Below are 60,948 nucleotides of genomic sequence, written 5' to 3'. Positions count from 1 at the left end.
AACAAGGTGTATTCTTTAGTGGTTCAGGAAGAAAGCAATAATCACTCTATAGCTTCTTCTGTAACTGAATCAATCTCCTTGGTTAATGCTTTTGATTCACACAACAAGTCTCAAGGGAGGGGTAGAGGTATCTCTACTGGTTCAAAACCTCCCAGACATTGCAGTTTTTGTGGAAGAAGTAATCACACAGTTGATTACTGCTATGCCAAGCATGGATATCCTCCCAATTTTCAGAAGCCAGCACCTTCTGTTAATGCTTCATGTAGCAATGAAAATATTGAAGCACCACCAGGAAATAGTAATGATGCAAATTCATCCAATGCTGGTATTTCTCAAGAGAAGTATGATCAGCTTCCTAGCCTGCTTCAACAAGTGAACTTGCTTCCTTCATCATCTGTTTCTCCTTCTAGTGCCAATAATGTCATTTCCACCTCTGTGTCAGGTATATCCTCTATGTTCTCTTGTTCCATAACTTCAAAGTCTAATATATGGCTCTTAGATTCAGGAGCCAATGAACACATGTTTCCTCCACACACTGGTTCACTTCATATCACAAAATCTTGCCTAAACCTGTGAATTTGCCTAATGGTACATCTGTGTTAGTTGAACATGCTGGTACCATTCATTTTTCACCTCAATTTTATCTTGATAATGTCTTGTTTTCTCCTTTGTTCAATTTAAACTTGATTTCCATCTCTAAAGTTTGTGAGTCCCTGAATTGCTATGCCAACTTTCATGACAAGAAATGTTTCTTACAGGATCTTCAATCCCAGAAGATGATTGGTTTGGGTAATCAATTTGAAGGTCTCTATAGATTAGACTTAGGTTTTTTTTGATTCCTTTTTAACCAATAAAGTCACTGTTAATAATGTTGATGTCAATCTTACCATTCCTTCTTCTACCTTATGGCACTTCAAATTAGGTCATGTTTCAAATAAGAGGCTCTCTTATATGTCTCAACTATATCCTAGTCTTACATTTGATTCTCATGCAACTTGTGATATATGTCAATTTGCCAAACAAAGAAAACTGCCTTTTCCCTCAAGTTTATTTGCTGCAACTAGTAAATTTCAGCTTCTGCACTTTGATATTTGGGGACCCTTGTCCACCACTTCTGTTAATAACGATAGATATTTTCTCACCATTCTAGATGATTACAGTAGGTTTGTTTGGATTGTCCTTTTAAAATCCAAGTCTGAAGTCTCTCAACATGTCAAAAATTTCATTTGTCTCATTGAAAACCAGTTTCAAATCACCCCTAAAACCATAAGAACTGACAATGGACCTGAATTTTTGCTCTCTTCCTTTTATGCTTCCAAAGGTATTTTACATCATAGGTCATGTGTTGAAACACCACAACAAAATGGTAGGGTTGAGAGAAAACATCAACACATCCTTAATGTAGGAAGAGCCTTACTTTACCAATCCAAACTTCCTTCATGTTACTGGTCATATGCTCTCCTACATGCCACTTTCATCATTAATAGAGTCCCTTCTCCTAACCTACACAATAAATCTTCATACCAATTACTTCACAACAAGTTACCTGATCTTGAATCCTTCAAAGTTTTTGGTTCTCTATGTTATTCTACCACTCTTCAAGCACACAGAACCAAACTGTCCCCAAGAGCCAGAAAATCCATATTTTTAGGTTACTCAGTTGGATTCAAAGGATCAACTCTTTTAGATCTCAACTCTAGAGAAATTTATGTTTCTAGAAATGTTGTTTATCATGAGCATATTTTACCATATCCTTCCAATCCCTCTTCCATTACCACTACTTGGGACTATTTTTCCTCAGATTCTTGCACCACAAGTAACCCACCTGTTCATACTTCACCTTCCATTCCTGCCACCTTTATTGACCCTGAACCTTCCCATGATGAACCATCATCTCCTACACCACCTCCTATTATCAGACACTCCTCTAGAATCTCAAATCCTCCATCTCATCTGCAAGACTATGTCTGCAGTAATGTCTCTTCTGATTTGTCTGTCAAGTATCCCATCTCTGAGTCAGTCTCTTATAACAGTTTGTCTCCATCTCAGTGTGCCTTTACTTTGTCTATTGACTCTGATTCTGAACCAACAACATATAATGAAGCAAGCAAGCACATTTGTTGGCAACAGGCTATGCAAGCTGAACTAAAAGCTCTTGAAAATACTGGTACTTGAAAACTGGTGGATTTACCACCTGATGTCAAACCTATAGGGTGCAGGTGGATATACAAAATTAAGCATCATGCAGATGACACCATTGAAAGGTACAAAGCAAGACTGGTTGCTAAAGGATATAACCAGATTGAAGGGCTTGATTACTTTGACACCTATTCACCAGTTGCAAAGATTACTACAGTGAGAACTGTTATTGCCCTATCATCCATCAATAATTGGCATATTCATCAATTAGATGTAAACAATGCTTTCCTTCATGGTGATTTACAGGAAGATGTTTACATGATTGTACCTCCAGGTGTCACAACTTCTAAACCAAACCAAGTTTGCAAGCTCATGAAGTCTCTTTATGGGCTTAAACAGGCAAGCAGAAAGTGGTATGAAAAACTTACCTCTCTTCTTGTTCAACATCAATACACTCAATCAAACTCTGATCACTCATTGTTTATCAAACAAACTGCCAGTTCCTTCACTGTGCTCTTTGTGTATGTTGATGATGTGATTATAGCTGGTACTTCTCTGCATGAGTTTCAATACATCAAGAACATTTTACATGCAGCATTCAAAATCAAAGATTTAGGCAAGCTAAAGTATTTTCTTGGTTTAGAAGTTGCTCATTCTTCTCAAGGCATCTCATTATGTCAGAGAAAATATTGTTTGGACCTTCTTTCTGATACTGGTTATTTGGGATCCAAACCTGTTTCAACTCCTTCTGAACCATCATGCAAAGTTCATCAAGATTCCAGTCCTCTTTATCATGATGTTCCCTCATTCAGAAGATTGATAGGAAGATTGATCTATCTCACCAATACCAGACCAGATATCACTTTTGCCACTCAGCAGCTCAGCCAGTTCCTTTCTTCACCTACTGAGAAGCACTTTCAAGCAGCAACTAGAGTGTTAAGATACTTGAAGAAATGCCCTGGTCAAGGTCTCTTCTTTCCTAGAGATTCTTCCTTGATGCTTTCAGGCTTCTCAGATGCTGATTGGGCAGGGTGCCTAGACTCTAGAAGATCAATCTCTGGCCAATGCTTTTATCTTGGAAAATCTCTCATTTCATGGAGAACCAAGAAACAATTGACTGTTTCCAGGTCCTCTTCTGAAGCAGAGTACAGAGCATTGGGAGCTGCTACCTGTGAGCTTCAATGGATCCTTTACTTGCTCAAAGATTTGCATGTGTCTCTTATCAAGCCTCCTGTCCTCTATTGTGACAATCAAAGCGCCATTCATATAGCTGCCAACCCTGTATTTCATGAGAGGACAAAACATTTAGAGATTGACTGTCATTTGGTTAGAGAGAAGATGCAAGCTGGTATCATGAAGCTTCTGCCAGTCTCTTCTAAGGAACAACTTGCAGATTTCTTCACAAAACCTCTACTTCCTCAACCATTTCATACATTACTGTCCAAGCTGGGAATGCTTGACATATACCATGTCCCAGCTTGTGGGGGACTGTTAGAGAATAAGGAAGATGATAGTAGTATAGCTAAAGACATAGCTTGCATTGCAAGTAATAACACTAAAGTTGATAATAGCTTGATAAGCAAGTTACTTTAGCATGTACATAGGAGATTTGTATTCCTATAAATACTACTTGTATCTGTTATTACACTTAAGAGAAATGAATTTCAGTTTTCATATTTTCCATAACATAAGGTTTAGACTTAATTTTTTTTTCAACTAGTGTTAAGCTTAAACTTTTTTTTATGAGAAGTCGAGCATAAATTTTGCAAGTCTATCTTAGTTCATCTATAATATTTGACATGGTCGTTTTTTAGCATTTACACAACATCTTGAATATTTTTTAAATGAAAAATATTGGTAGTTAGTTTGTTAGATTCATATTTATTTATTTGTCTGAATTTGAACTCAGCACCTCCAACTATCTTTTTCTCTTGACTCAAACCAGTTGAATTATATATTTTTCCCATCGCAGAAACTTGTTTTTGGCTGGTTATAGCCGTTGCAACTGTCTCCATATTAAATTGAACATGAGTGTAAAGTCTCATTTATTATCTTTATCACATATGTTATCTTTTAAACACAGAAAAGAAGAAGAAAAAAAACCTTGATATCGTAAGCGCATTTCTTCCTTTTATACCCTACTTAAAAAAAGAGATACATTATCTACTTAAAAAAATTCATCCATTTTAGAAAACTACTGCCACAGATTACAGAATAATCTCTCTTTATTTGACAAACTTTTTTCTAAAAACTTTTACTTATTCTCATGAAATTAAATATGCAAATTATATTTAATTTGCTCTCTCTCCAATCTTCTCTATAACCAATAAAAATTGTTTTTATATCTTTTCATGAAACTTATTCCATTGAAAAAACAAAAAAATTCTGCTCCAAATTATTATGTTTTGGTTTTCCTAATATGTGAATTTTTTTTTCTTATAAACTAGGACGGAAGGAGTATATAATTTTAAATTAGAACTTGGACTAGTGAATATCGACCGGAATAACCTTCATTTCATTTTTAAAAAGATTTACCATCCTTTCATAGAGGCTTAGCAGTGGTTGATGTTATAGTTGGCCAACTACTTTCACTGGTATTGGTGGCTGGAATTTGGTAAACGCACTTGCTACAATCAGAAAATAATCGGGTTATTTCCATCGATATTTCGGTCAAGTACCATAATTATTTTTTAGATAATACTACCTGACTATAAATAAAAAACTATTTTCAAGCTTCAATGATTAAGTGATATATTTGGTCTATAAATGATATATTTAATCTATATAAATTAAATACATCAGTTATTTAATGAATCTAAAAAACATTTTTTTTAATAATAGTGATCGGAGAAATGATATTTTCGACACATAATTTGCACGTCAGGAAAGACCAAGAAACGCGATTTTTTTATTCCATAGCTTGAACCAAACGGCGGTTAATAATATCCTTCTCTTTCAATTTTTCCTACCAATTCTGCCTTAATGTACGTTTTTTTTTTTTTTGACAAATGCCTTAATATACGTTGAAGTTGTAGACTTTAAAACGGCTAACATATATATAAATGTAAAACAAAATTTCTTTTTAGGCCCCAAAAATACCGAATTTACCCCTAAAATAGGGTCCAGTAGTTATCTATTGGAGGGTTAGGGGGATAACTACCGGATGTCTGTCTGTTCCCGTAGGTATGTATCGCAAAGATCCATTGTATAGGACATAATACATTTTTGGTACTTTTATTTTCTCTTTTGCATTCTAATGTGCAGATTAGGCAAGTGTACCGAATCGATCGTTTACCAAGTAATAAAGTGATAAGCAGAGTATCGTATTCACATAGATTGTCGTTTCGTCCAAACAATTTGTGTTACTTATTTTTAGTTTGACGATAAAATAAAAGAGTTAAGGGTTAGAGATTTGCAATTTTTATTTGTTTGCAACTAAGGATGTGAATAAGTTAGGTCGAGTTAGGGTTTGCAAGGCCTAAGCCTGGCTTGCCATATTTTTTTAAAGTCTGGTCTGCGGCGTATCATAGGTTGAGGCGTTAAGCCTGACCTTCTGAAAGTCTGATACGGCCTACTAGCCTGTTTAAAAGCCTATATCTTATGAACATCTTTTAATAAGCAATGTGATCTAAGTTTAAATGGACTAGCAAACTAATAATTCAATTATATTAAACTCTCTTTTGATAATCAACAGGTTTTAGGGAATTCGACAATATATTGTATCATATTTCTATTCTAGTTTATAATAATACAATTATATATGCAAAAAATTAATGTATACTAATAAAGTTTAAATTATTGAAAAAGTTTACAAATTTATATTTTAATTCAAAGTACAAAATGTAATATAATAATAAATAATATTATTCATATTACTTAAATAGACCGGCCTAATAGGCTTGAGAAGCTTTTTGAGAGGCCTGCGGCCTGGCCTTTTAAGCTAAATAGGCTTAAAAAAAGCCTAGACCTTCTCTATTTAAGAAAAAAGTCTGGCCTGGCCTGGTTTGTCGTAGGCTAGGCTGTAGGCCCCTGTAGGTCGGCCTGACCAATTCCCATCCCTATTTGCAACAGAACAAGTTACCTGTTTTTGGTTGTAGAAAAGTAAGCAGTGGTTAGGATTCTTCAAATCTCCCTATTTATATTGTTGGATATTAAATAACAGTAATGTCACGTTTATTTTTCTTGGGTAGAATACACAAGTGATGAGGCCGTTTGGACGTTGCTAACATAATCGGTCGTCAAGCTGCACCTGCTGATCACACGGTGATCCTTACTTGTGGGGTTTATACTATCTCAGTTGATTAGGTTTATCCCTCCAAGTCTCCAATTTGGCGGTTTCGCAAAAGCGCGGGGAACAGGATATTCCTCTATCTTCTTGGCAAAATGTCATTTGTGGTGGCTCTTATGACGGCGCTCTGGGGAGCATTCCCCTATTTCCAATGAATTTGGCACAAAGGAGAATCCTTTCCTCGTGGTTCTCCGAAGGCTTGTATCGTTCAGGACGGCGTGGGGGTGGACTGCTCCTCCCTCTGTCCAAATCATCTGGAGGTTTCCCGGAACCTCTTTGGCGGTTCACCCGGATGGAGGCGGTGTCATATATTGCCAATAGTATTGTACGACGCTAGCTTCATCGAGCTTCTTCAATCTGTGTGGCTACTACCGTCGTAATTTTTTCCCGATTCTTTTCCACATGTTTGAGTCTGTCGATCTTCTGTTGGAGCAAGTTCACCAGGTTAGTGAGGATCTCGTTCGTCTCCCGTGGCGATGGAACTTAAGCAGATGACGGAGGAGGAGCGTTTTCTTCGTGTGGAGGAGGCAGATAGAGAATCGTTGTGTTAAACGCGGTTGTAGCACGAGCGTCAGTCGTAGTGCAGTGGACAGTGTCGTCTTCCTCAGGATTCACCAATTCGAGAATCAGAATCGTTCGACTTTTGAGAATTTGAATCATTGAACACGGTGCTTGAGAAGTGGAGGAACGGCTCATGGTGGTTCTTTTGCGAGTTTCAACCATTACTTCAGAGAAAGGAGCAGTAATTGTTAACCGTTGCGGTGGAGGAACGTGTAGCTGAAAACGGTTATGGCGGAGATACGTGTAACAGAAAACAGTTACGGTGGAGGATCGTTGAACTGTGGCGGTTAAGGAACAATCCCCTCGTTCTAGCGCCAAATGATCTATCCGGTGAGAACGGTTGAGTGACAACGGCAGCAGAGAATGCTCCAGTGTGACAGTAACGGCTTCCGGCACGGCGGCGATGAGTCTTTATAGTGGAACGAAAGGTGCCTGCAGGCACGTTAGCACTTCGACGCTCAAGTCAGTAATGGAACTGAGAAAGTGTGTTTAAGAAGTGTTGTGAAAAGTGTAGTGTACCTTAAGGGTGAAGCAAGTTCACCCTTATATAGGCGTGCGTTGGTCATAACCGTATCCGAGTTATGCGGCGTGTGATTAGGGACGGAGTAGGACACATGTATGGTGATCCTCGCGCGGGGGCGCTCTCTTGTGTGGCACGATGCATGTAAGCTGGCGTGCTGCTTCAGACGCGAAGTCTTAAGGCGGTGCAAGTCCATCCACGTGTCATCGTGGGGTTGGTCTTCTAACCGATCCAAAACATGTTCATACAGCCCTTACGGTGAATAGAAACTCCCCTCTTACCTCTAGTTTTGCAAAATTGATGAATTCCTACGGTTGAATCTCTCCTTAAGATCTTCTCTCTTTGCCTCCTTTGCTTGTTTTCTCCACAACCTTAGTTTTTTTCTTTTGCTACCTTGTTTCTCTCTTTCTCGGCAACCCTTTCTCTCTAATTCTCTTCTCTATTTATAAGCTTTAATTGAGTTTGTTACTAATCTTTCATATTACTATATTCACCTCTAGATTTAGTTACTATTCTATTGTAACTATTCAACTCCACTATTTATACCTCCTTCTATTTATTTAATTAAAACACTACTCAACTTACTTACTTAAACCTCCATTTTACTAATATACATCTATTCTCTCATATTTGCTAAAAATATCCCTTACCCATTAATCTCTCGTAATCTTCTATTTTTCAACAATTAACTAATCCATTTATTCACTCAATACCCACAATCCTACAACATATAATGAAAATATTAAACATACCTAATAATATTAACATTACTACTATTATATAACAATAATACCAATAAATTAATATTTAAAAACCGGGGTGTTACAATATATATATGTTAGCTCATAGAAAAAGCGGACAGACGGACATGGGAGTGCCCGTCTGAACGCTGGTTATTATTAATTGCACTTATGGCTATTTTACAACTATAATGAGTGAGATTTGAACAATCTCTCTTAAGATTATAAACCCAAACTCTTATCACTGAGCTGATACTTTATTGAAAAAATTATTAAATATAATTATATTATATTTAATTTAATTAATTTTATTTATTTCCATGAGTAAATAAAGAGAATGAATCTTTTGACTCAATTTTTTTTTAACAAGGCTTTTGACTTCATTATTATTTTACCTATAAAAAATATAAAGAAAGAGAATGAAGGTTTTGACTTAATTAATTTTTTGAACAAGACTTTTGACTTGATTATTTTACCTAATAAAAAATATATTCCCAACTAGATAACTTGTGTGCAACATATATATATATATATATATATATATATATATATATATATATATATATATATATATAACAACCTAATCGCCTAAGAGTAACTCACACCATTACGATTTGTGAAGCTTGAAAAGATAACGATTACAACACAAGCATTATGAGACTTCAATCCATTGTTCTTATCCTCATTGTTTTGTTGGCATCTACCGCCACAAAGCAAGCTAAACCAATCAATGTCAATGATCCAAATGTGATTGATGTTGCCAAATTTGCTGTTGACGAGTACAACAAACGAAAAGGAGAACATATACCTGAGAGTAAGTTAAGGCTTGAGAAGGTCATCAGGGGTGAATCACTATTAGTGACTGATGGGGCTGGATACAACCTCACCCTTTCTGCCACTGATGGCTCTACTTCTAGCAATTATGAAGCTATTGTTTTAGAATTGCCAGTGCATCACTTGAGAAATCTCACTTCCTTTAAACGTATTAATGGTTAAATTATTAAATATTGGTTAGTGTATGATCTCATAGAATCATTAACCTTTATGTCTTATATTGTTACACCAATAAAAGTTTATGTTTAATATACCATATTGAATATTGGATGTGGATCTAAATATATGATATTATTGTTAAACTATGTTCAAACTTTCTTGTGATTATGATTTGCTAGAAAGTTCATGACTTTTTGTACTTTGCATGGTTGTGCATTTGAGAGGAGAAATTGTTAATATTTTTAAAATGGGAGAAAATACATTTGATCAAACGAAAAAAAACGATCCATTCTCAACTATTTGTGTTTATCAAAGATTGGTCAAGAAAATCATGAGCACACAATATGATAATCAGAAACCATTACTTTACGCATTGTAATTTTTATGAATTTTTTATAATAAAAACTTATTATTATCTAAAGCAATACAATCTAACAATTTCTCAATTCAGCTCTTGAGAAGGAAAAAAAATTAAGTACGTGTCAAATCACTAATTAAATGACTACATGTTTGTAATTTTTGTAATTGATCATATTGTCTTTCAAATTCAGTGGCACGACAGATACTCAATATATAACACCCTATATAATTTTCTAGAATATTAGACACTATATTATCATTTGATACTGAACAATTAATAAACATGAGTTGAATTACAAGGAAATTGAACTTTTTGTCTTACATCATGACAAGTTACACTACATAAAGTTTTACATTATTTATGATTCATACACTAAATATCTCTTGGAAACTATTTTTCAAGTGTCCAAGTCGAAACTACCAAAAAAGCCTTTACATGTCTGTTTGGAAGGAGAAAAAAAGAGAGTTAGATGAGATCTACTTATCTCAGTGAGTTCCTACTAAATCCGTAAAGTGTCCAATAATTAGTTTCCTATCACATCTCAACCAGTAAGTTTAGCATGATTCTACTCATTCAGTTCAAAAATAATAATTGACAAGTCAAAATATTAGACACAAATACTGAAATAAAAGTGTAACAATCAATTTAGTTCTTGGTCATTTTATTACTTATGAATGCTACCATGCATGAGGGTATCTAGTAGTATCCTCATGTTGGTAAAACGTTACATATAATAAACCAACACTCTACTAACATCTACATCTCACAATTTATTATTATTATTACGTATTCAGTGTTAACTAACAGTTGTAATGCACCTTACGTTCATTACAACTGTTAATTAACATCCACATATATAACTTAATGTTTAACTGACCGTTGTGAAGCACTTTATGTTACTTGTCATCACAACCATAAAAAACATCTACATATATAGTGTTCAAATAATAGACATATTGAATTTAACGCACTTATAGATTTGACGTTAACTACTATTTATTTTATTGATTCTTGTATCTGACATAAAAGTCTAGGCAATAATATACAAGATCATCATGCTCAGTATAAGTGAGAATTTCATCACATACATCAATGCACTTGTACATTTCTCAATTTACTTTATATAACACCTATATCCACATAATTTAAACTATATATCTCTGATAGACTTAATTTATTATCTTATATACTAATTGTAACATTTCGGCTACAACTGACCACTACTTGACCTTTTTAAACACTAATTCACCACTCCTGCCATTTTATCTCTACAAACTTTCTACAAGTATAAAAAAAACAACTATTACTTTTTGACCTTATGTGTTACTCGCGAACCTTATTTTTTTTCCCAAAATACCCTTGGGTTGAATTATATAATCTAAACAATGTTTCGGATGTTGTAATCTAAAATGTTCTTAAATGGCCCATGTCTATCTAAAGCCTGTAAATATAAAAGTTCAAATTATATTTGCTGAAACCACGCAAAAAAAATTGGCAAATATAATCTAAAATGTGCCAAACCACCCATAAGATCATGCTTAAAGGCAGATTGCAGTGTATAAAAAGACATAGTTCGGATTATATAAACGGAACGTTTAACATAATGTTCGGATTATATTTTTCGAATTGTGTCAACACACAGCGGCAGAATCTGTATTCACTGCTTAAAACCTTTGTTTTGACAAATTGATGAATCAAGATTGATTTAAACATGCATCAAAACAAATTATAAGAAAAGAAATTAACGAGACCATGTGAAACAACACACACATGTAACATAAAATTAAAACAATGTCTCAAATATTCAAAGGTTACAATCAAACCAAAATCATTCAAAAAAACATAAATTATTTACAGGTCACAACACCATGATAACATTATTCAGTAACCCTAGCACTTCTACCACGTCCTCTACCACCCATACTTATACAATTTTATCACTTGTATTAAATTATGTTGAATTAATAATTAAATACCGTATTCACAGGGACTATTCTAATTTCTTCGTAGCAATTTCATTAATATTAAGGATGTATTTAAATAGGGGGTGCATTGAGGCAATTGGTTTGGGTTGCAATTTAAAATAAATAGCTGGAAGTAAATGATTGTTGTAAGAATTTCAAGAGAGAGGATTAGGTATTTCGAATCATCTGTTCATCACTGATGAGTAATTTGAACCTACACTATATAAATACTTCTCTAGTTCATGATAATTAAAAAAATTGCTCAGGTCAATCCCTTAACTCAGATGCCTCTTTTCTAATCACAATACCTTAATCCCTTAGGTCAACCCATGATTATTGAAGGTTTGAATGTCTGTTAATTTAAGGGATCACAACTTAACAATGTTATATCCCAAGATTGTCTGTAAAATTCAAAAGTATAATTAGATCTATGCTATAAGCTGGTGTCAGCAATCATATAATCTCTAGGTCCTTTTGCTGATGTGAAATGTACGAATGTGAGATGGCAAAATACCATTTTATACATCCAATTGCCATCTCAAGACCAGTCGAAGTAGGAAGACCCAAATCATGTTGAGTCAGCACATAATCAAGATACTGCAAGTAGTGTTGGTTGATCATTTGATTGTTTGCCTAGGGATTTTCACTCATGTGGATGCGTGAGGATGATTTGGACGTAACCAAACTGACAAAGCCCTCGTTCTGACAGATAGCAGACCCTACAAATTATGCATCTGAGCTATTGACAGACCACAAGTGTTCGACTATGTCGGTTTTAGTATAAAAACTATTGTATCCACAGAGACCAATTTAACAAATACCGCTTCTTGTTGTTCCTATGTTTATCTAAGGCAAAATTCAAAATAGTTGGGTTTCACGCGTAAAATAATTATTGATTTCAATTAAATATATGACGAATAGAGACCAAAACGATGGTTAGCGTCGACCTTTGTCCCTCATGTAAATTTGCACTAATTTAATTTATACAAGAAAAATAAAACATTCGTGGAAAAATATTGAACAAGAGACTCCCTTTGCTTTCGCAATACGTTGTGAGAATTTTTAGTTGCATAACTCCTTATAGTGTATAGTTACAAGCTTAAAAATTATATTTTCTTGATTCAATAAATTCTTATTTAAAAGAAAAGAAATGCTTTCGCTTTAACCTTTTCAATTAAAAATCCGAATTTTCTAAGTTGGATATCGTTTTCGCTCTTTCGACGCGTAAACGATATCTGTGTCTCTACTTTCGTAGTAGACTTTTTAAAGTGCAAAACAGACTTTTTAAAACAAATGTTTTCTATTCTCGCTACGGTTAAAAAAAAAAATGTGTCTCTACTTTCGTGGTAGACTTTTTAAAGTGCAAAACAGAATTTTCAAAACAAATGCTTTCTATTCTCGCTACATTTAAAAAAAAGGGCGCGCGATTACATGTAGTCCGTCGGTACGACGGTCCTTTCGTTTTGGACTCAATTTAGACTACTCACTCATGATAAAATAATATTCTAAACCTATTTTTGATGAATTCATATTAAAGAGCAAAATAAAATAAAATAAAAAACAAAAGAGATCGAAATGGAATATAGGCGTGTTTTGATTTTCGTCCCTGTCAAAAAAAAAGTTTGAATTAGGTCCCTGTAAATTTTTTTTTGTTTGAAAATGGTCCCTGGCCCCACTGTTCAGCTGACTTGGCATGGTTTTGGCCACGTGGCAGTTGCTGACTGTGCAACTTTTGCCACGTGGCGCTGACGTGGCGTAACACATAATATTAAATTTTAAAAAAATATTTTAAAAATTTTGAAAATTGTTTTTAAAATTAAAAAATATGAAAATAAATTTAAAAATCATAAAAAAATTCCGAAAAAAATCTGAAAATTATAAAAAAATTTCGAAAAATCTGAAAATAAATTTAAAAATCATAAAAAATTTCTGAAAAAAATCTGAACATTATAAACAATTTCCAAAAAATCTGAAAATAAATTTAAAAATATTAAAATAATTTTCTGAATTTATTTTTTTTGTATAAATTTCAATATAAAATTAATTTTTTTGAATATTATATATTCTGAAATTTCTGAAAAAAATAATTTTTTTTTAAAATTAGAATTTTCATAAAAGAATAAGAAATTAGATTTTTTTATTAAATTATAATTTATTTTCGGAAAATATAATTGCCATTGTTTTTCGAAAAAAAATTTAATATATGATTTTCAAATTAAAAAATCTATTTTTCGATTTTTTTTATGATTTTTAAATTTATTTGCAGATTTTTCGGAAATTTTCATAATTTTAAGATTTTTTTGATAATTTTTTATGATTTTAAAATTTATTTTCAGATTTTTCAGAAATTTTTTATTATTTTCAGATTTTTTTTTGGATTATTTTTATGATTTTTAAATTTATTTTCAGATTTTTTAAATTTAAATAAATAATTTTCAAAATTTTATTTTTATTTTTTTATTTTTTAATTACGTGGACCGCCACGTGGCAAAAGTTGCACAGTCAGCAACTGCCACGTGGCAAATACCATGCCAATTCAGCTGAACAGTGGGGCCAGGGACCATTTTCAAACAAATTTTTTTTATAGGATGTAATTCAAACTTTTTTTTTGACAGAGACGAAAATCAAAACACGCCTATATTACAGGGACGAAAATCATATTTAAGCCAATGAAAAAAGAACAGCCACGGCAGTAGCAAATCAACGAATGAAATAGACCAACAAGAAGCATACAATTCTTAATTTGGAATTGAAATAGAGGCGCCAGTGAAAATAACAAGGAATTAGAATTAAAAGGCACTGACAATATATAACTAAGAGAGTATCACATCCGGCAACAGGGAAAGGAAGAATAGGCAGCGACAGCAAAATAAAAGAGCAATTCGAATTGAATATGGAAAATTAATAAGGATTGGAATTAAACGTGCAGCAGCAAAATATAATGAATTGGAATCAACAATAACAGCAGCTGCGTGAATTTAAAAGAAATAATCAAGCAAAACTGAAATTTGGGATTCAATAGAAAATATATTGTGCAGAACTCTCATGTAAATTACGACTGCTCTGCTGGGGTTCTAAAATTATGAAATTGTATGGTAGTTAGGGTTAATGTGTTTTTATAGTTTAATTCCTCGTTAGAAAAGCCTTTCATCATGCAGCAAAATTGTCAAAGATTATTGGGCTTGTTACACCCACCATGATTTCTTTCTTTTCATCGTTTTTCTTCACTTTTGCCTTTTTACACGCTATGTTCCTGAAAATATATATATAATTTCGCTACAATAGACTAAAAAACCCAACTATTTCCTTTTTGAAAACTCAACTGGCAAAATGCCGAAATTGTTAGGCCGGATGCCATGACCGGGGTTCGAACCCCGGTACCTCCACTTGTGTGTGTGAGTTTATAATGGCTTTGCCATTTCGTCTATCTACCAAAAAAAAAAAAAAAACTCAAGGGTGCAATTGTAATTGACGTTGTATAATTAATGTTCTTTATTTCCAGTGTTTTTTTCTTCTTCTTTTCTCTCTTTCATTTTCTCTATTCCGATTCCCTTTTTCCATTCTTCTCCATTTTGCTTCAATGTACCAATAAAAATGAAAGAAACTTCCATATAAATTTTTGTTGAGGAATTAAATCATAATCTTTTGCAATCTTAAATTTATTATGCACCGCCGTGGTTAATTTACTCTTAGTTAACACAAGAACAAGATGATCTTAATGATTAAAGGTAGAGTATGTCCTGACTGTTGCTACAGAAAGAATGGAAAAGGATATCGGATGAAAGGGAGAGAAGAAAGAAAATTGGAAATAAAAAATATTAATTATACATCGTCAATTACAATTGTACCTGAGTTTTGATATCTTCAAAAAGAAAAAAGTTAGGTTTTTTAGTCCAAATAAAAAAGGTGTTGCTTGCTAAAACACTCATTCATTAAAAAAAGTGGGTCTATTATAGCAAAACCATATATATATATATATATTGATCATGATATATTAAAAATTTGACGTGAATCTTGATGATGAATTAATATAAATATATCCCCTCAAAATGTAAATATATCAGTTTCTTTTGGCCAAGTACCTTATGATACGGATGTGGATCGCACATTTAAATATGGAGAAATAATAGTCCGGGATTCTCCAGCACATGCATAATCAGGGCAGTTACTACGAATCTGGAGACTCGGCTCTGTAAGTGAAAAGTGACCAGTAATAAAATAAAAATGTATTTCTTTTTAAAAGAACAATGTTCTATTTAAATTGTTTAACAGATAAATACAAGGTGTCGTATACATGCGGTACACCAAAAGGTGAAAATCACTACCGTCTACCGTATATATGAGGAACATCAAACCACCCTCCCAAAAAACACCCACCTAACACCAAAAGCAAGAGGAATTTTTTTTAATGGGGTAATACTTAATAGAAGAGTGTTATTTGAACAACTAATTTGGTGACAACTTATTTGACAACCATACTTTACAAAGAAAAAGTAGTATTGACACGGAAACCATAACAATAGAGAGATAAAGTAAAAAATAATGTGAGTATGAGAGAGAAAGTTGTCACAAAAGTTGTCACCAAATGGATGTTCAAATATCATTTCTCTACCTAATAGTACTACTGGCCTATATATATATATATTTTTTTTGAGGCTCAGCTCCATTGAGCTATTTGCATACCCCAAAGGTCCGACCCTGTACATAATATAATATTGTCCTTGCAACCATCAACTGAGATGTGTTTACGGGACAAATATATATTTTTTTCATCAAAAACATAAATATATCAAATTGTTTTGCTTAAAATATTTAAATATTAAATAGTCTTTCTAATGACGGGTACTATTTTTCTTGAAGACAATTAATTAATTACGGGCATGAAATATTATTACAGCATTCATCCAATAGTAAATGTTGAATCGGTAATTCTAAAGTGACAATATTTTAAGATAGAAAAAAAAAATATAAAAGTAATAATTAGTATGATCAGATTGAGGAAGTATACTCACACCAAACTAACCGTAATTATAAAAGCAGTATATTGAAACCTACGGACACGGAAACTAAATGAATAGAAGAAGAAGAAGAAGAAGAATCCCTCAAAAAAAAAAAAAAAAAGAGGAAGAAGAAAATTAAACAAATTCATCTAGACTATTTGACTTTGACATGGTCGTTTTTCAGCTATTTTTTGTTGTTGATAAAGGTCATTTTTGGTAATTTGCATAACGTCTAATTGATTCATGCAATATTATTTCATTACGAAAATCATACGGAAATATTGAACTCCTATGTTTGAATAAGACTTGACCTAACATAACATTGAACAAGTTAAGTACATATGGATAAAATTTAGAGTAAAGTTAACATTCAACAAGTTTGTGGTACTTTTCCAAGATGTTGGGAAGTTATTCTCATACGTGATGCACAAATTGACAATTATGTTTGACGCTGTAAAATGACTTTTGACTTGAACAAACGATGAAGAATGACTAATAGATTTGAAGAGTCATCAATGACGTTGTACATGTAATGCACGTCAAGACCAGAAAAGCTATGACAAAGCACGACTATGAATGTCTGAGCCACACAACACATACAATACAACACATCTGGGTCACACAACACAACACAACACCTTTGTGTGACCCAGATTTAATGTCACGGTGACATTATGTCACCCAAGTATTTTCCACTATGAATAGAGTGCAACTTTAACTTGTATGTGCCATCTCTATTAGGGGTGTTCAAAATATTCAGTTAACTGAACCAAACTACTAACTGAACTGTATTGAACCATATTTGAACTGAACCACTTAATAAAGTTTTGAACTGAACCATTTTTTAAATACCAATTTAAGTTCAGTTTAAAACCAGTTTTGAACCGGTTTAAGTTTATGAACCGTTTTTCTAAATCTTCTGAATGATAAAAAAAAAAACTATGTTATTCAAAAACATAAATAAAATAGAAAATATCACAAAAACAACTCTGAAGCCCAAATTCACAAAATGGAACCCTAGCCCCAAATCGATGATGAAGAACCCTAGCCCCAAATCGATCCCAAATCACAAATTCATCAAATCAATTCACTTAACCTAACCCAAATTCGGACGAACCCTAGCCCCAATTCGTATAATCCATTTTCGTACTCTTCTCCGTCGTCTTCGTACTCTCGTCATCGTCACAGGTATGCTCATTCTACTGTGGTTTTGTTCTTTTTTGCATAGAATTTTCGATTTCTAGTTGTTATGCTTATGCTTATAGCTTTTCGATTTCTGGGTCTCTTTGAAATGTTAATTTTCGATTTCTGGGTCTCAAATCCACAAAGATAACACTGGTGTTGATCTTGAACCTTTGTTGTATTCAGTTTGTGATATGTTATCTTTTAATTTTCTGATAATTTTTGTTGAGTTTTATTTTTGTTTCGTTCTGTTATTTTGAGCTATGATGAAGAAAACTGTGCTGGAGCTCGTCGATGACGGCGCAATCCTCTAAGAAGTTCTGAGCTCTAATTTTCAATTTTTTTTATTATAAATTATTTCATGGATAATTGATTTGATTCTTTATTAACTGATTCTTTATTCATGATTCATAATTTATAAGCCTACTTAGTAATGTTGCAGCATCCTTAAGATTAGCAATGTTGGCTTTGTAAAGTTTGAGTATCATTAGTTGATGAATCATGTTTGTGGTTTACATAAGATGAATCATGTTTGTAAAGTGAATTTTAAGATGGTGTTGGAGCATCCTTAAGATTAGCAATGTTGGCTTTGTAAAGTTTTTGAGTATCATGTTTGTGGTTTACATAAGATGAATCATGTTTGTAAAGTGAATTTTAAAATATGTAGAATCTAGGAGATGCTAAGAAATTGTAATGTTCTCGACTTTAAGATTAGAAACTACAATATTGCAACTGATTTTGGTTTTTTTAAAATTTCAAAACTTATAAGTCTAAAATATCTCACTGTATCTCCAAGAGGTGTCATAACCTCTCTAACTATTGTCTTGTATCTCCAACACATTTTGAACCGTATCCTACATATAATTATATAGTTTTATTGTTAACAGATTCATATGGATGGTCATGATAGCATTATGGGCTCCGACACAGAAGCACACAGTGGTTCTACACCTCAACCTCCAGTTTCAAACAATGCAAACATGGGTCCGCCTAAGCGTAAAAGCCGGTCAAACCGGTCAGCATGTTGGGATCATTTTACACCAATGCCAAGAGTGGAAGGAGTAAAGGCAGCAAACTGCAACTATTGTAAGACAAGAATCCAGTATAGTGGTGGAACAAGTGCAATGAGGGCCCATTTGAGAAGATGTAATCTATATCCACCCAATATGATGATGCATGAATCAGCTTCAAGCTCATTGGGAAATAGGGAAGTAGTTGTTAATTCATCCCCCGCAGTTCCGAAGTTTGATCAAGAAGTCAGCCGAATTGATTTGGTGAACATGTTTGTAGCCTTGGAACTTCCATTTCAAAAGGTAGAGCATCCATATTTTCGTTAGTTTGTTTATGGCTTACAACCAAAATTCATGTTACCATCTCGCATTACATTGGCACGTGAGATTTTGAAGAATTGGGACATGGAGAAAGCAAAATTGAAGAGCTTTTTGTCACAACATTGTCGCCGAGTTTGTCTCACCACTGACACGTGGACATCAACACAAAACTTTAATTACATGTGTCTCACAGCCCATTTCATTGATAACAATTGGAAATTGCAGAAGAAGGTTTTGAATTTTATGCAAGTCACAGAATACACAGGAGAAATTATGGCAAAAACGGTTAAGGAGTGCTTGAATGGTTGGGAACTTGGTCGTGTACTTAGTGTGACAGTGGATAATGCTTCCTCAAATGACGTTGGAATTCGACATCTCAAAAGATGGCTTCTATCTCAAAATGGTCTAGTTTCAAATGGAGAGCACCTTCACACACGGTGCTGCGCCCACATTCTAAACCTTATTGTGAAGGACGGGCTGACAATAGTTAATGAATCTATTTTGAGAATCCGATCAGCTGTGAGGTATGTCAGACGTACTCCTTCAAGATTTCAGAGATTCAAGAAATGTATTGATCGTGAAACCATTTCATTTAAAGGTTATGTTGGGCTAGATTGTGAGACGCGGTGGAACGCAACTTACACAATGATGAATTCGGCGTTCAAACATATGAAGACCTTTATAGAGCTTGAATTCACAGATCAACAATATGTTAATGAAATGAGGAAAGATAAAGGCGTGCCTACACTGAAAGATTGGGAAGAAGTTGGGTCAATTCTTCCATTCCTAAAGATATTTCATGACGCTACAGTGCGTGTTTCAGGATCTTCTTACTTGACCAGCAACTTGTATATGCTTGAGGTTTTTAGTGTTGGACAAAAGATTGCGAAAATGTGTTGTTCTGAAGATGCAAGTTTAAAGTCAATGGCTTTAAAGATGAGGGCAAAATACAATAAATATTGGGGAGATCCTAAATCTCTTAACATGTTTTTGTTGATTGCAATGGTATTAGACCCTCGTCGTAAACTGAAGCTTGTGGACTGGATGGCCAGAAGGATCTATAGTAGTGCTGAGGCAGAATCTTTGACAACAAAAACACAGTCGTGTTTGAAGTCTATTTACGAGGAATACTCAGGTGGGGGAGTGTCTCGTCTAGGTAATTATGGAAATGTAGCAGGTGTTCTTAATGAAGCTGAAGATCCATATGAATTGTGTGATTTCTATGAATCGGACGAGTGCAACACATCAGCGACTGAATTACAAAAATACCTTATAAATGAATTGTGAGATTCTCTATATAGTTGTGTTACACTATATTACATTGCATTGCATCCAATCATGTATACCACATCATTTAATAAATATGATAAGACAGACATGGTGGGGTTTAGCATGGGAAAGGAAATTTGTTTCCCACCATGAGAAATTATTTTTCAACGATTAGATTAAAGAGGAGTATGAATTTTATCATGGACTGCCTACATCATATTTTTTTCCTTTCTCTTTTACACTTTTTTTTTGGTTCAAATCTTGAATTTTTTTCTTTCATTGGATGAAAGTATTTTCCATCGCCGGCGTAAATTAAATTGGACCATTTCTCAATCTACCCCATGTACCTCAAACATGTGAAAAATGCACTACCATGTATGTTAACCGCTGTGATATAGTTCACAAGCCTCTCATGAATGCTGCTTCGTTCAGTGCTTTTAATCCTTCAAATTATTACATTTTTTTGACTCCACCGAAATTCAGTTTTTCAGTTAGGTTCTTTTCTGCTGAATCCTCAAGTGACGATGACAATAATGAAGACGACAGTGATGATGTTCATGATAAGAATTACATTTAAGGGGTGATGATTTTGTTAAAGATGTTAAGACCATTTTGGATATAATTAGCGAACAGGGTTCGCCGACAATCCAACACCGAAATCCATCGCCGGCGAGTGAATCTTTGGTATTATCGTCAGAAACAATTGGCCGGATTTTGGTGTTGGAGCGAAGAAGGAAGGATTATCGGAGCGGAGGAGTAACCGGAGCATGAACTGGAGGTTTCGCTAATAAAATGATCGGGGACGGAGATCGCCGGTGAAGGTTGTATTTCCGGGGATGATGATGATGTCCGGATATTGACCTTTCCCAATTTTTTTTTATTGTTCAATTAAAAAAATTTCAGATCTAAACTTCAAAGAAACGTAAAAGAGAAAGGAAAACAATATGGTGTGGACAGTCCATGATAAAATTCATACTCCTCTTTAATCTAATCGTTGAAAAAAACTTTCCCATGGTGGGAAACAAATTTCCTTTCCCATGCTAAACCCCACCTAAGACATATGCTTTCAAATTGCACTCAGCAATGCATCCAATTTTCCATGAAGGAATCAGTCAGAGAGATGGACAACCATTATGTAAGAGACAAGGTACTTCCAGGTAAAATCACCATATATTTTATCAAGTCTGAAGACTAATTGGTTGATATTTTGAAAAATAGTTTGAAGACAAAAAATTTAAAAGTCTTCAAACTATTTTTCAAAATGAAATTTATTCGGGAATAAAAATGAAATTTAAGGATAGTCTAATAAAAATGAAATTTATATATGTTGAAAAATCACCTTTTTTAAAGACTAAAACGAAATTTGATATATTTATAAGGAATAAAAACTTATATAACCTTTATAGGTCCAATGCACAGAGTTCAATATTTAAGGAAGAAAAGTGACGCCAATATCTATAATCCATAGGCAAATTTGGAAGGGGAAATACTTGAAGCGGCTAATCGTTTTTTAGTAGAAGACTCGCCAACAAAAGAAAATGTGTCTATTTATATATCATTGTGCTTTTGACTCACATTGAACTTTGGAAAAAAAGATTAAGAAGATGCTAAACTTGCTTAAGATTGAACTGAGATATGTGTTGCTTATTTTCCAAATGCAGGGCATTATCTACTTGTTGTGACTCAGAAAATGCATCTACCAAACTATTATTAATAACACCTATGTTTAATCATTTGTAGCTGATAATGAAATATCTCCATTAACAAACTTCATTTTGTTCTTTGAAATCAACACCTTCTTCGTTATATTTTGATCCATTCAATGGAAAGCAACAAAGACCATGCTTGACAAATTTTAAGGATCAACTGCTTCTTGCCGACTTTGATCTATGATTGAAGAACTCAGAAACAAGAAACAAGAAAAAAGGAACCTAAGGACTACGAAAAGCTTTTTAAAGTTGGAGAAGCAAAGAAGGATTTACTACCGCCTTGTTATCATATAAATAAATCAATAGAATGAGCAGATTAAAAAAATTAAAACTTGAATTTATTGATTGAGAATAGCTAATACAAATCATGTATTTATACAAAAGAAATTACAAAATATTACAAAAGAATTTTAATTATATACTATACAAAAGTCATTCAAAGAAGAGGTCTTAGCAGATCATTTACTGAAGCCAATTTAAGTTAACATCAACATGAGGAACCTCTATCTTCATATTGGGAAGCGTACGCTGGAAATCTTCCCATTTAGCAGCCGTCTCTTCATCGCAGGTTATCGTCTTTAAGTTCTGAAGATTGACAACTGAGAATGGCAATTCAATACTTGCACAACTTGCCATGTACAGATTCCTTAGATTGCACAAATTACCAAATTCCTCAGGTAAACTTGAAAGGCTGATGCAGTTTGAAATGTCAAGATGTCTTAGATTTAACAGCTTTTCAATGGAAGTCGGTATAGCTTCCAAGTCAGTACATGAACTGAGGCTTAGAAGTTCCAAATTCTCCAATTTTCCAATATCTTCAGGAAGTGAAGAAATCTTGTGGCAATTAGTAACACTGAGCTTCTTAAGTGAGATGATATCACAGATACTAGTTGGCAATAACACCAAATCCTTGCAGTAATCAATGTTCAATTCTTCTAGATTTGGAAATGCATCTGAAATTAGGATGCTACCCTTTTCAAAAGCCATTCTTGTATTACACATGTAGAGAGATAGTTTTCTCAGATTCTTCAATGTGCCGAAGGAAGGAACGGAAATCCGCTCTAATCTGATTCTTTCCAGGTTCTGTAAAGAACCGAGAAGCTCAATGTTGTTCAGTTCACAAGGATGGAAACTGTAGTTTGTGATTATCAGAACTTTTAGTTTACTCATTTTTGCAATCCACTCGGGTAATGAGTACTGCTTGGTATGAAGATTTAAAATCAGAACCTCGACCTGAGCTGGTTGCATTTGAGACCAATCCAACGCACATGTTTCATCTACAAATGTGAAACTCACGCGGTCAATTGCGGAAAAGGAATGAATAACAGATTGCAACAAATTTTTCAATAGCAATTTTTAGTTGGTCAAATTTAGAGAAAGGTAGTAGTATTACTAACCAGTTGATACCGACAATATACGGGCAGCGAGCTGTTGAGGATTTTGTTTAACACACAATCTCATAAACTTTGACAATATACGGGTCATCAAGCCTTGCTGCTTCTCCGCGAGCCAACATTTATTTTTATTCATGTCAATAATCAGTTTCTTTCTTTGCTCAAACGGTTCCTTGGTGCTTTGGTAAATTCCAAGTTCTCTTAGAATATCATGAAGGATGATGAAGTGATTATTGTAGTTGTTATTGTCTGTGTCAGTTGCATTTTTCCTGGTAAATGAGCAGAGGTTAATTAGTTACTTAAAGATAAAAAATCATTTCACTGGATTTATGTAGAGTATCATACATGCGAGATATTTAACAATTTAAGTAACCTAGAACAAAATATAATAATAATAGTACTGCTAGTACCTTGGTATTATGACATTAGCCAAATTCATGATGCCTAAATTGTTGATGATTTCCATTGCTTGTATTCCGGTGTCATCTAGTCTATACAGCTCTGCCCACATATCAACGAGCGCAGCGACAGGAATTCTATGGTCTTCGGGAAATAAGGCTAGGTCCATGAAGCACTCCATGATTGTGGGATTATCTTCTAAAACATCAAAGATCTTTTGGAGGCGAGTAAGTAATTCGGTATTAGAATCAAGAATAGAATGACCTTGTGATAGTTCCTTCTCTATCTTTCGCCACAAGTCACGAGGCCGATTTTTGAGTGATGTAGCAATTACTTTAATGGTAAGCGGTAAACCTTGGCAACTTCTAACCACCTGCAATTAATTGCAAGCAAATTTGGTCAGTAATCAAATGATTATAACTTAGGCGTCTTTCTATTTGACTTCAATCTGAAGTGTGTTGATGCTACATAATAGATAACGCTCAGATATATGTAAGAAAGTAAGAACAAGTACCTTTTCGACAAGATTTTTGTCGATAATATCTGAACTATTTTTTTCCATCTGAGCATAGTGATGGAAAAGCGTTACTGCGTCTTCATAAGCAAGAGGTTTTAGGATACATGTTGTGCTAAACCTTGGAAATGCAACCCTTGAAGTCACCAGAATTTTGAAATTTGATATCTGGAATTGAAACTTCTCAACAAGGGACTCTGAGCTTGGCCACACATCATCCAGGACCAAAAATAGTGGACTTCCCTCAACTTTCTTCAACAGAAGTCCTAACCTATTGACAGCATCTTCATCACTTTGAAACTCAGGCACTGGATATCCACAATGTTCATGTATTCTCTCTACAATAGTCTTCAACATGGGTGTTTTTGAGAAGGTGACAAATATAATGTTTTCCTTGAATTTACCTATTAAAACCAAAATACAGATTGTAAGACAAAAAATTGATGTCTTTAACATTTAACATGCTCAACTAAATGAACACTTGACAGAAAAGAAGGTTAATTAATCTAATTCAAAGAAAAATGCTTCTTTAATATGTTAAATCGGCATTTGCAGGGAATAGCCTATAATGTTTTCCTATGATGTAATTTGGAAAATAATGAACTGCTCCTAAACATAATATTCTCTAAGGACAAACTATCTGCAATCAGAGTGAGCATGAATACAGCTTTAAGCTGCTCTACACATAAGAAATATTTATAGGAAAAAATTCTATGTCCTTATTTCCATCCATATATTATTGAGTACCATCTAAGGCAGTGATATATATAATTCATGTATAAGATGTTTAGAATCAAAGTGAATTTGGCAAAATTATGGTGGCAGCGTAATTTTTTTTTTCAAGTCTCCTGTGATTATGTCTAACACACCGCTAATTCAAACATGCATGAGATGAGGCAAAGAGGATTTATGACTTACCATTAACTTGTTCATCCCAACAAAGCATTGTAGCCAGAGTGGTTTTCCCCAATCCTCCTAAACCAGTTAATACAAGTGTGGAGCTACCACCCCTCAGAAGTTCCATTTTCAACTTGCTAAATAGTATATCCAACCCAACAGTGAATTTTGGATTTTCAGGAACATCAAAAGGACGCTTGAAAAGTGATCCATCTTCATTGAATTTATGGTTGAGAAGCTCAAGAATTTCTTTGGCCTTATAAAGCGTCTCTTCGACATCATTTACAATAAGAGATTGGTTCTCATCAACAACATAGGAATCATTCTCAGAAGAACATTTGCATGCACTTTCTTCTGCATCATTTTCTTCTATCAAACTATTTATTTCTTCTCTGGGGTGATCCAAGTGTTCATTGTAATGCTTTATATCTTGTACCACTGGAGTTAAATCCTTCAAGATTGACCTCAACAATTGCCTTGCACTTCGGTTCTTTCGCGCTTTTTCAACAATTTGAGATATTTTGTTCAAGACATCATTAAATCTTGTTGTAAGGGTAATAATCTGTGTGGTGGCGCTACTCATGAATTTGATTCCTTCCTCTGTTTCAATCAAACAAGGAACACAAGTTATCAAAGGCAGAAAAACTCATCGTTGCATAAGTGTTTATAGCATAAATACATATCAAATGTTTATGTAAAAATTACTACCGAAGTAAAAGTTAAAATAAAGCAATCTCTTTTAAATATATAATTTATGATATATCGCCAAGGCTGATCTTAAGATTTTTTATGTTCTCAACGAATCAATAAAGTTATGTTATTTTAATTATTAAGATATCGTTTTTTATTTTTTGTTGCAAAAGATTTATTCATCAATCATGATAATATTTTTTATAAAAATATTTTCAATAAAATTAATCAAAGTAAATATATTCTATATATCTATATCTATATTATATATAAAGAAAATAACTTCTTTCAGCTCTTTTGGGCTGATTTTTTTTTCTTCCAAAAATGATCTCAATTTTCAATACAAATAACATTTGTAACAAATAAACAAGAATAAATTTAAATATTAAAAAAATGTAACAAACATGATGTGAATATATATATATATATATGGTTTTTTTCTTTATCATTTAAAAAGCGTAACAAACTAGATGAATGTATTTATAATTACTTTTTCATTATCCCAATTATACCCTTAAATAATTTTTTCTATAATAAAGATTGATGTTGGTGTCATTAAAAAAAAAAATCGATTAAATTTTTTGTTATATTGTTGGCGTCATTAAAATAGATATCATGATTCGTTTTATTTGTTATAGCTTGAAAGCAACAAACATTTATATTTTTAGTTTTAATCAAAATCAAAATTTTATAAAAAAAACACCGTTCATAATTTTTAAAGGTTAGTGCAATAAAAAGAGCGGAGAGACAGACATGTGAGTGTCTGTCTTTTCGCTAGTCTATATATAAAGAAAATAATGGGTTTTGGCGAGATTTTGGGCTGGCTTTTTTTGTTATTTCAATTATACCCTTAAACAAAATTTTCTATAATAATGTCATATTGTTGGTGTTATTAAAAAAGATAAGAATTTTTGTTATATTTGTTATATTATTGTTGTTGTTGAAAAATATAAATATGATTGTTGAGTTTATTACATTTAAATGTCGCAAATATCTATACTTATGATTTTAATCTATATCAAAAAAATTATCTAAAATATCGTTTGTAATTTGCACGCAAAATTTCTATAAAATTCGTTGATAGTATACATGTGTTAGCGCAATAACAAAATCGAAAAGAGTGCCTGTCTTTTTATATGTATATGTACCAAAATAATAATAATATATGTATATACTACTAATTATTAAATAAAAATAATAATTTTGATACTCTTATAAAAATAGTGTCATGGACAGTCACCTCTTCCTCCCATGCTTAAGGCAACCTGTATATGATATGTTTCATAAGAAGAGTTTATCATAGAATTAGCTGAAAACAGCTTAGCATATAAACTTGTGATAATACACTTCGTAAATTTCCCCAAATAAGCACAAATACTAATATTAGTACTAGATAAAGTCAAATAGAACACATTTCCATAATACTATATATCGAACCTTTGATTTGGTGATTATGATTTATCCTGTCCGTGTTCTTTAGCTATGCAAGAAGTGAAGCTTAGAATTATTGTTGTAGTAGGATGATATGAAATTGAAACTAACATAACATACGTATTTATAGCTAGGAAAAGAATGATCACTGTTTGTTTCTTGTCTCTTACGAAACATTGCGTGCGTAGTAATCTTCTCTTTTCTTTCCCTTAAATAATTGACACCCTTTGAATAATTGACACGGTAACACACACGTTGTTTGGTCTGAAAGAAAAGAACACTTGGTAACTTTCAGCCATTATAAATTGAGTTTTTTTTACGTTGACGTGTCACATTATCAACCAAAGCCCATTTTTTGTTTCTAATACCATCTCAGCACATAGGCATAGACAATAAAATGAGAGACAATGAATATAAAAAGGTTGGGTTATCTTGTGCCTAAGATAAGCCTTTAGGTCACAAGTTAAAAAATATAAAATTAGAATTTTTTTCATAAAAAAGAACAAAATGTTGACTTTTTAAAGTTGAATAAAGTTGAATGCACAACTTTTAAGACATTTATTTTTATTTAAAATTCATTAGCATGTGCCCTTAAAGGTACATGTTAGCATTTGCCATATAAAAATTGTTGAAGTTGAACTTGACCTGAACAATAAATAAACTTGAAAAAAGATCAAAATAAAAGACTTAAATGCAATCTTAATCCTCCTATTTTTAAGATTGTTAATTTTTGATTCCCTAAAAAAAAAAAAAGATTGTTAATTTTTGATATCTCTAATTTTAAAACTATCTTGCTCATCCTCCTAGTTTGAATGTCAACAAAAAGTTTTAGTTCCCCGGCCTCCTCTATGGATGATGTGGCAAACTTATTAATGACGTGGATCCTATGCGATATTGTCTATGTGGCACATCATTTCCACTTTATTAAAATTTAAATATAATCATAAAATTAAGTTTCAATGAAGATAGTGTCTTTAGAGAGACCACTAAAAGGGATTGTGAGAGTCTCACAGGTTACCATCTCATCAAATCTTGACATTGTTGAATGTGTGTCGTGTTTATATTTTCATCTAAAAAGTCTCAAAAAGTTCACTCCACAAAAGAATTTATCAAAATCTATATATTTTTTAATATGAACATACATTTTGAGATGCGTTGAAACAAAAGCTTGCTTGATTGTATTGCTTGAAATTGAATAACACAATATTTACTTATATTTTATAAAAGTTTTAAATAAATACCACAAACAAAAATTTTTGTAATAAAAAAATAATTATAAATGTTGCATCGGTATTCAAAAGTGATAATTATTTGAAGATCTAACCCTTAGAAAACAATTATTTTGAGGTCTTGAGAATCAACAAAAGTCACAGTTATTATGAGACGGATGAAGTAGATACAATACGTGTGTATCAACATGAAAACCAGTCAAATAGGTTTATGATATTGATAAATATAAAATAAGTTTCCGATATACTTTTAAAGTATCCTTTTAAAAGTATGTATTGCACCACATTTGTATTTGTACATAACTTAATATATGTCAAATTAATCTGTAGAAAATGTCAAATTGCTTCTCTTAAATATTGGAAACCTTAACCTTTTTTTTAATGGAAACCTTAAATTTGCTTTTTGTGATCACAATAGAAAATGTCTAAATGTTTATTTGGAAACCTTAGAGTTAGATTGTTTGACGATGTCGTTTTTCAGCATTTTTTGTTGTTGATAAAGGTCGCTTTTCAGCATTTACATAAAGTCTATACTCCAATGTTTGGATAAGACTGAGATACATTCCCATTTAAAAGTGATTTGTTTAACCAACACACTACTTTCTAAAAAAAACCTTCATTTCAAAAAACTCTATCACCCATCATACTTTTTTTTTAATGGAAAAATATATATACAAATCAAAAGATAGGAAGTAGTGGTTGATGTGTAGTTGACCGGGATTATGATTTACTTCCAAACTACCTAATGGATGCTGAAATTTGGTATCAACACAACACTAGCAACAATCGCACATAGAAATTGGAAGAGGAATTGCTTGAGTTATTTCCAGGAACATTTTGGTCAAATACCAATGATCATAATATTCTTATAGAGGAGTTACAAATAGTACTTTCGAAAATGCCAAATGCACAACACATGATTTTTTATTCCATAACTTGAACCAAACGGCGGTTAATGTTCTTTATACTCTTTCAAATATTTTTCCTAACAATTCTGCTTCAGCAACGTACATTGAATGAGTCAAGTATTTTTGTCTTGAAGAATTGAACAAGTTAAGTATATGGATAAAATTAAGAGTAATCCACCAATCCTCTCCAAGATGCTGGGAAGTTTATTCTCATACGTGGAAACTTGCAGCACAAATCAACAATTATGTTTGACATTGTCAAATGACTTATGACTTTGTACAAACGACGAAAAATGACTAATAGATTTGAAGAGTCGTCAACATTGTACATGCATTGCACGCAAAGATCAGAAAAGCCAAGACACGACACGGCTATGAATAGAGTGTAACGCTAATTTGTATCTTGTAATTCAATTATGTATTGTCATATTATTTTATAAATATGACAAGTCATATATTTTCGAATTGCATTCCATATTGCATCCAATCCAATTTTCCATGAACCAACCAATCAAATAGAGATAGACCGCCATTTGGTAAGAGACAAGGTATTATTTATATATCTACTATTTGCCATTGAAAAAAAAATAGACTGCCATTACAAAAAGACAAGTTACTTTCAGGTGAAATCACCACATATTTGGTCAGGTCTGAAGACCAACTGGTTGATGTGTTCATCAAGTATCTCAAAGGCTCTCGAGTGGATTAAATTTGTAACAAACTAGAATCATATGACATATATGATCCATCTTGAGGGAAAGTGTCAAATATCAAGTTAGAATCAACTACTCAATTAGTATTGATTAATAGTGTTAATATTGTAATTAACATTATTCATTATGTTACTAATTGTGGTGGTACAGATATATTATCAATGTGGTTGCATTAGACACACAACCATTATATAATTTATACACGTGAAAACTAACAAACCATTGTAGGTCCAATGCATTTAAGGGTGAAGAGGTTAGATAGGCTCTATGTCTATAATAATATGTGACACCAATGTCTAGAATCCATAGGCTGATTTGGATGGGGAAATACCTGAAGTGGCTACTCGTTTTTTAGTAGAAGACTTGCCAACAAAAGAAATTAGTGTGGTTATCATTATATTTCTTATGAGTAATCGTGGAATCTCAAGGATAATTATCATTGTGATCAGGGGCGGAGCCAGGTTTTAAACATTGGGGGGACCAAGTTTGAAAAGGTGTATGTCGCGTATGACAGTGTAATTTATTAAAGAAACACTTAATCTTCAAATGCATTAATATATAAGAAATTTAAGTTATACTCAAAGTTAATATTGTTGAACAATAACCCACTTGGGTTGGCCTGATTGTATACTCCGTGTGGTTTATAATATCAAAATCATCAATTATCATATTTGAAGTGAATTTTGCAACAACCTCATCTTCGATATAAACAATCATGTAATCTTTGAGAAAATCATCTTCCATCTTATTGTGTAGGTTTGTCTTTATAATTTTTATCGCTTAAAAGACACATTCGGTTGTTGCTGTTGACACGGGAAGAGTCAAAACAAATGGGAGAATTTATAATCAATGGATATGAATTTGAATTCCTTGTCTTAACTAATTTTTTTACATATTTCACCAGTAATGGAAAAACTCTCAAAGTTAACATTTTTAAGCACATTAACTCATGGTGTTGCAACTCATATTTCAATTGATTTATTTTATTCTATTGTTGATTTTATACTTACATAATTAAAGGGGTTTTTCTTTAAGAAGCTAAAAGGTTTTTATCCTATAAAAGACAAAACCCAATACACATATAATATACTCCCTCCGTTTCAAAATGAGTGTCGCTTTAGCTAATTGCACACATATTAAGGAATGGAATAAAGTAGTCAAATGTCATAACAATTTTACCAAATTATCCTAATCAACTATTGGTTTGTTTTTCATTAAAGAAAAAATAATACTTTGGAAGTAGTGTAACATAGTATTAATTGAAGGGTACAATTGAAAAGAAAAAGTTATTATTGCATTGGAAACTGAAAGCGACATTCATTTTGAAACAAATTTTTTTGGCTAAAACGACATTCATTTTGAAACGGAGGGAGTATATTACTTCTGTTGAAAGTACTAATGGAATGGCTGGGAGGACCGCATTGAATAAAACATAGGATCCTATTAAAACTAACATGTAATATCTCAAGAGTAGTAGTATGAAGAAAAAAAATTGGGGGGGACCATGGCCACCCCTGGCCCCCCTTGTGCATCCGCTCTGATTGTGATCAGCAAGAAAGCAAGCATATGAGTATACTTGTGGGAGATATCCATAGAAACTCATATATAATGAACATAGATTGATAAAAGATAATGAAAGACTACAATGAGTGTTTCTATATATAGAGACTAGTTGGAGTAACTAACTCTAACTTACTCTAATCAAGCTACTAACTCTAGTTAAACTCACCTAACTCTAGTTTATTCCCACTATACTGTAATACTTCTGACTCACAATGAACTTTGAAAAAAGATTAAGAAGCTGCTAAACTAGCTTAATATTGAATTGAGATGTTCGTTGCTTATTTTCCAAAGTCAATGCATGGCATTATCTACTTGTTGCGACTCAGAAAATGCATCTACTAGAATATTGTTAATAATTAACACTTATGTTTAATCATTAGCCGAAAATAGAATATCTCCAATAACAAACTTCACTTTGTTCTTTGAAAGCAGCACCTTCTTCATTGTATCTTTTTCCATTCAATGGAGGAGCAACAAAGGCCATGTTTGACAAGTTTGGAGGATCGACAACTTGCCAACTTTGATCTATGATTGAAGAACTCAAAAACAGGGAAAAAGAAAATAGAAACCTAAGTACTAAAAAAAACTTTTAAGAGTTGGAGATACATAGAAGGATTTACTAGCCTTATTATCATGTAAAAAAAAATCTATAGAATGAGAAAATTAAAAAAAATTAAAAATTGAATTTATTGATTGAGAATAGCTAATACAAATCATGTATTTATACAAAAGATTACAGAAGAATTGTAATCATATACTATAATACTAGAGCAACTTACATAAACAAGTATTAGAAAAGGTTGGAAAGCCATTCAAAGAAAGGGAGGAGTTTTATCATGATACAGAAGTCATTCAAAGAGGAGGCCTTAGGAGATCATTTACTAAAGCCAGTTTAAGTTAGCATCAACCTGAGGAACCTCTATCTTCATATTATTAAGCATAAGCTGGAAATCTTCTCATCAAACTATCGTCTCTTCATTGCACGTTATCACTATCAAATTTAGAAGATTGGCGACTGAGAATGATAATTCACAACTTAAACAACCTGCCACGTACAGATTCCTTAGATTGCACAAATTACCAAATTCCTCAGATAAACTTGAAAGGCTGATGCAGTTTGAGATATCAAAATGTCTTAGATTTAGTAGCTTACCAATGGAAGTCGGTATAGCTTCCAAGTTGATCAGTACATGAAATGAGGCTTAAATGATAGATGACATATCATCTTACGTTATTTTTAACATATTTTTCGGTCATTTTTATTTACTTTTGATCCAAGTTATCAGAGTTTTAGAACAATAACCTATGGTTTTCGGAACATTTTGTAATATTTTCATTTCGAGTAATGCAATTCTAGTTTTCCCGAAATCAAGCATTTCTATGGTGTATTTGATGTAATTCAAGGCAAATCATGCAAATCGGCAAAGCAAAACATCTCATGAGGATTTCGGAAGACATCGAATGAAGATCATACGGAAATATAAGAAGAAATTAAAACAAATTCATCTAGACTATTTGACATGGTCTTTCGACTTTTTTTTTAATCAAACTAAAATTTTCATCATACAAATATAACCACTCAAATTTCATTGAAAAATTCCATAAAAAATAATAACAATGTTGACATTTTCTAACATAAATGATTAAATCGAAAAAAGAAAAAGATAAAGGACGAAAGTTTTATTGAAATTAAGTTAAGAGACGAAATAAGTAATTTTGCCTTTTTTTCGTTTTGTTAAGGAAGTTATTTTTTGTTGTTGATAAAGGTCGTTTTTCGGCATTTACATAACGTCTAATTGATTCATGCAATATTATTTCATTCCGAAAATCATAGGGAAATACAGTAGAAACTCTTTAATTTAATACTCGGTAAATTAATAAACTCTCTAAAATAATAAATTTGTCCGGTCCCGACTTGGGCCAATGTAAAAAATTGAAAAACTCGATAAAATAATAAGATAATAATTTTTTGGGAGATCCCTTTATAATTTTCCGTCCCAAGAAAATCATAAATTAATAATTCATAGAAACTGAACAAAATATATTAAGAATACATTGAACACATTTGTTCCTCTTGTTTACATTTACTGTACTTCAAAAGTCATTATTGATTTCCAATGCATATGAACACAGTCGAACATAGAAATTGGTAGAGGAATTACTAGAGTTAATTATTTTCCAGGAACATTTTGGTCAATTACCATTAAATTATTCTTATGGAGGAGTACATTTTCTACAAATAGTACTTTTGAAAATGCCAAACACCAAGCACGTGATTTTTTATTCCATAACTTTAACCAAACGGCAGTTAATGTCCTTTATCCTCTTTCAAATATTTTTCCTAGCAATTCTGCTTTACACTGTGTTTGGTAGAAGAGAATTAGGGGAGAGAGAAGTTGAGGGGAGAGAAATAGAAGAGAAGTTGACAATTTCTCTTGTTTGGAAAGCAAAGAAATAGGGGGGAGAGAGTTAAAACACGTGGGACCCACATGTTTTTTATTTCTCTTCTCATGAGCGAAGAAAGAGCTGAGAAAGGGGTACTTTTTTCAGATTTCCATATTTGCCCTTCCTTGTCTTATTCATTGTTTCAAACTTCTTCTTTTTACGTGAGTTTTTTTTTTAAGGCGTGAGTTCCCTTTTTTTTTTTGACAAGTTCCTTTCCTATTTTTTTTAAGGCGTCAGTTTATTAAAACATTAAATTCATCAAATTAATTAATAATTAAAATAAATAAACTATTTAAACTTTAATTAATTAAATTTCATGAGATTTTTTATCTCAGGGGTATTTTTGTACTTTTTGATTCAATCAAAACTTCTTTCTTCTCTATTTCTTTTAACTTTCTCTTGTATCAAACAATCCCTCAAATCTACTCAATTTCTCACCTTTTTCTCTCTTCTCATACTCTCTCTTACCTATTTCTCTCTTCACAACTTCTCTTCTAAACCAAACATAATGTCCTCTTGAAGTTTGTAGACTTGACCTAAGATAACATTGAACAAGTTAAGCACATATGGATAAAATTTAGGTGACAACTTGTGTACCCATCTAACGGGGCAGGGTATTTGTACCCATGACCTTTTAAGTCGGTTAAAAGGTTAACAGACGTCATAATTTTTTTTATATATATATTTTTCCCTTAGGATTGTGTTACTGGCTCTGATACCAGGTTAGGCGCAGAATCGCCAGCGGAATTTTCTTGAACTTTACTTAAGAGTTGTTCAAGTTTAATTAGTCCTTGAAAAGGCCATAATAATGATGTAGCTCTTTCTTTTTGTTGAATAGAAAGGCTTTTTACTTCTTCCATTTCTTCCAAGAATTCTTCTATAAAAGAAATATGTGTAATTAATAGTTCACGAGTTCTCCAAAGAGTCTCTTTCATTATTATCCTATCATAGTTTATTTCTATTTGATTAACTAGATTTTCTAGCTTTAATTTAAATAATTTTAATTCGTTTATTATTGTTAAGCCAGGCATTATAATTTTTTATTAATGTCTGTAACTTCTAATTTTATTTCTGAAATAGCTTTCTTAAGCTCTTCTCTTTCTTCATTTCCAAATGAAGATCTAGGGGCTGAAAACTTAGTCAATAATTGTTGACTTGGTTTTATGCTACTACTTTGTCCTAACAAAGGAGTTTTCTCGATAGACATGATCGACCTTGATCTTCCTAATGGTCTTAATATTGGAGATTCTAACGTACAAATGATGCAAATAATTCATTTGTTTGAATTTTTTTCTCTTCCACTAAACTCTATGCTATGATGAGAATTACTTAGTGCATAATTTATCCTATAACATATTGTAAAAGGATGACTTTCAGGTCTCATAAGAGACTGATCTTTTAATCTATAGTGAATTACTATGGATCTATTTAAATCAATATCGATTAGGTGTAAACCTTTGTAGATTTATATCAAATTCGATTTTTCCACATTTTAAATTTCCACTACCTCTAGCGATTGTGGAATATTTTTCATTTAACCTTGCATCTTCAATGCATAGTTCTAGTTCTGAATTTATACCTTTCATAAAGGTACTTTTAATTATTAGTTGGATAGCTGATGATAGATTTTTAGCAAGTGTACTAAAAATGCATCGAAGTAATAAAATTTATAAGATTCATATCCACAGGGACTGTTTCAACTTCTACTCGGTAGTAACGTTATTATTAAGGATGTATGTAAAATGGGGGGGGTGCACTGAGGCAATAGATTTGGTTTGCAAATGTAAATAAAATGGTTAAGGAAAAATTGGTTTAAGAAATAATATGGAGAGATGACTAGGTCAATCAATTCATCTGTTCATCACTCATTTTAGCAACCTGTTTCTTAATTTTACGAATAATATTCAGTTCAAGACAAATTAACAAAATAGCTTAGGTCAATCCCTTGATCCTAAGCCCTCTTTTATAATTATTATTCCCTAATCCCTTAGGTGAACCTATAATCATCAAAGGTTTTAAGTCCGTTAATTCAATTATCACAACCTAACAACGCTCCATCCCTAGATTGTCCGTTAGATTGAACAGTATAAATATGTCAGAGTTACACGCTAGTGTCAGTAGTCATATAAACTCTAGAATCAATTATATTGGGTCAGAATCATAAAAGCATTAAGAACAATTTATACTGAATAAACTAGAATAACATTCATAACAATTAAGATTTACAGGTTACATAAACATGAGCTAGAACATAATCATCTCTTGACCTAATCACAAAGGATCTAGCTATTCATGGCTAAAGCATAAATAACTAATATGAAAGAAGGATTCATTACATGAAATTGGTTACCGGATGTGAGTTTTGATGGTCTCCAACCTTCTATCCATGGTTCTTGCTCCAAAAGTCTGTTTCTTTCCCCAAAATTTCGCTCCCTTCCTTCTGGTGTGCAGCTGGGCTTTTATGTAAATAATGCTGTGACTTTTTACATCGCAGTACGATGGAAAGCGTCGTAGTACGATGGCTCAATGACTTTTTACATCGTAGTACGATGGAAAGCGTCGTAGTACGATGGCTCTGTGACTTTTTACATCGCAGTACGATGGAAAGCGTCGTAATATAAAGGCTCATTGACTTTTTACATCGTAGTACGATGGAAAGCATCGTAGTACGATTTTTCAGTACCAAAATGACTCCAAAACATCCAAAATCGTAGTATGATGCCCAGAAATCGTAGTACGATGTCTCCTTTGCTTGTACATGTGAAATACACCTTCTGTAGCTCAAAAACTCATGCATAATCACATGAACTCTACTAAAATTACATAGAAATCAATAACAAAATATGCTATATGACCTAGTGTCATCAGCTGATATATGAATATATCCTATCTTTTGTTGTTTTTCTAGTGATAAATGTTTTATTCTATCTCTTATTTGTTTTCTATCTATCATAGATATTACAACAGATCCATCTGTTGATTCCATAGGAACATGTTGTTCTCCTACCATGATTCCATATTTTAGAATATTTTCTCTTGAAATCTTATCTTTAATTAGAGATAAAATATTTTTCTATTTTTCTCTGAAGTTTTCTTCATGTTTTAAAGAAAAATCAGCTTTTTCTATATGAACTATTAGAACATCGGCGGTAAAATCAGATGTATCTTTGTTTATCATACTATATTCCATTCTATTAGTTTAATAGAATTTTCTGATTATATGATACTGTAAAGTATTTTGATATGAAATAAAACTTAAAGTCATACCTGATTTTGGTTTTGCTGAAAAGTTTTTGATGTATCTGGATCTTTTGATTTTTTGAATATAACTTTGAAGTTATATTTTGATAGTAGACAGGAGTTTTTCACTTAAGAAAAACCTGATCCCTTCAGAGCAAAGCTCAAGGATCGGAACCTTCCAGAGTAAGACTCAAGGTTCTTACCAAGACTAAGTCTTAGGAAGAGAAGAACAATTTTCACAAAAGAAATTCTTAGTTCATTTACTCTTATCTTACAAATGAGCTAAATGCTCTTATTTATAGGCAGATGAGACTTACAAAGTAGGTCACATGTCTCTATCTTGCCAACTCAAAAGAAAAGCAAACAAAACACGCAATAAGAAAAGTAAAAGCATTATCACCTAATGTGATAAGATTTCTTATCTAAATGGACCCCATCTGACTCAGATGATAAGGTTCCATTATTACAACATGTCATCTGCATGACGCGTGTCTTATGCCTTATCTTTAGCTTTGTCTTCAAGTGCCGACACTTTTGTTGTGGCGCACCATTTACACATATGCCCTTTGTATTTTTGAAAATACATGCAGCATTCTTTCTGAACCTCTTTAGGGATTCTGTACAGACCATTCTCAAATCCTGAGAATAATTCTTCAAAATGGAGGGTCTGCTTTAGATGCTCGTCTGTCACTTTTTTCTTTGAATCACAGACCATTAAACACCAATCTGATGAATATAAGACCTTATAATTTGGAATTGAAGATCCATATCTTATAAGATTATCATAAAAATATTTCATCTGAAAAATAAATGAATGGACTGACCAATCATAATTTTCCAAACTAGCTGGTAAATAGGTTTTGTTTGAGATCCCTATTTTTATTACAGTTCTTGGCCTGACCGCCATGAAGTTGTTTTCAATATCAAACCATGGATAGGTTTGATCAAATTGGAGAAATATCTCCTTTCCTTTAGCATAAAGATCATTAAATCTTTTTGCTATGTCACCAATTTCTTTTGGTAAAAGGCTGATTTCTTGGAATCTTTTTCCTTCTTTTTCTTCAAGATAGACTGTTTTTAATAGTCCATTATCATAGAAATCTAAGAGAAGTTCTCTTGAGATTCCTGGAACAGTAATTGCTTTGGCACACTGATTTTGATTCACCGGATAAAAACACTCTTTGGTGAATTCTTCTATGTAATTTTTCAACCATCGCCATTTTCCGATGAAGTCATCAAATGTTTTTTTTTTCTTTCTTAATTTTTCAAGATTAAGGATTGCATCCACAGAGACTTTTTTCTTGATCTCTATGTTTGCAGGTTTCTGGATATTGACTGAATTAGTTATTTCTTTGTAAGCGGCATTGTAAGTTGCTTTTGCTTGCTCCATTGTTGGATATGCCTTGTGTCTAACATTTTTTCCGTTGATATGAAGCTTTGCTATTGCCCATTTCTGATAGATTCCTTTCATTGGTCCATAAAAAATATCATAGACATTTTTACCTAGTTGCTCATCAATTGGATCGACGGCAACGTTTGAAGGTTCTGAATCATTTTTTGATTCTTCTTCTTCTTCAACTTAGTCTGCCCAAGATTTTTCTGGTGATGATTCTTCTGTTATTGATGATGTTTCTGCAACTGTGTTATCATTATTCATGATCTCTGTTAATTTTTCGATCATTTTTATCATCTCCCCCCTCTCGGCAGTGAGGTTTTGAAGCTTTAGCTTTGCATGAAGGATTTGTTCATCCTTTTGTTTTAGATTGTTTTGAAGCATTCTTATCGTTTGCTTCATTCTCAGGTCAATGTATCTGCAAAACAATTATTTTCAGATTTTATGAGTTGTATGTAAGGATGGAATTGCTGCAGTCGCATTTGCCACCGAACAAGTCTTCCTTGTTTGTGATCAACCTTTAAGTTGTAGCACCAAAATCCGCTTAAATAAGTTGAATCAGTTCTTAATAAAAATCTTGATGGAATTAATTCCATTCTCCATTTTTCTAAAACTTTTAAACACGAAAGTGTCTCTTTTTCATTAATATGATAACGTGTTTCAGTATCAGTAAATGATCCTGAAATATATTTGCAGAGCATCAACTCTTTATCCATTATATGGATTTTATTACTTGAATAATCAAGTTTTGAATATGTCGAAATAGATTTTATATCCAATCGCCCTTTAGGGATATCGGACTGTTGTTGTTGGGTTTCGCCAACAACATTATTTTGTTGTTGCAAAGTTTCATTTACAACATAGCCTGAGAGTGTTAATCCCAGCTTTTCATTACCGTTTGGTAAAGCGCGCATGACGCCTGCCCAAGTAAACTGATCAGCATCAATTTCAACCACAAGAAAATCATTTTCGGTTGGGTTGTATAACTGTGGTAGAACCTTAAGTTTTTATTTTATAGATGTTACAACTTTAGTATCTGCCTCGGTCCAATTCCAAGGAACCTTTTCAGATATCTTTTTCTGTAATATCCTTCTTTCTTTTGCTAAATCCTTAAAGAATCCTTCATTAGCAATATAATTCAAACATCCTAAAAATCTTTGAATTTGTTTTCTATCCACCAATTGTGCAAGAAAAGCTTGGATCTTCTCTTGTACATGTGGTGCTAGACTAAGATTGCCATTTTCTTTAATAATAAGACCTAAAAACTCAATTTCTTTTTGTAAAAGTTTAGATTTCTTTTTAGAAATTACTATACCTTTATCTTTAATTCTGTTTAAAACAGTTTCAACAACTTTGATATGTTTTTCTTTACTTCCTTTAGTAAAAATTAATATATCATCGATATATACAAAACATATATGGTCAAGACCTTGAAGAGTATTGTCCATAAACCTTTGATATATTGATGGTGCTTGTTTTAACCCGAAAGGTAAAACATTCCATTCAAAATGTCCTTCAGGACATGTAAAAGTTGTTAACGGCTTAGTTTCTTCTGAGAGTCTAAGCTGCCAGTATCCTGATTTTGCATCTAATGATGAAAACCAATTACTACCTTTTATTTTTTCTAAAGTGTAGTCTTTTCATGGTAATTTATAAGAATCACCAATGGTTGCTTCATTGAGTTTCTTATATTTTATCACCATTCTGGCTTTTCCTCTTTTTATTTCATTATGATTTCTGACATAAAAAGTGGGTGCAGAATGTGGACTTGCCGAAGCTCTTATCAAATTTTTGCTCAGCAATTCTTTTATTTCTTTTCTAAATTCTTCCTTATCCTCAGGGGGAATAAGGCATTTTATATGTTACCTTGACCTCTTTATTTAAGTCTCGTAGTTTTATTGAAATCAATTCTTGATTTGTATTCTTTTCTAAATTCAATGGATCATCAGAACATACCTGATCAAGTTGTTGTTCAATACTTAAAAAGAATTTTCTTTTTTCCCAAATACTTAACAAAGTATTAAGGCTTTCTGATATTGCTTTTAAAACTTCATTTTTTGTTATAATTCTTGTAGTAACAGTTTCTTGTTCTTCAGGATTATTTATATTTATCCAATTTAAAGAAATTGTATTTTTCCTTTGGATAAATGGTTCATACAATCTTAAAAAGTTGTTTCCAATAATCAGATCTAAACCTGAATCAGGCATATAAATTAATCTAACATAAAATTCTTTATGTTCTATTCTTATAAAAACATCTTTCAATGCAAACCATAATTGATGTTTTGATTTATCGGCAATGATAATTTCTTTTGGTTTTTTAAGTCTAATCCAATGTTTAGATATAGATTGTCTACCAAAACATAGAGTTGCACTAGTATCGATGTAACCCATAATTTTCTTTTTATCCAAGATTACTTGAATAAATGTAGAGTTAGGGTTTCCTTTCTTTAGGATTTTCCTACTCATTCTGAATCTGATTCAGTTATTCATAGATACTTTCATCGGAATCAGCTTCTGATTCTATTGGTTCATAACCAACATCTAATATTAATTTTAAAACTTCCTTTTTTGGGTTATCTTTTCTCTTAGGACACTCATTAGCATAGTGACCTTCTTCTCTACATAGCCAACAGGTACAAGTTTTCTTGTCTTTTGTACACGAAGATATTTTGGGATAATATCTCTTTTTTCTAAAGAATTTTCTTTTATCGAATTTCTTTGGGGATTCTCTTTTACGCTCATATTTTGAACGTTTTATTTTCTTGAAAGATTTCTTTTTCTTTCTTTTTCCTGGTTTTTTACAACCATAATCCCCTACCTTTTCTTGTAGTTTATTACAACACAAACTTATTTGTGCTTCTCGTATGGCTAGTTTTTCCGTACATTGTTCTGTAAGCCATTGTTTTAGAGCAGTTATTTTAGCTCCTAAAGTATTTTCAATACCTTGTTCAGTCATTTTCCATTGAAATACCTTTTCAATTTTTATTCCTATGTTTTGAGGAAGTTTATTATAAAATAAACCTAAAAGGTTATTTTTGATTCTCTTTTTAGAAGGTATTACATAATAATATTTACTGAACTCGCAAATAAAGTTATCTATGTAACACATATTACAAATTCTTAAATTTAGCATTTTATGAAGATTGGTTTGTTCTAAATCATTTAATGCTAGAACATTTTCATATCCTTGAAATTATTTTCGAAAATTGTGTACACATAATTTACTACTTCTTTATTTTCTGGTGGAAGTTCTGGATTGGGTTTTTCTGAAAAAAATCTCCAAGCATTTCCATTAGTTTTGGTTTTTAAATAATTCCAAATACTTGAGGGTTCTAACTTAGATAATTTATCATCTAATTGTACTAGTACCATTTGTTTATGATACCATTCTCTAAGGTCATCTAAGAAATTTAGACTACAGTCTATATCTAAGATTCCTTCCATTTTATATGGATTTATTTATGGTTCATATTTAGACGGCACATTTTTAAATCTTTGTTGGTTATAGTACTCTACAGGTACTATTTCGTTTTGAATTTCTCCGCTCCTTTTTCGTTTAGAGCCTTGTTCATAAGTTTCACCTTCTTCTGCTTTAACAAATCCAACTTGAGGATCACTATCCTCTTTATCTTTCAAAGAACTATCAGAATCAAAATCGTAGACAAATTTATTTTCGTCATCAGATTCTTCTATAACTTGCAGGTGTGCTTGAGCAATTGTAATCAGATATTACTCTTAGTGAAATCTCCTTGGAAGTGCAAGGGGGACTGGACTACTTCCGGATTGTAGAAGGAACCAGTATAATTGCTTTGTGTCTTTCTTCTTCTCTCTCTCTGTTTTATTCCGCTGCGTTCAGTTTCTGATTATCACTTCAGAAGCTGTTTCACTTAGCTTCTGATCAGTGTGTTCAGTTTTAGGAGAAACGAAGAATTTTTCAAAACACAATTCAACCCCCCTTCTTGTGTTTTTCTCACCTTCATATGTCACCTTTGAAACCGCCAAAAACCTAAACTGTTGAAAAATTGTTTAAAACTCACAGAATATACCTATGATTTTTAACTTTTTAATTTTCGAGGTGGGCCACTAAACCAATTAGTGCGAATTTGGATCTACCAAACACTAAAATTGTAGCAAAATTGTTTAATATCTGACAAAGTAGACCTACCGTCGTTAATTTTTTAATTTTTTCGGGTGGGTCGTGGCCCACCCCAGCCCATGAAGGGCTCCGCCATTCTGAAGGTGATGCGAATTCTAAATTCTTTCATGGTTTTATGTCGCGGGGGCGCCGCGGTAACTAAATATTTCTTCTTTTATGGTGAATGGGGCGCATGTGGAAGGTGTGTATGCGGTTCGGCAAGCTGTTTTTTCTCAATTTGCATCTCATTACAAGGCGTATTTGGTTGTAAGACCGGGTGTGGAGAATCTTTCATTTCACACTTTGTCTTATAACGACGGAGCCTCTCTAACTAGACCTTTCGGTGTGGATGAGGTGAAAGCGGTGGTGTGGGGTTGTGATAGTAACAAAGCACCTGGTCCTGATGGGGTTTCTCTTGGTTTCATCAAAGAGTTTTGGGTGGAGTTAAAAGATGATATAATGTGCTTTGTTTCATAATTTCATCAGAATGGAAGGTTAACTAAAGGAATTAACTCCACTTTTATTGCTTTAATTCCTAAGGTTGATAGCCTCAAAGGTTGAATGAGTTCAGGCCGATTTCTCTGGTTGGGTCTTTCTAGCGACCATAACGATGTTTCGTCATGGCGCACCATAATTTTTGCTCACTATGTTAAACCTAAAAAGTAAGGCCCATCACCTATACCTTTATATCGTGGTAGTTTTCAGGGTAATTGATCCGTTTTTAAAACCTTGTGTGTCACAAACAAAATGAAAAACAATTTCTTTTTTTAGGAAAAAAAAACTAATTCCAAGATATTTATGGAACTAATTCCGAAATGAAAAACTATTTCTTAGAACTGAGGTTTGGTAGTACTTCTAAGATATTTATGGAACTAATTCCAAAAGCTTTGTTTTTCTATATTACACAAGCAAATGTATTGTCAATTAATACTATCAAAAATTTCTGGTGGGATTTAGTATGGGAAAGGATAATTGTTTCCCACCATGGGAAAGTAGATTTAGACCATTAGATTAACTAAAGAACATATATTTTTATCATAGACTCTCAGTATTAAATCTAACACCCACCATCTACAAACTCATCTCCTTCCTTGCTCCACCATACATTCATCTTAGAACTTACATGATTTTTTTTCTTCTTTTGAATCAGAACTTACATGAATTTTAATATTCAGAAAAATTATATTTTTAATTTAAAATAGGATTCTTAGAATTCATCAAATTCTAAACTCAACCTAGAAACTTGAGAAAATGGAGATCTGTTGTTTCAAATATCCAGCCCATAATGAAATTGGAAAGAAAGAGCATTCATTGTCAATAATAATATTATAGCAGAATTTTCTTACTTTCATTCTTTCCTTGATTTTTGCTGACAGAAACTTCCCAATCTTAAAGCTTTGTGATGCGCGTTCCATTACGTTGATCTTTTTAACACTTGTAATAAAAAAAGGGAAATGTTAACTTGTGCCCTTGTCACAAGTTAATGAGCCAAAAGTGGAAATAATTTGGTGTAATTAATGCATTTAAATTTAATTTTTTGACTTTTGATTAATTAAATGCACAAGATTCAAGAGAATGTTTCTACTTTTGATTGCTTAACATGTGCCCTTAGGGCACAAGTTAACATGACCCTAAAAAAAAATATTTGCATGACTTTCCTTTAATTTGGTTTCTTCTAAGAATCTTAAAAAGCGTGACTAAAAAATTAAGAATCTTTAAAAGCTTCAGTTTTTTTCAAAACTTTGACTACTTTTTCCGTGAAATCACCAAAAATGGGGGGAGTTCAACAACCGTTTGGGAGATGGGACTGGCCAAAGATTGTGACGAAGGTTAATTAGTAATTAGATTTGAAACAGGAGACTAAATTAGAAGAGGGGAGTTTTATTCATAAGAATCAAACATATTTTGTATTAAAAAAAAAGAATCAAACATGTTAACATATTTTTCTTACATATAGAAAAATATGTTAAATCTTTGAATCGAGTATGTTGTGGATTTTATTTTCTTATGTATGCGTAAACAAATTTTTATATGCATATATGAGAAAGTAAATAAAATAAATTTTTAAAAACTCATGATTATTTTTTCTTCAAAAAAAAACTCATGATTATTTTCAAAATATCAAAATTAATGTAATATTTCTACTAAATAACTTTTTATTTTATATGAAAAACTATGTTCAATGTTTGCATCGCACCCGTTGCAGATTTTATGTGTTTTATTTACATAAATAAATTTATGTAAATATATGAGAAAATTGATATGATTAAATTGTGGAAACTCATTAATATTGTCAAAATATAAACATTAATTATTATACTGCTTCAACTAAATTACTTTTTATTTTATATGCAAAACATTGTTCAAGGTTTGCACTGCACCCGTTGCGATTTTATGTGCTTATGTATACATAAATAAATTTTTATGTACATATATGAGAAAATTGATATGATAAAATTTTAGAAACTCACGACTATTTTCAAAATATCAACATCAACGTAGTGTTTTTAGTAAATAACTTTTAATTTTATATGCAAACGCTGTTCAATGTTTCCACCGCACTCATTGCAGATTTTATGCGTTTTATTTGCAAAAACAAATTTTTATATAAATATATGAGAAGTTGATATGATAAAATTGTGGAAACTCATTAATATTATCAAAATATAAACATTAATATAGTGTTTCTATTAAATAAATTTTTATTTTATATATGCAAAACATCGTTCAATGCTTGCACCGCACCCCTTGCAAATTTTATGTGCATATGCATAAATAAATTTTTATGTACATATATGAGAAAATCGATGTGATAAAACTTTAGAAACTCGTGACTATTTTCAAAATATCAACATCAATGTAGTGTTTCTATTAAATAGCTTTTTTATATTCAAACACTGTTCAATATTTTTACCGCACTCATTGTAGATTTACAAATTTTAGGATAACTATGAAAACTTTTTTTTATAGCGTGGCAACTAATTTTTATGATTTTAGTTACTTTTTTTTTCACTTGCTATAGGAAAAATTTGTTGCAGCCTTTTTATTGGTGAAAATTTATTTACACCTTTTTTTTTATTGAAAACTTTTGTTACAGCTTGTGATTAGTCATATTTTACTTCATAGTTATCCTAAAATTTGTTAGAAACCATTATCCGCAATGATTTATTTAAAAAGCAAAATAATTAAATTTTGCGAAATGACTGTTATGCACATAAAATTAAGGAGATCATGAGTTTTAATAAGGACGATTATGAAATTTTGCTATACTTCAATTTTTATATATTGTTCAGCCTTTTTATTGGTGGAAATTTATTTACACCTTTTTTTTTATTGAAAACTTTGGTTACTGTTTGTGATTAGTCATATTTTACTTCATAGTTATCCTAAAATTTGTTACAAACCATTACCCGCAATGATTTATTTAAAAAACAAAATAATTAAATTTTGCGAAATGACTGTTATGCACATAAAATTAAGGAGATCATGAGTTTTAATAAGGACGATTATGAAATTTTGTTATACTTCAATTTTAATATATTGTGTTATACTTCAATTTTTATATATTGTTAGTTAGTAGATAGATGACGGATACTATTTTTGTTCAACGACAATTATATACCGACATGAAAGATTATTACAACTATTTCTTGTTTGTTTTTTAAGGAAGCTATTTTTTTATTTCTGATAAAGGTCGTATTTTGGATAAGACTGAGATATTGATTCATGCAATATTGAACTCCTCTGTTTGGATAAGACAGAGATATATATTCTTATTTAAAAGTGTTTTGTTTAACCAACACATTAGATTATCCACTGGAATAACGTTCCCTTTAAAAAACCTTGACGATCCTTTGTTCTAGATGATTTACAATCGCACATAGAAATTGGTAGCGGAATTACTGGATCGAGTTATTTTCCAGGAACATTTTGGTTAATTACCATTAATTATTCTAATGGAGGAGTACATTTTCTACAAATTTTACTTTCTAAAATGCCAAACGCCAAACACATGATTTTTTATTCCATAGCTTGAACCAAACGGCGGTTAATGTCCTTTATTCTCTTTCAAATATTTTTCCTAGCAAGTCTGCTTTAAATTCGTCTTAAAGTTTGTAGACTTTACCTAACATAACATTGAACAAGTTAAGTACATATGGACAAAATTTAGAGTAAAGTTAACATCGAACAAGTTTGTGATACTTCTCCAAGAAGTTGGGAACTTATTCTCGTACATGATGCACAAATTGACAATGTTTGACGCTTTTAATTGACTTATGACTTTGTACAAATGATGAAGATTGACTAATAGATTTCGTCAATGTTGTACATGTAATGCACGTTAAGACCAGAAAAGCTAAGACAAAACACGACTAAGAATAGGGTGTAATGTTAATTTGTATGTGCCATCCCTATATAGTTGTGTTACACTATGTTACATTGCATCCAATCATGTATTACCACATCATTTAATAAATATGATAAGACATATGTTTTCAAATTCCACTCAACAATGCATCCAATTTTCCATGAATGAATCAATCAAAGAGATAGACTGCCATTTTGTGAAGTCTAACCAATATGTTGAAAAATAGTTTGAAGATAAAAAATTTAAAAGTTTAAAGATAGTTAAATAAATTTGAATTTAGTCGGGATAAAAATGAAATTTAAGGATGGTTTAAGGATAGGTTGAAAAATCACATTTTTTTAAGGATTAAAATTGAAATTTGATATATTTATAGGGAATAAAAACTTATATAACCTTTATAGGTCCAATGCACAAAGTTCAATATTTACTCACATTGAAACTAGGCCTGGTTATATATCATTGTGCTTCTGACTCACATTGCTTAAGATTGAATTGAGATATTCGCTGCTTATTTTTCAAATGCATGGCATTTTTTGTTTTGTTTTTTAGAACAAGCCAAAATCGAATATATAGATTACTCAAGGTGCTTCATCTCGCACAAGGCGTGCAAAAGAGAAATACTCAAAACAAATTACAATGTCAATTCGACGGTCGCTAAAAACATGATCACCGCAATGAAAGAAAAAAGTGAAATAATACTAAGAAGATTAAATGAAAACACCCATACAAGCTAAAGGGTGTCGCCATCAGTCATGATAATTGATAACAAAAGTGGGCATATTAGATTTCAGCCAAAGGAAAGATTGCCTTTTGACTTTGTCTGCTATGTTGTGCAAGTCTGTAACCTTCGGTTGAAAAACTCTGCTATTCCGCTCTTTCCAAATGACCCAGACACAAGCTAGCCAGATTATCTGAAAAAACAAGTGTGAAGAACGCGGTAATCCCGCAAGGTGCATGGCATTATCTACTTGTTGTGACTCGGAAAATGCATCTGCCAGAATATTGTTAATAACAACCATGTTTAATCATTTGTAGTTGATAATGAAATATCTCCATTTGTGAGAGTTAACTTAAAATCATGTTCATGAGAAATTGTGCCACGATTGGAAGCAACGTGCCACGATTGTTAAAGAAATTCCTGAAGCAAGTCACTGGACAAATCGTGCCACGTTGGAATCGTAACATGAAACGATGGTGCGCTGAAGGCAGATAACAAACACGTATTTTTCAGTGCAGATTTGTTTCCAATTTTAAGGGTTACTTTTACTATAAATATAAACCTTGTATCAGATGAAAAGAGAGTAGAGAGCTGAAAACAAGGGTTTAGAAGCCAACACAAAAACTAGGGTTTGTAGAGAATTCTCTTGGCAACAAACACTAGGGTTAGGATTGATTCACCTTGGTAAACAGTATTAGGATTGAGTCTCTTGTTCACGGGATGAGATTGGAACTTTGAGTAGAATTAGGTTTGAAGACTAATTCTTGTAACTTTTGATATTTACTCATCATCATTATAGTGGAACGGAGAGCTGCTCTCTACCCCAGACTTGATTAGTATTGGACTGAATTTGTTAACAAATTTTGTGTGTTCTCTCTTTCTTTCTCTTGCTGTTTTTCTACTTTTTCTTGTGTTTATAATTGTTACCCACTTTGTTTTGGTTGCTTGATTATTTTGCTCCACGCATTAAGTATTTTATTGGTGTGATTTTCAACGAATTCACAACACCATTAACAAACTTCACTTTGTTCTTTGAAAGCAGGAACTTTTTCATTGTATTTTGATCCATTCAATGGAAAGCAACAAAGACCATGCTTGACAAATTTTGAGGATTAACTGCTTCTTTCCGACTTTGAAGTTTGATCTATGATGGAAGAACTCAGGAACAGGGAACAATAAAGAAGGAACCTAAGGACTAAGAAGAGCTTTTTAGAGTTGGAGAAGCATAGACGGATTTACTAGAGCCTTATTATCATGTAGCTATAGAATGAGCAGATAAAAAAATTAAAAATTGAATTTATTGATTGAGAATAGCTAATACAAATCATGTATTTATACAAAAGAAATTACAAAATATTACAAAAGAATTTTAATTACATACTATACAGAAGTCATTCAAAGAAGAGGTCTTAGCAGATCATTTATTGAAGCCAATTTAAGTTAACATCAACACGAGGAACCTCTATCTTCATATTGGGAAGCGTACGCTGGAAATCTTCCCATTTAGCAGCCGTCTCTTCATCGCAGGTTATCGTCTTTAAGTTCTGAAGATTGACAACTGAGAATGGCAATTCAATACTTGCACAACTTGCCATGTACAGATTCCTGAGATTGCACAAATTACCAAATTCCTCAGGTATACTTGAAAGGCTTACGCAGTTTGAAATGTCAAGATGTTTTAGATTTAACAGCTTTCCAATGGAAGTCGGTATAGCTTCCAAGTCAGTACATGAACTGAGGCTTAGAAGTTCCAAATTCTCCAATTTTCCAATATCATGAGGAAGTGATGAAAGCTTGTGGCAATTAGTAACCATGATCTTCTTTAGTGAGATGATATCACAGATACCAGTTGGCAATACCAACAAATCTTTGCAGTAATCAATGTTCAATTCTTCTAAATTTGGAAATGCATCTGAAATTAGGATGCTACCTTTTTCAAAAGCCAGTCTTGTATTACACATGTAGAGCGATAGTTTTTTCAGATTCTTTACTGTGGCGAACGAAGGAACGGAAATTCGCTCTAGTCTAATTCTTTCCAGATTCTGTAAAGAACTGAGAAGCTCAAAGTTGGTCAGTTCAGAAGGATGGACAGTGTAGTTTGTGATTATCAGAACTTTTAGTTTACTCATTTTTCCAATCCACTCGGGTAATGAGTACTGCTTGGTATGAAGATTTAAAATCAGAACCTCAACCTGAGCTGGTTCCATTTGAGACCAATCCAACGCACATGTTTCATCTGCAAATGTGAAACTCAAGCGATCAATTGTGGAATAGGAATGAATAACAGATTGCAAAAAAAAAATCAATAGCATTTTTTAGATGGTCAAATTTAGAAAAAGGTAGTATAAGTATTACTAACCAGTTGATACCGACAATATACGGGCAGCGAGCTGTTGAGGATTCTGTTTAACACACAATCTCATAAACTTTGACAATATACGGATCATCAAGCCTTGCTGCTTCTCCGTGAGCCCACTTTTATTTTTATTCATGTCAATAATCTGTCTTTTTCTTTGCTCAAATGGTTCCTTGGTGCTTTGGTAAATTCCAAGTTCTCTTAGAATATCATGAAGCATGATGAATTGATTATTGTAGTTGTTATTGTCTGTGTCACTTGCATTTTTCCTGGTAAATGAGCAGAGGTTAATTAGTTACTTAAAAAATAAAAAATCATTTCACAGGATTTATGTAGACTTTCATTCATTTGAGATATTTAACAATTTAAGTAGCCTAGAAGAAAATATAATAATAACAATAGTCCTAGTACCTTGGTATTATGACATTAGCCAAATTCATGATGCTTAATTTGTTGATGACTTCCATTGCTTGTATTCCGTTGTCATCTAGTCTATACAGCTCTGACCACATATCAACGAGAGCAGCGACAGGAATTCTATGGTCTTCGGGGAATAAGGCTAGGTCCATGAAGCACTCCATGATTGTGGGATTATCTTCCAAAACATCGAAGATCTTTTGGAGGCGAGTAAGTAATTCGGTATTAGAATCAAGAATAGAATGACCTTGTGACAGTTCCTTCACTATCTTACGCCACAAGTCATGAGGCCGATTTTTTAGCGATGTAGCAATTACTTTAATGGTAAGTGGTAAACCTTGGCAACTTCTAACGACCTGCAATTCATTGCAAGCGAGTATAGTCAGTAATCAAATGATTATAACTTAGACGTCTTTCTATGTGACTTCAATCTGAAGTGTGTCGATGCTACATAATAGATAATGCTCATATGTAAGAAAGTAAGAACAAGTACCTTTTCTACAAGATTTTTGTCGATTATTTTTGAACTATTTTTTTCCATCTGAGCATGGTGATGGAAAAGCGTTACTGCGTCTTCATGAGCAAGAGGTGTTAAGATACATGTTGTGCTAAACCTTGGAAATGCAACCCTTGAAGTCACCAGAATTTTGAAATCTGATATCTGGAATTGAAGTTTCTCAACAAGAGATTCTGAGCTTGGCCAAACATCATCCAGAACCAACAATAGCGGACTTCCCTCAACTTTCTTCAACAAAAGTCCTAACCTATTGACAGCTTCTTCATCACTTTGAAACTCTGGTACTGGATACCCACGATGTTCATATATTCTCTCTACAATAGTCTTCAACATGGGTGTTTTTGAGAAGGTGACAAATATAATGTTTTCCATGAATTTACCTAGTAAAACCAAAGACAGTTTGTCAGACAAAAAAAAAATTATGTCTTGTACATTTAACATGCAAAACTAAATGAACAGCTGAGAGAAAAGAAAATTAATCAATCCAATTCAAAGGAAAATGCTTCTTTAAAATGCCTACAATGTAATTTGTAAAATAATGAATTTGGAAAATTATAGTGGCAACATGATTTTGTTTTGAAATTTATGTGATTCTGTCTAACACACCGCTAATCCAAACATGCTTTAGAGAGCCAAAGAGGATTTATGACTTACCCTTAACTTGTTCATCCCAACAAAGCTTTGTAGCCAAAGTGGTTTTCCCCAATCCTCCTAAACCAGTCAACACAAGGGTGGAACTACCATCCCTTAAAAGCTCCATTTTCAACTTGCTAAATGGTATATCCAACCCAACAGTGAATTTTGGATTTTCAGGAACATCAAAAGGATGCTTGAAAGGTGGTCCAGCTTCAAAATTTTCATGGTTGAGAAGCTCAAGAATTTCTCTGGCCTTATAAAGCGTCTCTTTGACATCATTTACAATAAGAGATTGATTCTCATCAACAACATTGGAATCATTCTCAGAAGAAGATTTGCATGCACTTTCTTCTGCATCATTTTCTTCTATCAAACTATTTATTTCTTCTCTGGGGTGATCCAAATGATCATTGTAATGCTTTATATCTTGTACAACTGGAGATAAATCCTTTAAGATTAACCTCAATGATCGCCTTGAACTTTGGTTCTCTTGTGCTTTTTCAACAATTTGAGATATTTTGTTCAAGACATCATGAAATTGAAATCTTGTTGCAAGGGTAATAATATGTGTGGCGCTACTCATGAATTTGAGATTCCTTCCGCTGCTTTTGTCTGTCTGTGTTCTTTATGTATGCAAGAAAGAAGTGAAATTTAGAATAATTGTTGTAGTAGAATGTTTTGAAATTGAAACTTTAGATGTTATAAGCATGCAATATTATTTATAGCAACAAGAATGGAACCGTGTTCTTTTTTGTCTCTTTTCCAACACATTGCGTACTAATCTTCGTTATTCTTTCCTTTCTTTGTCTTTTTTTCACTTAAATATCCCGAACGCTGTTTGGTCAGAAAAACAAAAACTTGGTATTGTGACTCATTAAAATTTGTTTTTTTTTTTTTTATTTATGTTGACGTGTGGCATTCACCATATAAAGCATCGATAGTAAATTACTTGTTTATGTCCATGGATTCGTTAAGGCTATACACTTGCAAAACAATTGTATGTTCTTTAAGTCACACGGTGTTCTTAGTCTGGTTTTAGACCATGGTTTTGTATAAGCCACACACTTGTACAATTCATACCATGTTTTGTTTATTCTTTTACGCCGCAATTGTACATTGTGTTTGACATTATTTTTTAAAAATATTGACAATCATGAAACTTATTTAAAAACTAATCGTATATATTAAATTTGAAATATTCAAATAAGATGCATGTATATATTTTGAGAAATGATATATTGACATACGTTTTGCGACAACGCCAGGGACAACTATGTTTGGAGGGTATTTTCGTAATAACATAAACATTAAACTCAAAATCTGTTTTTTATGGTTTTGTCTGTAGCCAGAAAACACAGAACATACCAGAAGTTGATTCTTCTTTTCTCTCTCGCTCCCAATTCATCCCTAACTACTCTCTATCTCCCAAATTGAAACACCTGATTCCTATTGTATTTGTCTCCCAATTCAACCCTAACCTCTGATTCTCTTCTCAATCAACTCTTCATTATTGCTCTCTAATTTTGATTTTGAATGGAATGAAAAATTTATGGTGATGATGCTGGTGTTTCTGATGAAATTGATTATAGAAAAACTATGTCTTGTGCCTATTAGTAAGCTTGTAATCATACAATTTGGGTTTTTTGTTTCAAAAATTCCTTTTTTATATTTTTTTTATCCAAGGAATCCTTATAAGTAGATTTCAAATTTTGTGTGAGTTGTAGATGCGGTGAATACCCGAGAAAAGTTGATAATCCATTATGACTAGCTTATCAAAGACTATGGAGTATTTGAAGACTAAGAGTGCCTTTGGTCTTCATATACATCATTCATTATCCATTGGGCTGCTTTGTGTAGAATAGTTTGTTAATGGATTAGGACCAGGGGATTAGTAGTTTTATGATCATAAGACATTGATTGATATACCATTGGATACAAGAGAATTTATCTGGTTTACTTGGTTGCTAGTTTAAGTCAATTGTAGTTTTCCTCATTTCATTTATCCTTGTGTTTAATACAAGAGAACTTAATTGCTTTTGTTTTCTTTCTTTTTTCTGTTGTTACCGCATATTGCTAAAGGTGACATGATAAAGACAAATAAGCATCAACAACACTCTACAAAATTTGGACAAGTAGTTTGATGTATTAAGGATTTTTTGGGTATGACATTGTTGAGTAGTTTTGTGACATAGTGTAATCACTGAAGTACCGATTGATTTGTATTAAGGTTTGATGCAGCCTGTGCAAGTTCTGCCTTTGTTAAGGTTTCTTTAGGCTAATTTGGTGCAAAAGTTTTATGTGGTTCTCTTGTATTGGGTGAATTCCAAAGGGTGTGAGTTAGATGAGAGGTGGAGGGAACAAGTAAGAATGATGGGGGCGGGAGAAACAGGGGAGGGAAAAAAATGTGGATGGAGAGAGAAAGAGGAATTGGAAAATAAAATAAGCAAAAAGGCAATAATAATATATTATATGAAGGGTTGTCGATGGGTTGTCAAAAAAGTAGTGTCAAAATATCATTCCTCATATATTTTTGCTCATTATATCCGTCAAATAATTCAACTACAAATATTAAATGCATCTAAGTTCACTACATATAATACAAGAGAAATGTTATGAATACTCCTTTAGCATACTCTCTAATATTCACTTTTCTATTAGGTGAAACTCATATGGATCTCACAAATTTATATGTTAATGTTAGTGTGTGTCTCTGTATAAATGAATATATCAAATTGATTCGCAAAAAAATACTATGTACGTAACCTTAATCTTAATCTATCAAATGACGTGTATTAGTTTTCTTGTGCAAGACAAAATTAATTACCGACATGAATGAAGTATTTTTATAGAGGAATTATTATGAACTAGTTACTACATGATATATTTGTCTTAATTATGGAGTAAGTGTTTTTATTTTTCTTTCTTGACAATGTAATTAAGCTAGTGTTGGTAATAAGAAAACTAGCTTAATTTTCATTAACAAAATATTTATACATATGTTTATTTTCATCAACAAAACCCACAGGGTCCCTTAAAAAAAACCACAGGGCCACGTCAAATAGGTTTATGATATCTTTTTTAGAGTATACTTGCACCACATCAGTATTTGTACATAAATATGGGTCAAAATGATCTTTAAAACAATTTCAAATTGCTTACGAAACCTTAAATTTATTCTTTTGTGGTCGCAATATTTAATTAATTAGTAATCGTGTTGATCTTTAGAATTACATGTGCTAGTTTTCTTGTAAGAAACAATTCATGACATTGAAGTACTGATTTCTTTATTTTAGTTATTAGTGTTTATTTACTTGTCAACCTTCCCCTCAAAGTCTAGCAATAGAAGAAGAAAAAGATTAAACAAATTCATCTAGAGTATTAGACATGGTCGTTTTTCAATATTTTTTTAGGTATCTGAAAAATCATATTATGGTATATGTGACTCCAATCTATGGATAAGACTGAGATACATTCCCGTTTAAAAATTATTGTTTAATTAACCAAAGTAAAATTGATTCAATTGTATAACTTGTACTATTTTATAATATATATTAATTTATAATTTTTATTACCAACAATATCATATCCACATCATTATCGACCAGAATACCTTGCAAAAATTTATCATCCTTCATAGGTGCCTAGTAGTGGTTGATGTTTATAGTTGAACAAAGATGATGATCACTGCAAAGTTGCTAACTACCTTTCATTGCTATTTGCTGGAATTATGCTACTCTTTGCTACAATCGTACATAGAAAATGGGCAGGAAGTGCTGAGTTATTTCCAAGAACATTTTGGTCAAGTACAAATAATTTTTCTTAAGGAATACATTTTCCACAGATAGTACTATTGAAAATGCCAAAGATACGTGATTTTTTATTCCATAACTTGAACCAACTGCCGGGTAATGTCCTTTATCCATTCTCTCTTTCAAATTTTACATAGCAATTCTGCCCTAGACTTGACCTAACATTATAAAATTGAAGTTGACATAGTACTGCTATATATGGATAAAACTTAGAGTTAATCCTTTATTGTGGTTCTCCTCCAAGAAGTTTGGAAATCATTCTCATACGCGGAAAACTGTTGATGCACAAGTTTAGAAAACTTAATTGACCCGGTCTTATGGACATTGAATCGTCAAAGCTGTAAATGCACCAAGACCATAAAAGCTTTAGTCACGGCAATGCTATAAAGTGTCACATGGGTTAATTCCATCCATTGGAGTAGGGGTGTCAAAACCCTACTCCAATGATCCCATTGGAATGAAGTGACACAAACAAAACTCAATATTTATTGGTTTGAGTATTGACTTGATTCCCTTAGAATCAAACTAATGGAGTGAGTAGAGCATCTACAACATTGGAACGAAAATTTTGTTCTTAGCCGCTAAATTGTGGGTCCAAGTATGCCATGTAGGATTTAACAGCCATTGAGTTTTTTTGTTTTTTTCTCCAATGTTAAGATTCAACACGCTTCCTATTTTACTTTATGTAGACCCCTCATATTTCTTCTCTCATTTTCCATTATATCTCTACTCTCTCTTACTTTTTCTGATGTAGCCACTGCTAGAACGTGCTCTAGTGGGAGAACTGTTCTCCACTGTGTCATCCAGCTCATTGATCTCCAATACATAGAACATAAAAATATGTTCTTGTTTGCTAAACGTGGGACCACATAGTACATATTTTATTACTTCTTTTAAACGTGGGACCCGTTAGTTACCTAGGAGAGAGAGTCCTTATATAGTTACCCGTTCCTTAATGGGGACTCATTTTTTCTTCCTCCAATAGGGGGTCCTTAACAGGGAGTGGTCCTTGTTAAGTAAGGACCTCCCATTGGAGATGCTCTAAGAACACTAAGAAAGAACAGACGTTGATGATGCTCTTGTAAGCTCGCATGAGATAAAAAAGACTTTTTTGGTATCTATTATAAGAATACAAACAAAATATCTGAAAAGTTTTATAGCATTTAGAATAAGCCTCAATTTATTTTGATTTTTTAACCAAAACATGTAAAATTGCAATTTTGTTCTGAGGAAGCATATACTGACGGGTCAAACTCAATTCTCTAGTTTTGTAGGCATGCTTAGAACATCATAATAATCTTCACCATAAAATTTTGGAGTTTTTAAATGATGGATGAATTAATTAAGAATCGTATAAGAAAAACATAATTTGGGGGATCGAAAATTTGTAATTAATCTTTCCTTAGTCGAAAAGTTATATATTTTTTTTTTTGTATAAAACCATATTTTAACGTCTTAAATATAACTGCAAAAAAACATGAAAAAAAAAAAAAATCAACCTCTATGTCACTTTTTTGGACTTCACATATATTGTAGGGTCAAAAATATGAAGAATCTCAAATTACAAGGCTAAAATACGTGCTTTTATTTTTACAGAGTCATTTTTCAGACTTCGCCTATATTACAGGGTCAATTTAAACAATTAACCCTAGTTTTTTCATACACTATCGCAATAGCATTTGAACCTATAATTTATCATATATTTTTTTTTACATTTTTATCTTTTATCTAAAATTTCTTTCAAAAAAAAAATCTTTTATCTAAAATCAATTTTTTATCATTTATAATTTATTACAATTTAAAATAAAATATATATGTTTTAAATGATTTTTTGAAAAGGACAACAAGATCATATATTAAAAATTAAAAGTGCACAATTAAATCCCAAGGAGTGCTATGATCGAAAGGTCACACAGTTACCCGATAAAAAAACAACACCAAAAACAACCGTGTATCCTAGCCAATCAATAAATAACTGAAAATCAAATTTTAGATAAATCTTTGCTAGACATTTGAGTGGTTGAGTGTTTCATTAATAGAATTCATATGAATTTTTTTTAGCTTTTTGATCATACCAAGAGTTTTACCATGTCCAAGGATGTAAGAGTTAAACAATCGTGATTATCAAACAACACATAGTTAAGATGCTTCTAAATTGACCAAATGCATGTCAAGCAAATTGCATGAAAGAGCTCCTTCACTTTGCTTCCTTTGAGAAACCAAACCTATAAACTAAACCACAATACTAAAGCAATTATTTGTCATTACACGCATAATTCATAACCAAGATAAAACATTCATCATAACTTTTCAGAACCCAAATAATCAAAGAACAAATAATTAGCACTTTCATTCATATTACAACGACCCACACAAAAAAATTGAAACTAATGTCATTACACGCATAATTCATAACCAAGATAAAACATTCATCATAACTTTTCAGAACCCAAATAATCAAAGAACAAATAATTAGCACTTTCATTCATATTACAACGACCCACACAAAAAAATTGAAACTAATTTTGCATCCTTTTTTAACTAGAGTACATTTGATTGGAATACGGTTGTGAAGTAATCTCCGTGCAGACAATAAAATTTTCAAAGGAACTAAGATATTCTAATGACTTTATACAAAAGAGAATATGTTATATCTTTAAAATTAGATATCAACTCGTAAGCTTCTTTAGCATAATACATGCCATCGGAATTAAGATCTCAAACACAAGCATCTTCCACATTATCCTTCAATGAAATATTAGACAACAAAACCTTACACTCATCTACCAACGCAACCTCCTACACCAACAAATGTTTTGTCCACCTCCAACAACCTCCCTCAACATCAATGTCTAACATCATATCCCTCAATGAAACGCTTTTCTCCATCGCGAAATTAAACAATCTACGAAAGCACTCCTTAGCTACACCTCCACCTAACCATGCTGCATGTCAATGAAGGTGAGAAAAACATAGAAGAGGGTGTTAAATTGTGTTATCTTTTTCTGAAAATTCTTTTCTAAAATAAAACTAATAAGAGTTAAGAAAAGAAAGCAATTAAGGAAGATAAATTCAACACAAATATTTATTCGGGTTCACCCTACAACTTGGGATTATGTCTAGTCTCCTCACACTTGAGAGATTTTTCCACTATAGTCAACCTTAATTACAAAATATTTAGACACACAAATCTAAGATTTCTTGCCATTCCTTGAAGACTTTCTACAATATAATTCAACAGGATTACAGTTTACAATAAAATTGATCTTTGTTTAGACTTCAGTTTCAAAAATTGGTAAACTAAATTAAATTCTAAACATTTAAGAAATTCGAAGATAAGCGTTGTAAGAATTTTTCTAAGTGTTTTTGTGCTTGAGATTTGATCAGACTTTTGGCACAGTTGAAAGCATATAGTTGTGTATATTTCTTAAAAGACTCAGGGTCCTTAAAATGCAATAAATGAAGGTTTTTTTTTGAAGAAATCAAAATGGAATTGAAACACCAAGAGTGATGCACCTCGCACAAGGTGTGCAAAAGAGAATCATCCAATCAAGTTACAAAGTTAATGTCTAGTGCCAAAAGCAAACAAAAAAACTCCATACACAAAAAAGAAGAAAGCTATTACGTAACACCCATACATAGCAAAGGGTGCCGCCACCAGTCAATAAATAAAGGTATGTTAGTGAAAATGAATAATAAATGTTGTATTTATATAACTTACTTGGGTTGGCACGGTGATCTTGGCTTGTGACCTTGAAGTGTGCCCCTCTCAAGAGTCGCAGGTTCGATTCTCTTTGATAACAATTTTGATAGGGTAGTTTTGCTTCTTCAAAAAAAAATGTATTTATATTATAAAAATGGACAAATAATTTAAAACAAATAAAAATAGTAAAAACGACACCCAATTTAAGATGGATAGAGTATAAGATTAAAAAGTACACATGTTAAAGATTCCTCAAACAAAAATTATGTATTTAAAATTGTACTAATTTATTTATAAAAAAGTAGAAAATTAATCTTTCTCAATAAGTATTGTTATTTATGTAATCTTAACACGTGTCTTAAAGACACTTGTTATCATAACCCTAAATGTAATTAAAACTTACATCTAATAATTTTTTGGAGAACGCATAGGGACATTGGTTAAGCAATCAAAACAAGTACTCCCTCTAGTCGCATTTATAAGCAACTTTCGCTTTTTTAGTTTCATTAAACAACTGATGTATCTGGAATATATTATAGTCCAGATACATAACTTATTTAATAAATGTAAAAAAATAAAAGTTGCTTATAAATGTGACTGGAGGAAATAAATATAAAATAAAAATAATATAATTATTAATTAGTCAAAAGTAACCATTTATATTTCCAAGACAAAATTTTTTATTAAGGATTCCTTAACCAATAGTATGACATTGACCCTCATTTACCAGGGCTCAAAATCCTTGCGTAATCAATGATGTCAAGAAGTTTGTTTTTTGTGTGTGTCATGAAGACTTGAAAATGACCGACAACTCATGAAGACTTGAAAATGACCGACAACTCAATTGAAATTTGAACTAATCTTGTTCTGATTATTATTAGAGAAATGATATTTTGACAACCTTTTTTTGACAACTTTTGGACAACTTTCTCTCTCATACTCACATGATGTTGTTATCCTCTCTCTTCCTTTTTCTCTCTCCATTGTTTTTGACCAATAAGAAGTGAGAAAAACAAGGTTGTCAACAAAGTTGTCATCAAATGGATGTCAAAATATCATTACTCTTATTATTATTAGAGAAATGATATTTGAACAACCATTTTTTGACAACTTTTATGACAACTTTCTCTCTCATACTCACATAGTCATTCTATTTTCTCTCTCTATTGCTTTGATTTTTGTGTCACTACCTAAATTTCTTTGTATAATTTGGTTGTCGAACAAGTTGTCACAAGATATGGTTGTTCAAATAACATTGCTCTTATTATTAATAGTTAAAAAAAAAAAACAAAAAGTCAAGAAAAACTACTTGCACCTTATGGCGCCTAATGGCGCAAAAGTCATCAATCATATTTGTCTCTTTCTTTGTTGCCAAACAGAAATATCAAACAGTTTTATTTCATAACCATAAT

At 32.2% G+C, this 60,948-nt stretch overlaps 3 protein-coding genes, 1 long non-coding RNA gene, 1 other non-coding gene and 1 pseudogene across 6 annotated transcripts in view; 2 read left to right on the top strand and 4 right to left on the bottom strand.

Moving 5' to 3' along the window:
- The first annotated feature begins 8,902 nt into the window (after positions 1 to 8,902).
- LOC146900969 (cysteine proteinase inhibitor 5 pseudogene) lies at positions 8,903 to 9,244 on the top strand (annotated as a pseudogene).
- Positions 9,245 to 18,006: 8,762 nt separating this feature from the next.
- On the top strand, positions 18,007 to 18,076 carry LOC146900968 (small nucleolar RNA U61). The gene has a single exon (XR_015024376.1). It is a non-coding gene; the product is annotated as a small nucleolar RNA U61 (small nucleolar RNA).
- Positions 18,077 to 22,375: 4,299 nt separating this feature from the next.
- LOC146900967 (putative disease resistance protein At5g66900) lies at positions 22,376 to 27,478 on the bottom strand. 2 transcript variants are annotated; one of them, XM_085733781.1, is made up of 6 exons: positions 27,192 to 27,478; positions 25,283 to 25,861; positions 24,365 to 24,768; positions 23,862 to 24,223; positions 23,455 to 23,720; positions 22,376 to 23,334 (listed from the first exon to the last, which is right to left on the bottom strand). In XM_085733781.1, the coding sequence occupies exons 1-6, from the start codon at positions 27,250 to 27,252 to the stop codon at positions 22,520 to 22,522; spliced, it is 2,487 nt and encodes an 828-aa protein (XP_085589907.1). In that variant the 5' UTR covers positions 27,253 to 27,478; the 3' UTR covers positions 22,376 to 22,519. The 2 variants fall into 2 exon arrangements, with proteins under 2 accessions (XP_085589907.1, XP_085589908.1); XM_085733782.1 differs by having other exon boundaries at positions 27,389 to 27,478.
- Positions 27,479 to 49,374: 21,896 nt separating this feature from the next.
- Positions 49,375 to 52,718, bottom strand: LOC146900966 (putative disease resistance protein At5g66900). Its single transcript, XM_085733783.1, has 5 exons — positions 52,043 to 52,718; positions 51,365 to 51,768; positions 50,866 to 51,227; positions 50,458 to 50,723; positions 49,375 to 50,334 (listed from the first exon to the last, which is right to left on the bottom strand). Exons 1-5 carry the CDS (start codon positions 52,605 to 52,607, stop codon positions 49,520 to 49,522), a joined length of 2,412 nt encoding a protein of 803 aa, XP_085589909.1. The 5' UTR covers positions 52,608 to 52,718; the 3' UTR covers positions 49,375 to 49,519.
- Positions 52,719 to 58,287: 5,569 nt separating this feature from the next.
- Positions 58,288 to 59,693, bottom strand: LOC146900965 (uncharacterized). The gene is made up of 2 exons (XR_015021981.1): positions 59,555 to 59,693; positions 58,288 to 58,778 (listed from the first exon to the last, which is right to left on the bottom strand). It is a non-coding gene; the product is annotated as an uncharacterized LOC146900965 (long non-coding RNA).
- A 1,203-nt stretch (positions 59,694 to 60,896) lies between these two features.
- The window catches only part of LOC146900964 (putative disease resistance protein At5g66890), a 5,067-nt gene continuing 5,015 nt past the window's right edge, over positions 60,897 to 60,948 (bottom strand). Inside the window, exon 5 of the mRNA XM_085733772.1 lies at positions 60,897 to 60,948. This exon is cut by the window's right edge and continues 1,790 nt beyond it. The gene's annotated coding sequence lies outside the window, so the exon portion shown is untranslated.

This window comes from Medicago sativa, chromosome 8, assembly GCF_051527215.1.
Source record: "Medicago sativa cultivar Bolivia chromosome 8, Bolivia_mono, whole genome shotgun sequence".
NCBI classification, from domain to species: domain Eukaryota; kingdom Viridiplantae; phylum Streptophyta; class Magnoliopsida; order Fabales; family Fabaceae; genus Medicago; species Medicago sativa.
Note: the sequence above shows the minus strand (reverse complement) of the source record. Positions and strands in the feature narration are given on the sequence as shown.

Coding starts and splice junctions, on each gene's coding strand:
- LOC146900967 (XM_085733781.1), bottom strand. CDS start 27,252: ATGATAAACTCTTCTTATGAAACATATCATATACAGGTTGCCTTAAGC. Junction 25,862..27,191: donor CTTAAGCATGGGAGGAAGAG/GTGACTGTCCAT, acceptor TGATTGAAACAG/AGGAAGGAATCAAATTCATG. Junction 23,721..23,861: donor GCTAATGTCATAATACCAAG/GTACTAGCAGTA, acceptor CTCATTTACCAG/GAAAAATGCAACTGACACAG.
- LOC146900966 (XM_085733783.1), bottom strand. CDS start 52,607: ATGAGTAGCGCCACACATATTATTACCCTTGCAACAAGATTTCAATTT. Junction 51,228..51,364: donor ACAAAAATCTTGTAGAAAAG/GTACTTGTTCTT, acceptor AATGAATTGCAG/GTCGTTAGAAGTTGCCAAGG. Junction 50,724..50,865: donor GCTAATGTCATAATACCAAG/GTACTAGGACTA, acceptor CTCATTTACCAG/GAAAAATGCAAGTGACACAG.